General features: G+C 34.4%; 3 protein-coding genes and 2 long non-coding RNA genes across 5 annotated transcripts in view; 2 read left to right on the top strand and 3 right to left on the bottom strand.

The window, feature by feature from the left end:
* The window catches only part of LOC104900934 (pyrophosphate--fructose 6-phosphate 1-phosphotransferase subunit beta), a 9232-nt gene extending 3130 nt beyond the window's left edge, over positions 1–6102 (bottom strand). The window contains exons 1-12 of the mRNA XM_010688467.4: positions 5771–6102; positions 4819–4980; positions 4580–4701; positions 4170–4223; positions 3970–4076; positions 3668–3773; positions 3455–3518; positions 2897–2985; positions 2506–2637; positions 2217–2387; positions 1979–2094; positions 1514–1625 (exon numbers count right to left, since the gene is read on the bottom strand). Coding sequence (XP_010686769.1) covers positions 1514–1625; positions 1979–2094; positions 2217–2387; positions 2506–2637; positions 2897–2985; positions 3455–3518; positions 3668–3773; positions 3970–4076; positions 4170–4223; positions 4580–4701; positions 4819–4980; positions 5771–5960 — 1425 coding nt within the window. The 5' untranslated portion in view covers positions 5961–6102. The remainder of the gene's footprint in view (positions 1–1513; positions 1626–1978; positions 2095–2216; positions 2388–2505; positions 2638–2896; positions 2986–3454; positions 3519–3667; positions 3774–3969; positions 4077–4169; positions 4224–4579; positions 4702–4818; positions 4981–5770) is intronic.
* A 14762-nt stretch (positions 6103–20864) lies between these two features.
* Positions 20865–25093, top strand: LOC125492647 (uncharacterized). The gene is made up of 3 exons (XR_007269298.2): positions 20865–21052; positions 21223–21283; positions 24655–25093. It is a non-coding gene; the product is annotated as an uncharacterized LOC125492647 (long non-coding RNA).
* An 8867-nt stretch (positions 25094–33960) lies between these two features.
* Positions 33961–35112, bottom strand: LOC125492364 (uncharacterized). Its single transcript, XR_007268935.2, has 2 exons — positions 34600–35112; positions 33961–34222 (listed from the first exon to the last, which is right to left on the bottom strand). It is a non-coding gene; the product is annotated as an uncharacterized LOC125492364 (long non-coding RNA).
* Positions 35113–36216: 1104 nt separating this feature from the next.
* Positions 36217–44255, top strand: LOC104900933 (probable pectinesterase 8). The gene is made up of 5 exons (XM_010688466.4): positions 36217–36715; positions 37575–37746; positions 40457–40663; positions 41876–42135; positions 43813–44255. The coding sequence occupies exons 1-5, from the start codon at positions 36288–36290 to the stop codon at positions 44006–44008; spliced, it is 1263 nt and encodes a 420-aa protein (XP_010686768.1). The 5' UTR covers positions 36217–36287; the 3' UTR covers positions 44009–44255.
* A 9170-nt stretch (positions 44256–53425) lies between these two features.
* On the bottom strand, positions 53426–57892 carry LOC104900932 (plastid-lipid-associated protein, chloroplastic). Its single transcript, XM_010688465.4, has 3 exons — positions 57327–57892; positions 54895–55090; positions 53426–54001 (listed from the first exon to the last, which is right to left on the bottom strand). Exons 1-3 carry the CDS (start codon positions 57749–57751, stop codon positions 53690–53692), a joined length of 933 nt encoding a protein of 310 aa, XP_010686767.2. The 5' UTR covers positions 57752–57892; the 3' UTR covers positions 53426–53689.
* Positions 57893–72089: the final 14197 nt, after the last annotated feature.

The raw sequence follows: 72089 nt of genomic DNA, 5'->3' as shown, positions 1-72089 counted from the left end.
ATATTTGTAGTAAAATAAAGTATGTCAAAAGTATATTAACATGGATCTCTTTTTACTCATGAGGTCAATGTGCCAATATCCTAACACTTACTTTCGACTTCTGTCTTTTATCATACATGACTCATATCTTTTAAGAATGGGGGTGCAAGAAATGGGATTTTTATCTTAAAAATCGAACTGGACCTAGCAACTTAGTCAAAATTTTACAAAATAACAATGCAGTTAAACCCTATGAGAGTCAAATAGATCCACCCCTCAATCAAGGGGGTGATGTTGCATTGATAATGTAGTAAAGGAAGGAGAGATGGAATGGGAACTACTACCACCACCTATATTCATCTTCATATCGCCTATTGGGGGTGTTTGACTGTTAGTTGTTTTACTTGGCTGGTTTGACTAGTTATTTGTAGTGGTTGTTTGTGCTGCTTGTGACTATTGGCTATTTCTCAATATGCTTGGTAAAATCAATTGTTGGTGTTTGCTGTTTAGGCTCCGTTTGGTAGCGCGTAAAACGTTTTCTCGGAAAACTGTTTTCCTTTATTTTCAATTTTACATTGTTCGGTTGGCAAAAGAGTGTAAAACCATTTTCCCTTGGGGTAAAGTTACTCTCCCAATTATGTAAAACCATTTTCTTTTCAAAATGAAGGGAAAACTATTTTCCGTATCTCTCTTGTACACTCCCCTCTCTACGTCCTTACTTTCCCTTTCATTTTACTTTCCTTTCATCATTTTTCTTACATGAAACCAAACAACGGAAAACTAATTTTGGAATTGTATTTTCTATTGTAAATTATTTTTCATGAAAATCATTTTACATTGAAAATGTTTTACGCTCTACCAAACGGAGCCTTAGTGTCAAATGGAAGTAAAAAGTCATAAAACCGATAGAAAAAACTAGTAAAAGCAGTTTTTATATGTTGACAAAAAAGCTAGCTTTTTAGCCACTCGAATCCTTATTTACCAAGCACTTTTTTTGGCGTTTAACCACATGAAAAAGTCAAAAGACGATGAAAAAGCCACCTAAAAGCCATTTACCAAATACCACCATTGTCTCCATTACCCAATTCAAGAACTAAGAAATTCAAGACCCTCTTGTTTTGATTACTGGTTCTGGAAAGGTTTGTTTTCTATAGGACTCTTTGCAAAGTTCAAAGTATAACTAGGTATTCCAACACCTACCCCCTCTGCCCCCGCCCCAATCCACCACCCAAAAAAAAAAAGAGTTCAAAAATATTAAAAGAATGAAGTAGGAAAGTCTACAAATACGTATACTTCCTCCGTTTTTTATTAGATGTTACACTTTTCAAATCACGGACTCCTAGGTAATTTTTGGAGAGGAGAGAGATAGAGAGAGAATGAAAAACAAAAGGGTCCCATGTGAACATGTGATAGGAGAGAGATAGAGAGAAGTTATTACCCAAAATAAAAGTGTAACATCTAATTTAAAACTTCCTAAAATAGAAAGTGTAACATCTAAAAAAAACGGAGGAAGTATAAGAAAAAGACAACATACCGATGATATCAGTCCAGTCTTCCCAGCATGAAGTAGAGCTCCAGCAGCGTATCCCAATGCATAACAATATGAAGAATCAAAATTAGTGGGCAAACCACACCTCCCCTCATATCTGTAAAAAAAAAAAAAAAATTAGTAAGCTATGCTACTAGAGGCAGACAAATTGGTATTGATACAATTCTTAATAAATAACCCCTTCCCCTAGAAAGGGGAATAAATTTCCATTCATTAACAGGCATGTGCCATCTATGAATTATGATATTAAAATTCTGGGAACAGGTAATGCAACTCTTCTTTCTTCGTATTCATTTTACCAAAATGAAAAAGAAGTTCTTCAAATGCAAAATAAAACTGGTTTCTTTCGAAATATGAGTTAGCAAAGAAGTGTTCTCTGCCCTGATCTAAGGAATAATAAAGTAAACTCAATGAGCTAAACAACTTCCAGGCTAGCCTAATGATCTATACCCGAAAAAGTGAGATTGCCCGCTAAAGTGCTGCTTGTATACACCTTGTTCCTTCCTTTTCTTCAGCTCAGTCTCAACCATCTGGATAAGCATTTTTTCTGTCTCAATCTTGGCAACCTATAAAAAAACCAAAGATTAGAAAATGCACCTGCATAAAAATTTCTTCTTTTTTTTTTGACAAATTGCACACTATCTCCAGCAAATCCATCAAGACGTGAGTAATAAAGCTATACACTCACTTGGACATTTCCATGTGGATCTCTCTCAAGCATCAGTTGTTCCTGAATGGCTTGTGGTAGAAAATCAAACAGCACCAAAGACTGAGATGTCAGTTTCTTCTTCCACAGACCAGCTTCATCAACAGCCTCATGGGCCAATATCTCATTTAGCTCAGCAATGAGCTTCTGAACCTGAAATCCGCAAAGGCAAAGTATTAATACTACTATAAGGGACTAAAAGTAAATGCTATAGTATCCTAACAAAATATCAAACAAGTCCGGAGCCTTGACAGAAAGACTCGCTCTGTACCTCAGGGATAAAATCAATCAAGCCTTCTGGTATCAGTATTACACCATAATTGTAGCCAAGTTCAGCTCGTTTGCAGATAATATCAACCATGTAATCTGTCACATTTTTCAAGGTCTGTTTCTTGGCATAGACCTGCAGTAAGATTTACATTAGGACCAAGAATTCAGCATGAAAAGTATATCTTCAGCCACGGGAGACCAAGTTCATCACGTCTTAGGTCAATCTAGGCTGGGGCAACTTTTGTTTGGATTAAACAGTGAAACTATTTGACAAATTATATTTGATGATGAAAAGCGAAAACACATAGTACACCTGTAAGAAAAAAAAACACATTAACCAAGTATAAGCACTTAAAAATGAAAATCTGGAAGGTCAACTGAGAGCAACTTACCTCTTCTCCGATAAGACTGATGTTTGGATGAGTCTGCAGAGCACATTCCAAGGTGATGTGTGAGGCAGCACGACCCATGAGCCGAACGACTGGATATGCACACATATACAGCATATTACGTTAAACCCAGCAAGACAAAAATGACCAAATAATAGGAAAACAATGAGGCCATACATATATGACTCTAAACATGATGATTACAAAGTACAAACTAGCAAGCCCATGACTAATTATCTAATGAAACCATCGATGAAGATATATCACAATTAGTAAATGGCATACTGTCTAAATATAGATCACGGATACAACATAAACAAGTTTAAACATACAGAACAATCTAAACAACATTTACTCAAGGCTTCCTAGATGGAATGCAAAATCAGCAAAGGGTTTGAGAATTTCTGAATTCTTCTATTAAAAAGCATATACAATACCAGTTTTATGCTTTAGCATATACAAGTTCTTGTAGTATGTCACAGACAATGAACTGTATATGGGTAAAGTGAGGAGCACTAATGCATGTGACAGGATATTTTAGCACAGTATCCTTGTACTTACAGTGATAGTACTTCCCAGTTGAACGAGCATCAATCATAACATTTCCAATCATTTCAGCATATATCTGCATAATGGAGCATTATTTATAATATGTATGTAAACCAAAGAAGTAAACTGCACAATACTCATCAGACTTAAAGAATATACTTGCTAAACGTTATGGTCATACAATAGGAGGAAACGAAAGTGGTTGTTGCCAACTCTTAAAATCACCTTGCAAGCAGTATCAAACCCAAAACTTGTTGGGACTTCTTTGCACTTCAGATCACCATCAATGGTCTTTGGGCAGCCAATGACACGAGTCTTCATATTTTTACCCCTGATTAATAAAAAAAGAGTAAGTTAACATCATAAGATTATATTTCAGTTAAAGACCAAATTGTAGATATAAAAAAAACGCATTTGTTGTTACAACCGAAAAGACTTTGGGCTTGTTTTATTGGGTGTGCAATGGATTAAACTTAAACACAAAATATGTTGAAACTACATTGTGAAACTAATAGTTATGTCTATACCTGAAGTTCTCAGCAAGAAGACAAGCATTAGTATTAGAGTCATCTCCACCGATAACAACAAGGCCATCCAAATCTAGTTTCATTGCTGTCTCTTCTGCTTGTTTAAACTGAAATCAGAAGTAAATAGTTAATACTCAAAGTGAAACAGCATTCAAAAACAAGGAGATGGGGAGAACAGGAATGAACAAGGATTTACTTGCCTGTTCTGGAGTTTCAATCTTGTCTCTACCACTACAAATCATGTCAAATCCACCCTGAACAAAGAGATATTCAGCTTAACAAAAGCAAAAACCTAATAATACCTTGACCTCAAAATGAACTGTCGGCATCACCACAAAGTCAGCCATACACAGGTATGCCAAAGCTTTTTGGTTTTAGGGAACACCAGTTGTATGGTGTCCAGATTCCTTATAATATTAGCAGTTTATTGTGAGGCATACTTTGGTTAATACTTCATATTAAATTTGACAAACAAGTTCTGACTTAGAATCAACTACAGCATATTTACCAAATATAGAAGCACTAGCAATACCCCTTTTGCAATTTGAATAGTACATTAAATAGAACAAATAGGCTGTTGTAATCAATTGCAATCCTCAATAAGCCTTACCTGATTTCTGTAAGGATGGACAAAGTCCCATGTGAGCTCTACATATTTGCCCTTCATGATCCCAGCAGGCCCACCCCTGAATCCATACACGACGCTACCCTTGGCACGAGCTTGCAAGTAATCTACCAACAAATGGCAAGCACACATTTACGAAACAACTCAATCAATTAGATTGCATAAGTATCTTGACATTATAAATCTCCAGAAAGAAGCTACACATGAGCTTGTGAAGCACGTACCAAAGATCCCACAAATGACATTGTGGCCTCCTGGTGCTTGCCCTCCTGATAAGACGACACCAATTTTGAGCTTCTGACTCGATGACAGTCCCTCAGAGTCGCTCGGTACCATTACTGATGATGGTTGCCCATACAAGCTAGGAAAAAGTTTTGCAATCTCATCTGCAAAAACCAAGTACCATTACAACCATACTCCATAAATATTACAAAAATACAGCAAACAAGAATCAAGATAGAAAGTCCTTCCAAATTCGTAATGCCTACTCGCTAAAGGTCATCATTCTTGAAAATAGTTCCCCAATTTTTTTTATCTTTTGATGAAATTTTGACATTTCTGTACAATCAGCTAACAAGTCATAGCATTATACCAACATCGAAATGTGCATATAATCGCTGAGACGCTCAAAAAGAGAGAATCTAACAGTTTCACTCCTTTACATATTCCCAACATAATCAACATAAAGCTCTAAAAAACACAAAGTAATACTACTACACTTCAATGCAGAAGAAAACAGACCAAATCCGAATCAAATATGCCGAAATCATTCTTCAAAACCTATAAACATTACTTTTTTTATAAAAAAAAAAAAAAATCTAGTTAAAAGCAAAACATACATAACTTCGGATCCAGAAATTTTCACCAGCAAACAATAAAAACATGATCAAATCATATTCTTCCATTCACAAATTTGCACCTATTTTTTACTTAACTCGCACAAGCTTCAACATTAGCAAGCAAATTTACAACTAATTAAACTTTCAGCCTTTCATTTCTCGATTTGATATGAGTAATTTAAAATTGCAAACACAAATAGTTCTGACAATCAAATAATTGCAGATTTCCTCTTTTCTCAGTCACATTCACTAGATTTGCACAAACTTCTGTACAATCAAGCAAATATCAAAATTTGAGACATTAAAAGGATCAAAATGTTCGAAAGATATACTATACCAGGATTTCCGGCGGCGGAACTTTTAGGACCGTCAACAACGGTAAAGTTACCGTTGAGAACGCGAGGAAGAGGAAGGGAATGATCGATGCGACTTCTTTGAAGTTCACTGTAAACCGTCGAGAATCTTCCAACGGTAGGAGAAGATTTTGCGGCGAAAATATCGCCATTTGCAACTGCTGCTGCCGCCATTGTTAGATCTGATGAGAGCTTTGATTGATTGATTGATTGATTGATTGATTGATTTCTCTCTTTCTCACTTCACTTACTTCACAGAGAAACACTTTCTCTGTTTCTTCTCTACTTTTTTAATTTTTTGGTTTCTATGTTTATATAGTTGGTGACTTGGTGTGATTGTGATTTGTGACTGGGTTGGTGACTTGGTGTTGGACTTGGTTGGTTTGATAGATTTGCGGCTTCGAGGTTTCCGCCCACGGAGACTACGGAGGGGAGTGGGCTGTGTTGGTGTAATAAAAAAAAAAAAAAATAGTTTTATGAAGCTTTTCTTTTTTTTTTTTTTTTTGGCGACAAGAACAAACAAACCAATTAGATTATTAACTTACCATGTCTAGCTGCTGTTGCTAATCTATGAGCTAGAGTTACCTCCATTCTACTGGTTTTCTTTATTCTACAATAACTAAACTCCCTACGTAGGGCTCTGATATCATGAACTAGGGTGGCAATCTCGAATGGTTGATGTTGGCTATCGATTGCTCTGACAACTTCCACTGAATCCGTGTGAATCTGGATGTGTTGTATTCCTCTCATTTTTGCTTCGAATATACCCCTGTATACAGCGTAAGCTTCTGTTTGTAGGGACGACGAGGTGACAACTATAGAATTACCTTCGAAGACATTCAAACCATTCACCCTTGCTGCCCATCCGATTCCTGCTCTTGGAAACTTATCCTTGTAACACTTCCAGGCTCCATCAACTGCCATCACGCACAAACCTTGTTGATGGTTTGAGACGTGGGAAGTAGAGACATCCTGCTGAGCTCCGATTGGTTCATCGCCACTTTTTCGAGTTGTTGCCGTAATATTTTTGCTCTCCTCCCATTCTTTGGGGAGGGCGATTTTCCTATGAATAATCATAGAAGGGTCCTCATTTATTTGTTTGAAGGCGATACCATTTCTATGGATCCAAATTGACCAGAGAATGACTACGAACTCGGTGGCTCTTTCCGAATTGATTCCATCTTCCTTCCAAAATAACCTCAGAAAATTACATATCCAATCTGCTAGCGGAATAATGTGACTCGCAGACGTTTTGATGCCAAGGGATGAGCCTAACCAAACACGGGCAGAAATTTCGCAATCTCGAAACAGATGTTTTTCATCCTCCTCTTGCTGATGACACAAATAGCAAGTTGGAGATACGGGAATGTTGCGTTTTCTCAAATTGTAGTTTGTGGCAATGGCGTTATTGATAATCCTCCAAATGAAAATTTTCCATTTAGGTCTAAGGTTTGATGCCCATAACTTACTCCAAAAAAGTCTGCGATTTTTTCCTTCTTCAAGCTCTCCTCTTTGTTTTAGAAGATGTATATACATATCCTTCACTCTTACCGATCCTGATTTGGACTCACTCCATGCATATTGGTCTTGGAATGATTCTTGTGGGAGGTACGTAGACAAAATTCTGTTTGAGGTTTCAGGAGAGAAAGTCCTCCATATGAGCGGTGCATTCCATGAATTATTTTCTGGACACATTAGATCCCTTACTTGATGCAGACCCAAGTTTTCGAGATTTATGCCGGGTTTCAACTTAATGGACCCACCCTTTAACCATTTGTCTTCCAGAATATTAGTGGTGGCTCCATCCCCTATCAATTTAATAAAACCATGTGAACAATCCTGAATCGACCTGCAGAGCCCCCGGAAACCCCAAGACACTCTTCCTATCTTGTATTTTTGCATAACCATGTTTACCGGGGTGTTTCTGTATTTGGCACGGTAGACCCGAGAAATCAACGATTGTGGTGAGTTATGGATCCTAGTTGCTTGCTTCGCCAGAATCGCTTTATTAAAAAGATGTACATTCCGTATTCCAAGACCTCCACTCCCCTTCGGAAGTTCTAGAGTAGCCTTGCTCTTCCAGTAAATTGGTTTTGTTTCTCGTGTCCCCGCCCAAAGAAACCGGGCAAAAATTGAGTTTAACTTATCTGCTATTGCCTTTGGGATGAGGAACACACTAAGGATATTGAGGCTGAGCATAGAAAGAACACTGTTTATGAGAAGCATTCTTCCTGCAATGGATAGGGAAAGATGATGCCACCTTGAAAGTCGATTCTCAACTTTTTCTACTAGAGGAAGGAATTGTCTAGATGATCTTCCATTCACTTCGACATTGCATCCTAGGTATTTCCCGATTGACTCGGCATCAGGAGTATTAACAATTTCCCTCATTTGTTGTCGACTCTCTATTGGCGTATTGGGGCTGAACATAATGAGAGATTTATTAAAGTTGATTACTTCTCCTGACAATCTACTGAATCTTTCCAGTATGCTTTTGACCCCTGCACATGATTCTGGTGAAGCTTTGAAGAATATTAGGGCATCATCTGCTAAAAATAAGTGAGAAATCGACGGCCCTGTTCTAGGAAGTTTTATGCCATGAATAATTTTTTCCTCAGAAGCTTTCGTTAGTAATCTAGATAGAATTTCCATGACAAGAATAAAAAGATATGAAGATAAAGGATCTCCCTAACCTCTGCGAAGGCTCTCCGTTTATGAGAATGGAGTACGAGACGGTGGTGACGCACTGCATGATCCAGTGACAACAAATAGCTGGAATTTTCATTTGGGTGAGAAGCCAGTGGAGGAAGTTCCAGTCAACCTTGTCATAGGCTTTGAACATATCAATTTTTAGAGCGGCATAATATTGCTTTCCCCTCGTCCGTTGCTTGATACCACTCACTAGCTCATGTGCAATGAGACAATTATCTGACATGAGCCTCCCCGGGACGAAAGCATTTTGATAAGGAGAGACAACACTTTTCAAAATCGGTTTAAGTCTGTTGGAGATAATCTTTGATATAGCTTTGTATATCACATTGCACAGGCTTATTGGACGGAATTGGCTTGCTTCTTCTGGTCTCTCCTTCTTCGGAATTAGACATATGTTGGTACAGTTCCACTCTTTAAGAAGATATCCCGAAGAGAAGAAATGAGATACCGCTTGCCAGATATCTTTTCCCACTATAGACCAATATTTCTGATAAAACAAAGCTGGGATTCCATCCGGCCCTGGGGCTTTGAGACTGCCCATTTGAAAAATCACTTGCTTAACTTCCTCTAATGTGATCGGTTTGACCAGGTTGAGCTGCTGTTCGAGGGTTATTTGAGGGATAAGATTTTGGATAGATCCAAGTTCTTCCCAGTAATTATCATCATGATGAGCGCCCTGATATATGCGAGAAAAATGATTTAGGATCTCCTGATGAATGTCATCCTTGTTTGAAACCCAATTTCCCTCTGCAGTTTTAAGCATTAAAATCTCATTTCGACGTTTTTGTCGTTTTGCCTTTCTGAAGAACCATTTGGAGTTAGAATCCTCCCACGCCCTCCATTTGTTTTTAACTCTTTGTTGCCAAAATTGCAATTGAATGTCTACCATTTCTCGTACTTCCTTTTTAACTTTCTCATCAGCTATCCCGCCATGCTCGACTGGTAGATTGGCTTGAATTTTCCCACACTTCTCTAGCCCTACTTCCCAGCTGATATCATGATTCTGTTTATAATCCTTACACCATTTGAATAGTCGAAAACGGATTTGACGACATTTCTGAGCTAATCTGAACATCGGCGATCCGTTAACCGGGATTTGCCATTGGTCCGAGATTATATTCGAGATCTCTCTGAAGTCTAGACACCACGCTTCCATTTTGAAAGGCGTTTTCTTTTTTGTTGTTGTCGGTGATGTAATGAGCAGGATGGGACTATGATCAGAGATTAGAATAGGGAGATTTAGAACTGTAGCTTCCGTCTTGTGGTGCAGCCAATTCTCCGTAGCATAGACTCTGTCAAGTCTTTCGTATATTCTATCAGTCCCAGATCTATTATTACACCATGTGAAATTTTGCCCATGGAATGGTATTTCTGTTAACCCCAAATGCCTCCTCCAGTTGGCAAATTGCTCCTTGCCCAAGATATGATCTGAGCCTCCCATTTTCTGACTAAGATATTCTACTTGATTGAAATCCCCCATTATAACACTATCCAGGGTATTTTGACTAAGTTCCTGTGTTATATTTTCCCATACTTCTTCCCGGTGTTCTAAGTAGGGCGAGCCATACAACAAAAGCAGGTTCCATTTATATATTAGCTTATCCACTACATCATTTATAATACATGCAAAATAGTTAGGAGACTTAGATCCGATTTCTATATATACATCATGACACCAAAATAAGGCTAGGCCACCTGCATTATTTATAGGATCAACAGTGGCAACACTGGGATACCCTAAATACAGAGCTAGTTTGTTAGTTGTTGTTGCATCAGATTTTGTTTCAGATAGGAACAAGATTTGTGGATTGAACTTGCGGACTAGCCAACCCAGGAATGGAATCGTAGGGGAGTCCGCTGTTTTAAGACCCCTACAATTCCAAGCCATAATCCTCATGGGGCGCCTAGAGATTGTTTCGGCCCAGTCTCAAGGCCTTCCTCACCAAAAATCGCCATGTACTTGAATTTTTTAAATTTGTGGAGAATTTCCTGTCTCTTGTCTGAGATCCATTTATGAAGGTCTAAGGTAACTTCACTTTTGAAAGCTTCCAGCAGGGGTTCAAACTCCACAAATTTGCGCTTCTTTTCACAAACTAAAGCCTGTACTATTTTCCTTTTGGGCTTCGGTGGTCGGCCCATAGTCCTACTGTTTGGCTCGACTTTCACAGGTTGAAGAGAACTTAATTTTTCAGAAAATAGGGAAGCCTTACCCTTCATAATTTTACCTACTTTCTTGCCAACTTCGTTCTTAGATTTAATCTTCGCAATCTTCACTCCTTTTTGAGGGCTTTGGCCAGCCTTTGTTTGTTCAGTTTGAGATTTTTCCACAGCAGCTTGCTTGATCTCATTGTTACCTTGTTCCACCGACTTCGGTTTTTCGCTGATGTTGACTTCCACCGTTGCGGTTTGAACTGGGACATCCACCAAAGACTCTTGATGCTTTCCAGCCACTTCAAGGACTTCACTCAAGGCATCCAATTTTCTTTTCCCCAAGAGGTTTCCATCTATGCCATTGCCATCCATATTAAAGGTGTAGGAGGTCTGCCAAGCCGGAAAGATGCGGAGATCTGCAAATTCGTTCGCCGGAACTCCTGCTACTGCTGAGTGATAAGAGCTCGAAGACCCTGTTTGTAGGGAAGAGTGAGAACCCGGTAAATGCAGGGGGGTTTGAGGAGAGAGACTAAGACTTTGGCTTTATAGGAAACTTTGCAGCTCATTCCAGTCAATTGGATCACTTATAGAGAAGGGTTCTAAGAGTGGGGCCCCTCCAAAGAGAGCATTTTCAGAATTAAAGTAAGAGGACAAACTGTTAGGTGTAGTGGAATTTTCCCATGGAATATTTAAAACCCCTGCGTTGACGTGGCTACCAAAAGCATCTTGTTGAAGCATTCCCATATTCTCATTGACAGGAACTATATTTATGTTTTGTGGAATATTCTCAGCAAAGTTTTGTGGGTTTTGAGGGGTTAAAGTGAAAGGGTAGGGTTGGGTTATTGAGTTTGAGGAGTGTGGAGAGGATTTGTTGGATTCCATCTTGGTATCTTTCCCACGTGAAGAGGAGGTAGTGGATAGAGAGTTAAATGAGGAGAGAGAGGTGGTATTCCTATTTATGGAATTATAATTTAGAGGGAGAAAGGACCCAATTTGGTGGGGTTTAAGTTTTTCAAACGGGTTTAATGGGGTAATGTGGGTAGCAGGGAGTTTACATTGATGAGAGAGAAAATGCAAGGGGGTCTGATTAGTTTTTATTTTTGATTTCGTTTTTGATTTCGGCGGCTGATGAATGATGGCTTCTGAATTTTGCAGATAATTCATCTTATCCACCCAAGACCCACATTTCTTTCTCTTGGTTCTTTTAAATGATGGGGACTTAAGTGAAAGTACATTCTTGCACTTAGTTTTAATGACTGTTGAGAGGGCCAAATGCTGCGAAGGAGAATTAATTTCCATCTCATGCCAATTGCTGGGCCCCCCTTCCTCCCACTGTTGATGGCCAGACCCATATGGTGGCCTACTTGTTGGGCCTGAATTAACTCCTCCCTCGGGTCCACTTCCGTTATGATGCTGCTCCGGATCCGAGTTCACGTTGCACATCTCCTCATCTACTGAATTATGCATGTCATCCCTATCATCGTCATTGTCCGAGCTACTGCTGGAATAAACATCCGAGGGTGGACGACGAGGTTCGTTTAGCTTAACGACCGTAGTCATGAATTCCTGTGAGTGTGGAAGGCCGATAATTTTGTTTGAGTATAAAGAAGCATTTGAACTACCCAACATCACCGGAGTTTCGGGGATGCACGCATCAGAGATTGCTTTTTCTATTGCTTCCTTAGCTTTTTCCCATGGCATAGAACACGAGGAACTCTTATGTCCAACTCTTCCGCATCTCTTGCAGAAAACATATACTCCCTCGTATCTTAGATCGACCCAAATTGTTCTACCTTCCTGCATCTCCAGATACATACCTGGGAGTAATGGACCCTTTATCTTGATCCAAACAAGGGCTCGAAAATGCTTTTTTATCCCTGGTTGCCCTGATGTTACATCGAAATAAAGAGTTTTCCCAACTCGCGAGAATATTAAATTCGCTAACGACTTTGAACTGATTACCAGAGGGATGCCCTCAATTTTTACCCATATTGCCGATTCCGAGAAGTTGAATGACTTAAATGAATCAAGCGGTTTCCAAGCCTTTAAAACAAGTAGAGCCCCTCTGAAATTCATGGTATCATATAATCCTAGTATATCTGACCTATCTTGAGCCTCACGACAATGGAAGAAAAAGAGGTTGCCTTCCTTTTTGACAATGATTCTTCCTCTTGTGTACCACGAATCTACCCAGCCTTGAACATGTCTCACTGGGAAATCCCTTTGATCTAGGAACTTACCCACTAGGACTAATGATACATCAATAGGGTGATTAGTAAAATGTTCGATTGGTGTTTTGAGGACAGGACCTTGTTTCCTATGCCATACAACAAAATTAGAAGTTGATTGAGAATGTTCCATTTAAACTTTGCAATTTATTTGATTCTAGCATGAATTCGAATAAGAAAAGTGCGAGAAGGAGAGATGGCTGATTAGTTTGGTTTTAGTGCATTTGTTTTGTGAGTAATAACTGTAGAGAAATATAGGAAGTGATTTGCAAATGAGAATTGAGTTGATTTTAATTTTAGAGAGAGAAGTCTATTGTAGAGAGAGAACCTCTCGAAAAAAACTTATTACCTGAAATGGATTGAATTTTTTTGAATTGATTTAAATTTATAAAAAAACTAATAACTAATTAGTTTGCACCCGATCCATATCACGTGAGTTTATGATAGTGTATATTGATATGATATAGTGTATGTTAAAATGATATAGTGTATATTAAAATGATATAGTGTATCTTAAAGTGATATAGTGTATGTTAAAGTGATATAGTGTGTGTTAAAGTGATATAGTGTGTGTTAAAATGATATAGTGGTGTTAAAGTGATATAGTGTGTGTTAAAGTTGTGTTAAAGTGATATAGTGTGTGTTAATGTGATATAGTGTATGTTAAAGTGATATAGTATATTAAAGTGATATAACGGGTCACGTGCCTGGACCTGGTCCACACTATTTTTAGTGTGAACCGGGTCCACGCAAGTCGGATTGTTAAATTTATTGAACTTGATTGAAACTTACTAGATCTAATTAACATCTATCAGATTTGACTTAAACTTAATAAACCTTATTGAAACTTGTTGCCAATTGGAACTGATTGGACATAAGTGAAACGTATTGGATTTGATTAGAACTTATTAAAACATCGTTAGAGCTCATTAGACCTAACTTAAACTTATTAGATGATTTTGAAATTGTTTATCCATAAAAAATCATGTAATTATCAATTAAGAAATTATTAATAATAATAATTATAAATTATATCTTAAATAGATTAATTAATTGATAATTATATGTTACTTAGATAGTAGTAATATTAATTATATCTCTTAAAATACATAATAGAAATCGGTCTAAGATAAATTTTCCATATTATTAAGTATGTAAGTTTTGCATATTTAGTTTATGTTAAACAACTAATGCAAGTAAATGAATTCACAAAGACACAAACAAGTGATTGAGATCTACAAAATATATTGCGAAACATTGAGATTATGATTATTATTAATGTTAGCCTTATTTGACAAAAAAAAAATTGAAGAAATATTACAGTAATAACATACTCCCTCTGTTTCCTAAAGATTTTCCTTGTTACTGTTCCTACAGATACCAAGGATGATCCATTCGTGTGGGGGTGTGGGGTGGGTAAAGTAGGAGAGAGAAAGGAGTTAAGATAAATAAACAAATAAAAAGGGGTTAAAGTAGGAAAGAGAAAGGGAGTAAAATTGAATTAATAATGTAATGGTGGACTATATAATAGGGACATGAGAGGGTATAAATGGGAAAAAATTCCAAATAAAGAATAAAGTAAAAGAGGAAAGATTTTTCAGAAACGCACTTAAACGGAAGGAGGAAAGATCTTTAGGAAACTGAGAGAGTATGACTTTTCTAATAATAATCAACTACTAATTACTATTCCACCTAATATTGCTAATTATTACTCCCTCCGTTTCCTAAAGATCTTCCCTCTTTCCGTTTAAGGGTGTTTCCAAACGATCTTCCCTCTTTTGTTTTATTCCTTATTTGGCAACACAAATTTCCCTATTTACCCTCTCACGTCACTTTCATATGGTCCACCATTACATTATTAATTTAATTTTACTCCCTTTCTCTCTCCTACTTTAATCCTTTTTATTTGTTTATTTATCTCAACCCCTTTCTTTCTCCTACTTTACTCACAACATGCCCTACACAACTTGATTTTCCTTGGTATCTGTAGGAACAGTAAGTGGGAAGATCTTTAGGAAACGGTTGGAGTATCTAATTATTTTTCTAGTAATAATCAACCACTAATTAGATACTTAACATTAATTTATTTGTTATTATTAATTTTTGGGAATTTATTTGACCTTATTGAAACTTATTAGACTTGATTGAACTTTAATGGACCTGATTAAAACTTATTGGACTTGATTGAAATTTATTTGAACTTATTAGAGCTGAAACTTTTTTTAAGATGAAGATTGTGCACCCTTAAATCATGTTTACTTCAATAGTTTTGGGTTTCATGAAACGGATTCAAATATCTACTCTAATTCTTTTTATTTGATTAAACCTTCCTTAATTTAGAGAGCATTAACTGTACACCCGAATATATGTCATGCACACGATACACTTAAGGCTATTATTGATCAGATTTTGCACATCTAGAGCATGTTTGGTTCAATATTTTTGGGCCCTACTGAAACGGAATTAGCATTACTCCCCTTCACCCTTGCTCAATTCATTAGCATTACTTGGTGGTGATGAATTCCCTTAACTTGTTACATTTCCTTCCTCCTCAAGTAACAAAATCGATTTGTTGGTAGGTCAATATTCTCTTTTCATTCCAATGCTTGAACTAAAAGACAGATAAAGGTACCAAGTTTTGTTACCATTCCTCTCTACTATTTTATTCCATTTTATTTTCATTCCATGACTTGAACTAAATATGTTCTTAGTATCAGATTATATATTAACTAGCTAAATTATTGTGCTAAGAGTTTAGAAGGCCGCGTTTTTACAAATGTGGTTTATATAAGGCTCATGTGTTTCTTATATCATGTTTATTTAGCTAAAAAATTAGCCAAGATCTGATAAAAAAAATTAGCCAAGTTATATCTATACAAATATATTAAAACGCGTTTCTATCAAAGGAATGATGCCATGTGGCCCTCTTTTCAAACTTCCAATACACATGTTTATAATCTCATTTAAAAATATTAACAATACACAGTTACTAGGATTCAAGCGCATGACCTTTGAAATGAAATGTGAGAGTTTAACCACTAATGAACTACAATTTCAATAGTTAATGTTTCAAAGTAAAACATAATAAAATTTTATAATTATATGTAATTATAAAGGCCTAAACTGGCTTTTGGATCTCTAAAACTTTTATTAAGTAGTAACATATTACCCTGTAAATTGTTATTTTTATCCACAATCCTTTAAAATTTATTTAGAAAAACAACTTATCATGCCATAATATCCATTTTTCAATCTTGCACTAGACGGAATATTATGAAAAGCTAATAAAATCAATTATGAAATTTATGAATAATAATATATTTGATAACTGTAACTGATCCAGAGCGTCGCCAAGACCAAAATATTAGTTTTTTTCTAAAAGTTGGCTAGCTAAACAAAACGAATCTAGTATTCAATTACTTGATTTGTCATCCCTCATAAAAAAAAAGTACTTGATTGAGAGTTGTTTTAAAAAAATTGAAAAAAAAGGAAAGTTTCTCACTTTTTTCATCTCTTTGATTGTATAAGTGTCTCATAATGTCAAACGATCAGTTATCACTTATCTCTAAGATATGAAGGAAGGAGGAGGAAGATGGTATTCCCCTCAAAAAATATTAAATTACCCTTAATGATCTAATGTAATGAAAACTTTTACAAAAGAAAATAATTTAAGAACCCTGGCCTTTCTCATTCCAACTTGTCGTTTTAAACAAGTTAAAAATAATATATGCATCAAATATTTCAATTAACGATTTTTTCACCACTTACCCCCAGCAAATCACGAAATTCACCATATCTCCTCAATGTTTCAAATATTCACCATATACCCCTTAGTTTTCAAAATGTGCACCATCTGCCCTTTTCATATCATCCGTTAACTCGTAGTTGCCATTATTACGAGTTTGCCATTATTAATTCCTAATCCTAAAATCTAAACCGTAATCTAAACCCTAATATCTAAAATCTAATCTAAACGATAACCCCTAGGTTCTAGACCCTAATCACTAATTCACCCCTCCCCTCCACCGCCGCAGCTCCCCACCCTTTCACCACCGCAACTCCCCACCCATTCACCACTGCAGCCCACCCCTCCCCCCTGCCAGCCCAACCCTTCCCCTGCCAGCCCAACCCCCCACATTTTTATGTTGAGTCATATCTCGCTCAATTCTATTGGCAGAAGTTAGAGATTAGCCTCAAACTTATCTGGGTTTCTCTGCTACTTTAACTCATATAGTCTCTTATTTGTTGAGGGACTCTTCATCAGATAAGAGAATTACACATGGGACATGCACTACAACATAATCAGACCCATCATACCCACCCACAAAATCAGAACCCATAGAATCAGAACAAGGCATATATGCCAAAATTTGAATTGAAGAATTAATCGTCACATTGATTCCCAAGATTTTAATTACCTATTCTTTCTCCTTTACTGGTGAAGATGACTTAGCAATTTTTACTCCGACCCCTTTAGTTTTCCGCAAGTAAGAGTACTTTGAAAATTGAGTAGGTGTGTTTTGTGGGGACTCAAGCTCCAGTTTTTCCCTTTTTCCTCAGATCCACGCTCCTTAAACTCAAACTCCGAGTGGCCCACCACAAGCAACCCACATACCACAACCCACTCAAACTTATTCGCCTCATTTGTGCTGTCATTGACAACCCCTAAAGCCGCAACTGCTTCGGGACTCAAACGCTCTGCATCCTCATCACTTTCACACATACGAGTGAAGTGGGCGAAATGAGAGGATTCAAAAACTTGAACACATAGATTAAGGAGGGTTTTCTTCTCTGGGTCTTTTTCGCATGCACAAATTGTTCTTAGGGGCTCAAGGTTCAACATTTTCAGATGAGATCAGTGAAACAAAAGAGAGTGTGAGATGGAGAGGGGGAAGGAGAGAGAGAACTCGACGATCGAGAGAAAAGAGAATAGGATAGTAGATCCAGGGTTTTGATTTTCGGGAAAATGGGTAGAATTTAAAGGGGGGGGGGATATTTAGGCATCTGCTGTCTGGGTAGTTCGGGGAGAATTGATTGAAGTTCATAAATGGGGTAGTTGAAGGTTGGGGTTTGATTTCTGATTTTGGGATGGGGGGATAGATTAGACGTGTAATTTTGACGGGAAATCATTAAGGGGGAGATTTATTTAGATTAGTAATGTAATTTGGATTAGAGAGTGATAATGATAAGTTTGGATTTTTTAAGTAAAGATGGTGTTGTAAATATGTTGATTTTTTTTTACAAAAATAAGTAAGTTTTAAATTGTTGCATTTTTGTGTTACAACATCCAAATATAGCAAATGTTGCATTTTTCTGATTACAGAGAAAGTAGTTCAAATTGAAAATAAAATAAAATTGCAAACTCACGCCATTGGATTTGATTTACGGAGGTGGGTAAAATAAAATAAAGGATCCCTGGATTGTGCTTTATATATCCATTTACCTACTTTAGCACTTAGAGAGATTCTTTTAGTTGGTCGGATGAGATATTGGCTGTGAAGAGTGAATGATATTTTTGTTTTCCTTTTCTTTCGAAAAATCATCAACGCAAAAAGAAGATGAATGTGTATTTTACTTACAATTTCTGATGATTTGGATCTGGTCTTTTGACTTTGTGAGGCATATATGATGGATCATTATACTTCTAAGTTCTATATATGAACGGACCCCCATATTCACTGGGCCTTAACGATGTAACAGGATCTCTTGCTTGGGGATTCAATAGGCTTATATACTACTCCTTCGTTAGGGTGAATAAATAGGTTCAGTTGGTACATCAAATTGATTTGTATTTGCGTTGGTGGATTAAATAATTATGGTACTAGTTTTCGAAAATACGTAGAGAGTTAACTTTTTTTAGAAAATGTAGAGCATTAAATTAATTGTTAATTAAATCTGATAAATTAGGGATTTTTGAATTGTTGATTGTTTTTTTATATTTTTTTTTTACTTTTTTAATTAATTAGGTAGTTTCCTTTTCTATTTTTTTAATTAAAATAAGTAGTTACTCAGTTTTTTTAGTGTCCTACCCTTCTTGACATATAAAATAGAGATTAGGAAGGGTAAAATAGGGCTTTAATTATTTTGGTGTCCCCCTCCATTTCCATACATAATAGAGATTATTGAGTTGTTGGTTATAAACTCATATTAGAGTGTTTCCTTTAATTAACTAATAAACTTATTAGTTAAAATATTCTTGGTTTTGGTAGATAATTATGATTATTCTTAAATCAATCTAATACAACTTAAAGTTCAATTTAATAAGGAAGGCTGGACAACAGCAACGCGACGCGAACGACAAGATTCCGGCGGTCTTTCGTCGAGCAACAATTCAGAGTAGCAACAACAGCGAAGACGAAGAGAGCAGAGGAGTCAACGAGAAAGAAGAAAATATGACTCAAACATGAAATGTCAGAAATTTTTCAACCTTACTCTAACACCCATAAAAAAACTGGTTGGAAAATTCAACCTTCACCGGACTTAGTTCTTGTTCTTTTGGACTTATTTTCCATCCAGTTCAATTTAGTTTAGTACATTTTCTCTCTTAGTTCAATTTCTCTAAATTTAGTTTTAGTTTAGTTCAATTCAGTTCAGATTCTATCAGCACAAAAGAACGGGGCTTTATTTATTAAATGAGTTATTCGTATAACCTATATATATATATATATATATATATATATATATATATATATATATATATATATATATATTCACCAAAACTATTATTAATTCGGTTTTTCTAACCTATGCACCTCGTGCAAAGGTTAAGGCTTATCTATACAAATTAATTAACTAAAATATAATATCCTTCCAACAATTATGCTAAATATATATTAATGACAATATTAAAAGAAAAGATAAAATGTATATTAATAAGAAAACTAACTATTTAGCATAATTGTAGAAAATATATTATATTTTAGTTAATTAATTTGTTTAATAGATAAGCTTAACTTTTGAACTAGGTACATGTAAGTTAGAAAACCCTTATTATTTAGTTACTCAAAAACTTAAACAGACGTACCTTCTATTTCCAAAAATGATGGGACGATGTTTAAATTTTATTCACATGGTGATGATCTATCTTAGGTATGTTAAAGTCTGTAGATGAACGTAACGCGATGCATGCGTCGATTGTTTGGATCTATTTTTAATAAATTTTATTAAAATATAATTATAGAAGTGTGCTTTATAATTATTGTTATACAAACTACTGTAATTTATGAAGTTTTTAGAAATTGAGATAAACATTTAGATGTAAAGTTTTGTAGTCAAATTAAATTTATAATTTCTTTTATTGAGTATCCATTTTTTTTTTTATTATGTCAAGTTTGTTGATATTATTTTTTTATTACGTCAAGTTTATTATTGAAATTGACTCACAACCCTAACATTTATTGTTTATTTACATGGTGATGATCTATCTGCTTAGGTATGTTAAAGTATTTAGACGAACTTTACATTTATCACTATAATGTTTTTGGATTTTCTATATAAGTGACTCAAAATGTCAACCCTAATCTTTATCTAAGCCCTCTAAGTAAGTCGGTGTAGGATTTTAGATGCTTAATGCGGAAAAAGAGTATCAGGTACTCAAATATATAATCCAACAAGAACAAATTGCATAAACTAACATGAATCAAATAATATATAACATTACATACCTTGATGCGTGAATCCTCAAAGGTACTAACTTTCAAGCACTACAAGAAAATAGGTTTTGGGCGACGAATTTGAAACTCAAGGGCAACAAAATTGAATATCGTGGCCCATAGTTGACAACAAGAGCGACGAGTTGAATTTGTTGCCCTAGAGAACACTATTGTGCGACAAAAATGCTTTTTGTTGCCCAAATACATATTAGGGACGAACTAAATTTTCGTTGCCCATTACCTTAATAGGGCGACAAAATTACATATTACGTTGCCCTTGTTCAGTGATGGGCCAGTTCAAATTAAAAATTCGTTGCCCAAACCAAATAGAAAAACGCGTAAAAATTAAACTGGCTCCAAAATTTTGCCACAAAAACACGTTCCTTCCCATCACCCCAGAGATTTCAACTGCTCACAACTCTCAACTCACACTCTCTTCGGTTCACGGTGGTTCAGCGGTGGCATCTTCTTCAGTTTTTCCCGGTGATTTGTGATTTCCGACGAGATATTGGACGTTTCTCAGGTGACGACTTCAGTTGTGATGGCCAATTAATTTTTTCATTGAATCAAATTGAAATATCTCACGTTTCTCAGCATCTTCTCTGATGAATTCTTTAATTATGATCGAAATTTCAGTTGATGGTTAGTTGTTACCCTCTTATGCTCTACCCTAACCTTTTAAAAATTTCGCAGGCGGTGATGTGGGTGGCTGCCGGAGATCAACGGTGAGGCTAGCGGCGATTTCAGCGGCAAGGTTGGTATCTTTTGTTGTTTTACCCTAAGTCACGAATCAACCCCTCTTCTTGTCAAGCAAAACAGTTCTTTACCTTGAATTATTGTTATGAATTTGTCAATTACGAAATTCTAGGTTTTCTACTTTCTTTCTCTATCCCTCTTTTTCATCATCATTCTTTGTATTTTTCTGTTTCAAATTTGCTGTTTGATTTACTGTATTTTTACCAATTTTGAATTTATTTAATAATCATGGAAAGGGACGGCTATTCACAATAGTTATAAAGGGGATATTATAGTATGTAGAGGGGCTGTTCACAATTCTACATTTATTACTGTTGGTCAGATTTTATGGCTATAAATATTGAAGAGAATCATCTTGAAAAGATATATTTTCTTGAGATGAAAAGAAAGTTCTCAAAACTGTTTTTTAAAAAAATTGGCATATATCATGCTTTATTGCTGCTGCGTCTTAGATATATTAGATCAGATTTGGTTTAGAGAAGATACCAGACAGTGAATGTAACAATACTTGTATGGATGATGCTATGTGAGAACTGAGAAGTAATGCGAATCAACTAGTTTGATAGCTAGATTTTTGATGAAATAGCGTTGACATGTAGGCCCTGTAAGCAAAGGAAGATTTATAAGGATGATTATTATCTCAAATTCTGCAATAGCTAGATGAAGATACACCTAGAAATTATTAATTTTTGAATTGAATGTTTTACTTTTTGAAGTTCTCATCCTTCATAGATGTCGTTGTCCTTGTTGTGAAGGTAGCACTACCTGAAGGTAGCAAAATATTTGAAGCTCTCGATTGACCAGAACTAGAAATTTTGGCCGTTTCATCTGATTTATTCCCATATGATATCATTTTTCTCAGTAGCTCACCTATTGATTTGCATGAATCACATGTCCAACTGAAATTTCACAAATATCATCAGGTAATAGGCCTAAACAATATCTGAAAAGGAAATACATAAACTATTTCATACTGTCATGATTGCTGAGAAAACAACAGACAGCTCAGGTTTTCCCACCAAATAGGATACACTGCACATTCATTTAATAAGAGATACTTCCGTATGTGATGATATTCCAATATGCTCAACTGTGTTCCAACATTCAGTACAATAAATCAGAGAACTAGCAAAGCCTTCGACTCCACAGGTTTGACATATTTTCTCCTATAGGCAAAAGAAACACCATTACTAATCTTTTAAATTGACACTATTGCTCGATAGTGCCAAAACTAATTTTTTTTGCATTCAATTACCTAAGCTAGTAAGCTTGAAGATAATTACCAAAAGATCATTCATGTTCTTTTGCCTTAGCTTGTTGTATACTTGGTTAATCTTTTTGTTTGTTACTCAATGAGTGTAGACAAGCGAAACATGTATTTTTATTTTCGTGTCGAAGAATGTCATTACACTATGACTACGAATCTCAGTTTGTCTTGTACAACCAGCACCTGTTTGTAACTATTACAACCAGCATCTCTAAATTCCGTCTTCTCTCTATCGTCTAAATTCTTCTGTTCTTCTATTCTTCTCTTCTGTTCTGTCTTCTTTCTTATCTCTATACTCTTGTTCTTGACAGAAGGTTAGCTGAGTAGTTGAACTGAGTTGGAAATGTTAGGCCTACTCAGATTCAAACATATGCTTCACGATCTTCTATGATGTCTCCTTCATCTGTGGAGAGCTTAATATGTTGAGGAAAAGAAGACTTACAGGGTGTACCGAGAGACTTGTAGGGTATGCAATTGATAAGACCAATGTCTGTTACAGTTTCCTTCACATACTTCCTCTTATTCACCATAGTGTCCTTATCACTTCTTGCTATTTCTTATCCTAGAAACATTCTCATTTTTTCCTAGATCTTTAGTATTGAATTCATCAGCCAGCTCTGCTATGCATGCACTGTCATTACCTGTAATCTTTCATTAAGATATATGCAAGATAAAGAAAACACCATATCAGTAAATTAAGGAACTTCAAGATACATATAGTAGTATAGGTAGCAAAGATTTAATTTTCACTCAGGTTTCAGATCACTGAAAGCCAGCAACAAATAAAGAAATCGACCTGGGGGAAGATGCATGATTGTTGACTAAAGAATTAAAATAAGCCGCATGTTCTTAATATCTATCCCAGTTTATACCAAGCTAGAAGTCTGATTTTTAATTACTTGGAACATGTTGTGAGCTGAAATTAGGCCTACATAGTATTTGTGATTCTTTGCCAAGTTTCAATAGAAAGTCTGCTTCCAAACTTCATAAAATCGTGTAAGTAACTAATTGCAGGGGAGTATATGTTTTTCAATCTTTCATATTAGGAATGATGAAACCTCTATATATAAGAATATTATTTACATCAACAAATGAATAAAAAGAGTCATTATTTACAAAGTGAATCATAAAAAAAGTCCATCAAGAATGGGAGAAGATGAAGGTGTTCTGGTACAATTGCTATGAATCTGTTGCATGGAATCATATGCATCTTCACCTTCATTTCATCTCATATATTATATAGAACCATATTATATAGAAACATATAATGTGGTAGGTTGACTATTCATGTCACAAATAGAGCAATCAGGATAGGAATACTCTGAGGTAGATAGAAAAGGTATTGAGTAAGAAGTTATCATTTGTGTACTTTTTTATAATAGTGTGATGTGGAGCTTTCTAGTTTCATGGGTTAGGATGCAAGAGTCTGAGTCAAATGTTTGCTCTGATATGGGACACCATGATCTCTATAGAATAAATGTCTTGATGCTAGTTCTTGGCAGTAGCTATTGCGGTGGTATTCATGTTCTCTTTTTTATTAAACATGTGAAAGATGTTCAAGTAGTTTCATTTCTACAATATCATTGAATAGCATGGCCTGGGATCAAGTGACTTGAATTGGTAATGTAAAGTTGACGATCAAAGGTTGTAGTGTAATTTAAACGCAACTTTGATAATTCATTGTGTTTATATATAATAACATTGTTTTTATGTATTAATTTTAAGGTCAATATATCAAAGTGGTGTATTTGTGATCAAAGCATGGTTTATAGTTTATAGAGTTTTGATATGTTTTCAGTTTACATTTCTTTGGTAAATTTCTCTAATGTACCCATGTGATACCTCCCTCCCCCTCCTAGAAACTACTAAATATCTCCCATACCTTTCTAGTTTAGACATGTGCTATTCGATTTCTCTCTGTTGCATTTTGCTAGGTTTCACCATGTAGGCATGTATCGTTAATTTCTGCAATAAAAACCATTTATGAGTTCTTTTCTTGATTCTTTACGTGTGTTAAGCACCATGTGTTTTCCATGATTTTGGTTTCTTAGCAAACAATTATGGGAAGCTAATTCTAAAAAATTGCAAATTTCATGTGCTAGATAGGCATAAAAGTAAGGATGGGACTACTTGTTGGGAACCGATTGCTGAAAAACAATATGAAGAATTGAAAAAACTTCATGAAACTCACATTCAGGAGCATGGTGAGGATAATCTCAATGTGAAAGATGCTTACATTAAAGCTTTAAAATGTAAATCTGGGTATGTGAGAGGACTTGGTCTTGGAGCTCGACCACCAAAAAAAGGTAGAACTGGAGAGAACAATGAACGAGTTGTCTACCCAAGTTGACACTCTTGCTGCATCAAACGAGGAACTTAGAGCATCAAATGAACATCTAAAAGCATCTAATGAAGAGCTTAAAGCATCTAATGAAGAGTTCAAGGCATCCAATGAAGAGCTTAGAGCTGAATTTTCTAAATTGAACAAAAAAGCTATTGAATGTGAAAAGAAAATGAGAGAAGATATGCTGAAAATGTTTGAAGACATGAGGTATAAGTTTTTTAGCTTATTCATTATTATACTCAATATTATTAATGTGAAAAAATTTCATTGTTTAAATCATCTTCTTATTTAGTTTCAAGCTAATTAAAGACAAAATATCTAGATTAGGTTTTACACAATGCTCTGGAGGATAGATAATAATTTTTTTATTTTATCAGGAACAATGGTTAATGACTAATTATAACGTTTTTATTTTACCAGGAACAATAGGTCGTGACTATTTTCCGAAATTAGCAGAGGGGAGCTATGATAAGGCTTTGATTATGTGAATTTCTTCGTAGATTATGGGTACTGCTAATTAGTTTTTTTTTTTAGATTTACTTTGAATTATATGTTACATTGAATGTCAAATTTGAAGATTATTTTGTTGTACTCCGATCATATACAATTTGTTATTTCACGAATACATCTTCTATTATCTCATACTTTTGTTTTTAATAGGTTCATCTAATATATATGAACAGGGGAAAAGCTTATAGATTACACGATAACAATAATTTGTAGTCCATACCAATTTGGGCAACAAAATAGAGTTCGTACATTGTCATTTTAATTTAGCGTGTAATTGAAAAATATGTACAACAATTCGTAGCCTAAAATATTTTGGGCGACGAAACTGGTGTTGCCCAAGACATCATGTCATGTAAGACTACAAGATATAATGGGCGACAAAAAACAGTAATTGTTGCACAAAGTTTAGCATGGGCAACGACTTAAGAAACTCGTTGCCTAACTGTCCTCATAAATGTGCAACGGATACGGACTCGTAGCACAAAAGACTATTATGGGCAACGAATGTAACTCGATGCCCAAGATGTGGTTTGTGCAACGGCTACAATTTTCGACGCACAAAATACAATGGGCGTCGAGCCTAAGACGACGAAATTGGCGCGCAAAAATTTCGTTGCCCAAACCTTTGTGCAACGAACTTGTCTCATTGGGCGACGAATATTTTTGTTGCCCAAAACCTATTTTCTTGTAGTGAAGTGAGATCTTATGAGAAACTCAAACGTCGTTCCTCTAGTGTTCGTCCACGAACAACGGTTAGATCACCACGTATGCTAGTACGGAAAGAGGAACCTTTTCACTCCTTACTTTGTATGGTGTTATGCCAAAAAGGGATGAAAACGAGGAGTCTAAGCTTTACCAAAAATCAGAATTTTTAGCAAAAAGATGATGATGTATCTCATTTGAAACCTCTATATCAATATATAGAGTTGTTACAGTAGTGGTTTCATAAGGCTTAATTGGCCACATAATGTCATACATTAAGAGGCTTAATTAGGCATATAAAGCCACCAATCATAAATCATCTAACAACAAGAGTTACAACTCTTCTCCTACCATCCACATGGCTATCAACAAGAATTATCTAACCTTTGTTACAATGTGTGACCTCATAAGACCCAATCAATATTAGTAGTCGGACCAATCTCATTAATCCAACAAACCATAATTTAGCTTCTAGCAAAACGTTACGGTCACCTAATATTATTGAATATATTATCTCTATAAACTTGTCCATATATATTTAGTTTGTTACACTTGATCGAGGACAAAATCCTTCAGTCTGTTCATCACAAGAATACCTACACTAGCGTCTAGCTAACCAACTATATTCAAGCTATGTTCGGATTGGGGTATCGTATGAGATCGCTGATGCCAATCCTAAAAATAGAGGACATAGAAAAGGTCAAATTTCGATCATTAACCAAACAATTTTCTAAAAATTCGGAGAGAGGAGTTCCATGGTAATTACAAATTTTTATGAAGGAAATTTTGTATTATTCATTTAAAATGGCCATCGTGCACCAAGGTGAAATTTTAACATATTTTTGTTGGATTTGTTTGTTTGATGTTGTTAATTACGTTTAGGATTTTATAATTAGGGTAAAATTAGTAAATTGATTTTTTTCCTAATTGGGGTTAGGGTTTTGCAAAAATGATAATTTTTTGCTATGTTTGTGGTTGGAGTTGGTTTGTAGAACTTATTTATGAATAATTAGGGTTATGGTGAAAGTTAAATTAAAAAAAGTTTTTATTTTGGACTAGGTATGGAAGCGTTGCAGCATGCACACCCATTATGTTCGAACCAGAACATTCTTGTGACCCACATATTCAGTAGGCTAATATGGGAGGATCGTATGATGGTTGAGCAAACCTATAAGAAGTGGAGGTTGTGGTGGAGACTTAGAGCTTATGGTGGTGCCGTGTGGTATGAGCGTAGGAAAACAAAGACTTGGATTTTGAATGACATACTATACAACAATGGGAAGGACCTCCATGCATGACTGAACAAAGACATGACTGTCTACTTTGATGGGTTCCCCCTATTGTTCAAGGAGGATTAAAGCTGAAGATAGTTGGGTTTTTGTGCTTATTTTTTGGTGGGTAGGTTAATGGTGGTAGTTTTAGGCTCTATCATAGTTGTATTTAGGCGAGAATGTGACAGCCACTGGCTTTATTTAGGATGGTTGTCACTGCTATGACAGTATTATTGTTGTTGTTGATATGAATGCAGGTTCCAAAAAATTTAAGTATGTTGTTATGTAATTAGTTGGAGCCTACCACTTTTGTATGAATGAATTGTTTTGGTTATTTATGAAAGTATTTGAAGCCTTGTTTCAACAGTATAATATAATATTATTGTCTCACTATTCCTTGCACTTAATTTAATATATAAATGTTTATATGACAGATTCTATGGAACTAAAACCTTGCATTATTGTGCACCATGGTGGAGAATAGTTTGTTAATGGTGACATTAGATACGATGGTGGTCAAGTAAATTTGTATGAGAACTTACCTGATAATGCTGATGTTTCATATGTAAAACAAATCATAGAGAACTTGGGTTATAATGACATTATTAAGCTTCATCTTGTTGATCCTAGGTAAGATTTTAGTACTGGAATTAGGTATGTGGGCTATGCTAAGAAAATATTTGATCCATTTTTAGCAGTGTTATTATAGTACAAGCTTGTACATGTGTACACAAAACATGCAAGAGTTAGGCCATTTAGGAGCTTTAATGGAAAGAGTGGAGTTGGGTCAAGTCAGTGTAGTGAAGGGTCATTTATGCAATTGTTGTGTGTTGAAGATGAAACACTGTTCCCTGAAAATACTGGCCATACTAGAAAGGATACCCATGTAGATATAGACTATGATATAGAAGGCACATACGAGTATGATGATGAATTTGTTACTGCTAGTACCAAAGTGAGTGAAGACAAAAAAAAGCAACAGTCTTATGAGGAAGAAATAGAGATGTTAAAGAGAGTAGCTGCAAGTAAGGGCTTGACTGAGAGTTTGTTTGGAAGTGACTATGAAGGGGATAGTGATCTTGACAGTCCTAGTGAAGATGATGACTATGGGTACTTAGAAGCTCCACCTTCAAGAAAAAAGAACCATAGTTCCAACAAAGGGGTAGATGGAGGGGATGTTGGAGTTGACTCTTAAGTTTTATGTAGGTCAACATTTTGAAAATGCAAAGGCTTTAAGAAAAACAATAATTGACTACTCAATTGAGAATGGGAGAGACCATTCAGTAGGAATGACTGCAACAGGGTAGGGGCTAGATGCATCAACAAGGATAAAGGTTGTCCTTGGAGGATTTGGGCTTCATGGGAGAAGAGGAAGATAAAATTTATGGTGAAAACCTTGGTGCCCAATCACACTTGTGGAAGAGCCCCTAAAAACAGAAAGATGATAGCTACTTGGATTGCTAAAAATTATTAGAGTAATTTCAAAATAAACCCTTACATGAGGCTACAAGATATAATAGAGACAGTCTGGCTAGAGTGGCCTGGGGGATTAAGGTGAGCAGAGTTGTAGCATATAGAGATAGAAGGAGGGGGTAAAGTTTGATTGTAGGGGAGTATATGGAGCAATAATATACCTTTGCCAAGGTATGCTGTAGAGATATAAAGGAGTAACCGGGCAAATACAGTCATAATTAAGATGGATGGTAAGTTTTTAAACAATATACATTTTTTTTGAGGCACTAAAAAAGGGGTTCTTAGCTGGATGTCGGCCTTTTATATCTCTTGATGGTTGTTTCTTAAAAGGACCCTATGGTGGAGAACTTTTAGTTGCTATTGGGAGAGATGGGAATAACCAAATGTTCCCAATTACATGGGCAGTTGTGGAGCTTGAATCCACTTCTAGTTGGACATGGTTTTTGACACTTTTAGGGGAGGATTTGAGAACAAATGAAGGTGCTGGTTACACTTTCATATCTGATCAGCTGAAGGGTTTATTGAGAGTTGTGTCAGATGTGTTTCCACAAGCAAAGACCAGGGTATGTGCTAGGCATGTCTACTGTAACTTTAGAGGGGTGTTTGGTGGTGGACTAGAGTATAGGAAGCAGTTTTGGATCATAGCAAAGAGCACCAGATAAAATGAATTTTCATGTAACATAGAAGAGATGACGGAAATATCTACTGCAACTCCTGACAGTCTTCTAAATAGGAACTACAAGAAATGGTGTAGAGCTTTCTACACTCCTATGTCTTGTTGATAGTGTGGATAACAACATGAGTGAAGTTTTCAATGCCTACATATTGAACTCAAGGCGTAAACCTGTCATAACTATGTTGGAGGACATCAGGGAGGGGTTAATGGAGAGGTTACACAAGAAGAGGTATGAAATAGGTAAGAAAGAGATGTTGTTGTGTCCAAGAATATAAAAGCAAGTTGAAAAGCACAAGATTTTTGCTAGGGGATGGAGACATTCTGGGATGGGGGGTTCTGTTATGGGCTGAGGGAAGGGGGAACAGAAACAAAATATGTGGTGAATTTGGATGCCAGAACTTGCAGCTGTAATGGATGGCAAGTAAGCGGGATTCCTTGCAAACATGGAGTAGTTGCAATTTGGAACAAAGTTGACCAACAAACCAATTCTTCACAAAACAAGTGTATTTGAAGGCGTATGACTACTTGTTGGAGCGTCTAAATGGACCTGAGGAGTGGCCTAGTTCAGAAACTTTGGTCATTGCCCCAAAACTGAAGAAAGTGAACAATAGGCGCCAACTAAAGAGAAGGAAGGAAGTTAGAGAAGTAACAAAGTCGGGAAAATTGAAAAAAAAAACAGGCTCGGTATGTAGCCTTCAAGGGCATAACAAGAGAGGTTGCAATAATGTACCTACAGAGTCTGTGCACATAGGTGCAAGTGAATCAAGTACTAGCCACCAGAGTAGGAGCAATGATGCACCCATGCACCATAGAGGTGTAGGTGTATACACCTACCCAAGTGGCTATCAAAGAGTTGCTACTCTCCAAGCCCAACCACCACAGCAACCACCAAGTCAACCAACATCTCAGCCAACACCCCAACCAATCTATCACCAATTCCCACATACAACACAACAACCACACAAGCCACCCGTCCAAAGAAGTGTAGCATATTATTCAGATTATGAGGGTGAGCAGACTATATATTCATTCAACCAAGACTACTCATTCAGTCAGTCACAACCAGAGAATGGTTCACAAGCTTCACAAACAATAACAAGCCAAGCCTTACAAGTATGTAATTTGATAAGATTAGCTAACATTTTTGTTACCTTATAATCTGTCCATGTATTCTGAATTAGTTTCTTTATATTCAGGACCTAGCAATGGCTCAAAGGATGCAAAGGAAATTTAGTTCAAAGGTAACTTAATTTATTAATAATATGCTAGTACATAGCTTGATATAGTAATTAAGTCCTAAATACCCCTTACATAGTTTATATGTACCATAAACAAACAAGAACCAAAATAGTACACAAATCCAACCTTAACACCATAAATCCACTCTTTTTCATTTTAAGCAATATATATTTTGATTCGTTCTTCCTTGCCTTTTCATTTGCTGTCTTCAGATTGTGCCTCAGCAACATCACTTCCCTTCTGAGCTCTTGTTTCTCCTCCATTAACCCCAAAATCACATTTTTCTGCCACTCTGTAGGCTCTTCAACATCACACCATTTGAATAACTTGCACCCCTTTGTATCAGTCTCAGCATCATAGTAAGGGCATGCTACAAACCTTCTACCAGGGTTGTCCTTTATACAAGCTATGATTTTGGTTATAACAAACCCATAATGGCATTTTTTGGGAATCAGGGTTATGGAACCATAACTATTTCTTGACATTATGCTGCCTAGGAGCACAAAATACTAAAAATTATAATTCACATCCATAAAAGAAAAAAAACAATAACATTAGATTTCATTTTTCTTAATGCAATTGCTTTGTACCTGATTAATTGAAGGTGACGAAGTTGATTTTTTTTTGCTGCTAACGAACAATATCGAATTTTTTGGTGTTGTGGAAGTTGATATTTATGCTGCGGCTGATTTCTTGAAAGATTGGATTTTTTTGGATGTTCAATTAATCTGTTGATATGGTACAGATGACCTATTTTTTTTAATGTGTATTTGATTTATTTACAATTGAAGAATTTAGCTGCATTTTTTGAATTTTAGTGTATAGAATTAACTGTCTCTTTGGAGTTATTGCCACGTCATAATTTTCTTTTATTTTTGGGGCTGATAACGGTACTTTGCAAACTTCAGTACCAGAAGTAACGAACATCCATTTTGAGTACCCAAACTAGAACTTTTGAAAGTTGAGTACCCAAACTGGAAAAAAAATGCAAAGTTTAGTTCCGAGTTGTGTACTTAACTCGAATTCGGAGGGGAGGTTAGATGGAAGTAATGGCATGCGTGAAACGATGAAAGGCTGTTAAAGTAAAAAAAAAAATTTAACTTTGGGTTAACATGCTATTGGGCCCTTACATTTTTGGGGCCCTGTGCAGTTGCTCACCTTGCACAGGGCCTTAGCCGGGCCTGAATTTTACACAATTTTTACATCAAGTAAGGAGCACATTGTCATGAGGTAGAAGATATGAAACACTAGTAGAATAAATGCTTATTGCTGCAGTCATTAAGTGGCTTATTGCGGCAGTTTTGGCAGCACAACAATTAAGGACGCAACAATAGGTAATTAACCTAGCAGCGGTTTTTGACCGCAGCAATATGTCAAGCTATTGTTGCGGTTCCTGGCCAAAACCACAACAACAGGTATTTTTTAATATTAAAAAAACAGGTTTATTGCTGCGATTTCTTCCTAAAACCGAAGCAATAGACGATCAGCAGGTAAATTTTTTTTATTTATTTTTCGAGGCGTAAATTTTTTGTAGTTATAGTACCATTATAATATGTTACATATCTACAACAATCCACTGTTTCAAACGCCCAATACAAAAGAGAAACTAAATCAGAGAAAAACAAACTAAAAAATTCAAAAACTGAAATGAAAAGACTAAGAAACACATTAAAACTAAAAACGTAAGAAACTAAAAAATATTAAGAAACTGAAATGAAAAAACTAAGAAACAACATGAATTAATTATTTTAATCAAGGCATCAATGAGAAAATCAAAATGTAGATAAAGATCAAGTGACACTAATAGATCAAAATAAAAATAAGTAAAACAAATAAATAGCAGAAAAATATATTACAAATAAAAAATCTGAAAATTGAAAAAAAGGGAAACAAAATCAATCCAACTATCTCTCCCTCGAACAGTCATCGTATCCACTAAATCGCCACTCTCTTGAATTCATCCGATGGCGAGAAAATCATGAGGACATACTCCAACAGCAGTCGGTGAACAGTCGTCAAACGAGGAGCTTCAAACAGTCGACGAAGGATATACGAGAGAATCACAGCCGACGAACGAGGAGTCGAGCGACGAGCTTCGAACGACCGACAAAGGAGAAGCACGATCGACGAAGGAAATACGAGAGAATCACAAAAGACGAAGGAGTCGAGTGACAGTCGAAGGAGTTTTCGTATTTGGAGAAGGATAGCCGGGGAATCAGAGGAGTTTTTGTGTTTGGAGAAGGATGGTCGACGAATCAGAGGAGTTTTGGCTGGCGAATCAGAGGAGTTCGTGTTTGGAGAAGGATGGTCGGGGATCAGAGGAGTTTTTGTGTTTGGAGAAGGATGGTCGGCGAATTAGAGGAGTTTTGGCCGGCGAATCAGAGGAGTTCGTGTTTGGCGAAGGATGGTCGGAGAATTAGAGGAGTTTTTGCCGACGAATCAAAGGAGTTTTGTGTTTGGAAAATCAGAGGAGTTAGGATGAGAGAGGAAGAGGAGAGTGAGGAAGAGGAACAGTAAAAAAAAGAGGATGAAAACGGCTGTTATGAACCCTAACTGGGTCGCGTGTCTATTTATATAAACAAGACGCCTATTACTGCGGGTGTTCAAAGGAACCACAACAATATTATTTTTTAATATTATTTAATATATTGTTGCGGTTTTTTTTTTCCAAAATCGCAGCAATATGTCTGGTCAAAAAGTCAACTTTTTGCAAAAATTTTCCGTTGAAACCATATTGCTGCTGTTTTTGGCCGAAATCGCAACAATATCTTTATTTTATATTTAACCTTTTCTTTTACGTGATATATTGTTGCGTATGGGCAAAACCGCAGCAATACCATCACTACAAGAAAAACTGCCAATTACGACCAGATTTCTGGTTGCAAAAGGCTCAAATCTGGTCGTAAAAAGCCTTTTACGACCAGAAATGCGTGTGGTCGTCAGTGGTCGTAAAAGGCTTGGTCGTAAATAACTTTACGACCAGTTTCACTTTCTCGTCGTAATTGTTCTTTTGCGACCAGATTTAGATCTCGTCGCAATTAGTTGTCATCTACGACGAGAAATCTGGTCGCAAATGACATTAAAAGAAATTAAAAAAAAAAGAAACTAGCAACTAAACATAGTTGCTAATCTCAAGTAGTTACAATTTAATGTTAGTCAAATAAACAACATTGTCATAAAAAAATAAACAACATTAAATTAATAATATACTTTTATTAATAATTTTGATGAATTTTGGTACAAAAAATCAAAAGAAAAAATAAAATCTCAAAACTAAAATTTATACAAAAAAAACTTAAATTAACTAAATTTATTGTTCATCAAAAAATAAAATCTAAAAACTAAAACCCTTTTTTTCCACCACCGCCCAGCCACGCCCCTTCAGCTCTGATTGAAGGCAGTGAGTCTCCCTCGGGCCGCATTCCAGCTCCCTCGCCACGCGCACTCCTTCAGACCTGATTAAAAAAAATTAGAACCAAATTTGGCAAACTAAACAAAACGAACAAAATTATACCAAATTTCATACAATTCAAGCCCAGAATTTCGCATAAACACAACACCAAATTCGCATAAACACATTCATAATTCAAGCCCAGAAATTTCATAATCACACCACCAAATTGTCGAAAATAATCCAACAAAATTGGACGAAAAACAACATAAAAAACGAAAAAATTAACCCAGAAAAATTCGAGATCGCAAAACCCCATTAAATTCAACCCAAAACCCCCAAAATTACAAACCCCAAACCCACATAATTCAAGCGCATAAAACACGTAAAATTCGAATCCAAACCTAGAAAAGTCGAAGAAAATTAAACAAAAAAAATTACCCACAAATTTTCGAACCCAAATTCCCAAATTCCAGATCTTTGCAAATTACCCATAAATTTTCGAACCCAGAAAATACAAAAAATCGAACAGATCTTGTGTGAAAACCCCAAATCTTCAAATGAAAGCTTGTGAAAACCCCAAATCTTTGAGATTCAAACCAAAAAAACCAAATTTTGGGTTTACAAACTTGAGATACGATCTTGTGGGTTTAAATTTTGGAGACAATTGAAAGTGGAAACCCTAAATTGATTTGGGGAAAAAATAATGCACCCTAACAAATTGAAAATTACGAAAACAAATGATAGAAAAGGATGAAGAGAGAGAGAGAAAACGAAGTTGAAGAGAGAAGAGGAACTGGAAGAGAGAGAAGAAGAATTTGAAGAGAAAAGAGGAACTGGAAGAGAGAAGAGGAACTGGAAGATAGAGAAAATAAATCTGGAAAGAGGAATTGAAGGATGACATTAGGGAAATGAATGAAATCAAGGAATAATAAGGAGGAATGAAGAGTGTTGAACGCGGTTAATCGAATTTTGAGTGAAATATTGTACGCGGTATTTGGGCCCTAGTATTTACAACCAGTTTACTAGATCTGGTCGTAAATGTTCATTATTTACGACGAGAAATGGATCTGGTTGTAGAAAATAAGCATTTACGACCACAATTCATCTCGTCGTAGATAATTTATCCTATTTACGACCAATTAGCATATCTGGTCGTAAATGCTCATTATTTACGACCAGAAACGCGTGTGGTCGTAATTTTTGGTCGTAATTGCAGCTTTTTCTTGTAGTGCCACCGCAACAATAATCAATTATTCTATAGTGAAAGGATGCATCATGGATAACTCTTGCCTATACGGAGTAGATGCCTTATTATGATGCATGGATAACTTTGGCCTGTATGGAGCTATGTTTAGAGCTGTCAGTTTGGTTAATAAACTGTTGGTTGAACTAAAACAACTGAAATTTGAACTGAATTAAACTAAATTAGGAGTAATTGTAACTGAAATCAACTGAAAAACACTGAACTGAAACTGAAATAAACTGTAAATAAAAAACCAAAACTGAATTGCAACTAAACTGAAACAAACTTTAACTGAAAATAACTATGAAAAACTGAAAAGTTGATCGATCAACTGAACTGAACTGAATATTTAAATGAATTAACTGTTTGGATATAACCATAAATAAACTGAATATTTAAACTGAACTGAAAAGTTTGTTAACTGAACTGAACTGTTAATAATTTTAACTGTTGTAAACTGAAGTGATATGAACTGAACTGCTTGGATATAACCATAACTAAACTGTTGAACTGAATTACCACCTCTTGCTAGCTATGCTCTATGAAGTTGACTAGTTGAGTCATGAGTGCACAAATTTCTTTCATGCATGCATATAAAGTGTGCGATACAATCTAAGCAAATGATTTTTTTAGAAGAATGATTAATAAAACCAAAATTTTAGCTTAGAGGTTTGGTATGTGTAACTTAGAAATTCTTCACGTATATATAAGTTTGGATGGGTAATTTGCAAGGCATGTAATTATATGCTTGCACTTCAAGTGCATATTCTCTATAAAATCACCATATATTCAAAATTTTCCATCAATATTTGCTGATCATCACATAATACCACACTTTTAGAATCATCCATTATTATTCATCTCCATTAATCAATTAGACATCATGATTAGTCTAAAAAATGCATCATTTGTGTTGTTAATTGCCATTGGTTTTTCATTAACCTCCACAAACTATCTTCCTAATTCTATGCAGCCATTCTTAAAAAATATCAACAAGATAGGTTTCATCCTCCAAAAAGACTACAAACCCATGATGTTAACCCATCACCATGGCCATCATCATGGCCATCATCATCATCATGATAATGACAATAGTCATCATCATAAACATGATCATCATCAAAATATAACAGTCAATATTTGTGATGATTTCCCTCCTGATTTCCCACCTCCTGATACCAATACTACATCAATATTATGTGTTGATAGTAAAGGATGTTGCAACTTCACAACAGTACAATCAGCTGTTGATGCTTCTCCAGTTCTTAGCCAAAAAAGAATCATCATATGGATCAATTCGGGCTTGTATTAGTAAGTTTTCTTTTTCCTAACTACGTAACGTCCTGCATCATTAATTAGTTAGTTGATGGTGTAGCTTGAATTATATTATTGACCATCAATATAAACAAAGTACTGAAAATGCATGTACTTTTGTAGTTTACTACTAAAATTGTAACCGTATACTACTACCTCTGTTTTTCTGTTTTTATTTAGTTGCAACATTTTGACTTTCACGCTTGCCAATGTACAATTTCAAATCGTTTTATCTCTAATTGTATGTAAGTAAAAATTATAAAAATTTGATATTATGAAAGCTTACATTGAAACGAATCAAACAAGACCCCACATGACTATATTTTGTTTAACATATAAATCAATAAATGTGATCAAATAAGAGAACATGAATAGTGCAATTTGTCAAACGTTGCAACTAAAAAAGAACGGAGGTAGTATATCAGTTACTACTGACAAGTACAAATAGAATTACAAGTGACGTATCATGTATATGAGTCCGGATCCTGTTGCACATCATTAAATCACATGCGACTTACCATACAAGAGAGTGAGAGACGAGCTAAATTTAGTTTAGGGAAAAGCTATATGCAGCCCTAAGGGCTGTATATGAGAAGCTAAAAGTAGAAATAAGTTACATTAATTGATCATTTATTACATCGGTTGATCCAATATTTCCATAAATTCACAACTTATTTCCATTTTAAATAGTATATTCATGTCTTATATGCAACCCTAAAGACTGCATATATCGTAACCTTTTAGTTTAATACAAAACTTGCACTTGGCATGTTATTTGTATGCATCACGTTTAATTGTTTTTCCTCTTTTAGTGGAGAGGTGAAAGTAATGTGTTGGTGGTTATTGAATCAATCAGTGAAAAGGTTATGATTCCAAGAAACAAACCAAACATCACCTTCCAAGGCCAAGGCTATGCCACTACCTCCATTGTTTGGAATGATACTGCCAACTCTGCACATGGAACCTTTTCCAGTGGGTCAGTTCAAGTATTTTCTTCGAACTTCATTGCTAAGAACATAAGTTTTATGGTAAGTTGTCAATATGAAATTTTACAAAATTAAAATATATTATTATATGGTAATTAATTTCATCTAAATCCTATTACCTCGGCTTCTTATCAATCTACTTAATTTATATTTTGGCACTATTCACATATTTGATCACTTTGATTATCAATTATGATTTATACCTGAGAACAAACATAGTTACGCGGGATTTTGTTAGGTTTAACTCAATATAAGATTTTCAAATATCAAAATACTTATATTTTTAAATGTTCGTAATAAAAAATATTAACGGTCAAAATCATGCGTAATTTTGTTAGTTTTCACTTACAACACTGTAATTTTCTTATTGTAAACTCAAAAGTTATATCGAGGATTTTTTGTCGGAAAGGACCTAATAAAATACAAGTTTTGTGGGGAAGGACCTAATATTTTTTTTTTGTTAAAAAGGACCTAATAAAATACTTCCGATTGTGAACAAGAACCATTTTATGAATTTCCGGCCAAATTTACCATTTACCGACGTTGACCCTTTTTTTTACCTCTAGTCGACTCTTTAATGTTCTGTTTCTATTATAGTAAAATTAGGAGGAGAAGAGAAATTACCGTAAAATTAAGAATCCTAATTTGCGATTTTGGGAAAAACGTATAATAGGAGCCCTAAATTTCAAAAACCCTTAAACATTGAGAGAGAAAAATTTGAAGAGCAAAACATAACTTGGATTTGATGAAGGTTGCAGGATAAGATCGAATAGGTTGATGCTTCCCTTCAATGGAGATTGCGCTGTTGGGAGGAATATGTGAGAATTCAATAGGTTTGAGTTAGTTAAAATATTTACAAAACATTAAAGAGTCAACTAGGCGTCAAAAAAGGGTCAACGTCGGTAAATGGTAAATTTGGCCGGAAATTCATAAAGTGGTTCCTGTTCACAATCAGAAGTATTTTATTAGGTCCTTTTTGACAAAAAAAAATTTATTAGGTCCTTCCCCACAAAACTTGTATTTTATTAGGTCCTTTATGACAAAAAACCCTTATATTTATTTACACTTGTGAATATCTGATACTTTTTATATTGTAGAATTTGATCATTTTGTAATTTATATCTTATTAACAAAAATTTTATTTTAGTTTATATTTATGTATAATATATTTTGATTCTTTAATATGTAATTTTGGTATTATTAATTGGTAGTATAATCAAGTAGGTTGTCCTATATTATTACTTTGAATGAAATCAACAATAATTTTTGTTGTTGATTTCATTTTTTAAAAACTCTTTTTAGTATTTTGCGACTACCATACTAATATGAATGTGTCAATCGCTAAATTTAGTCTCCTCCTCCTAGTTGATTTCTTATGAGTTAGTAGCTAAGTAGTCGCTAATCAATCGCAAAATTAGCGACAAACCCAAAATCAGTTGCTAAAATCATTTTGTGACCAACCATAAATCGGTCTCAGGCGGTCGTTAACTCAGTTTAGTAACCGATTTACCTGTTTTAGTGACTACCTAGGTTGGTCCCTAAATCTAATTTTTCTTGTAGTATCAGTGAATAAGTTTTGCAATACATTATTGATTTTTTAAAGGATGAAGAGCTAGCTCATGTGGTAGAGCACTCCCCTCTGATCTTTGAGGTTAGGGGTTCGATCCTTACCCCCAACATTATGTTGGGGTATCTCCTTAGCATGCTTTACCAGCCAATGTGTTGGTAGTTCCTACAAGGCTAGTAGCCTTGGTAGGGGTTAGCCTTTGGGTTCACTTAATTTCCCAATCAAAAAAAAAAAAAAAAAATTGATTTTTTACATTAAAAACTGTATTCTTAATTTCTTATATATTTTGCTTTCTTGGCAATAGTGAGTACTAACTATATATAAGCTAAGGCAGTCATTTGATGCCTTAAATTTCTTTTCCAATCCCAATATCCAAATACTAAAGAAGCTTACCATTTATAATCCTGCTTTTCAAAGCAATATCAATTGATTAATTTGGAATATGAATATTAGGAGTGTCTTTCTGAAGTAATCTCTTATGACCTATAGATTAGTAAATATGTAAAAACAACAATTTTATCTAGAGAATCATTACTTTTTTTTCTCCTCTGATATAGCCACTCTTTCTATTTTCCACCTATATACTCAATTATATCTCTATTTTATATGTGAATTATTGATCTTTCGGTGTCCACCTTTAATTACCTAAATACACCAACTACCAACAAATATTACAAAACCAATTCAAATCTCTATTTTATATGACAACTACTTACTTTAATTAAACAAAAAAAAAATTAAAGATCACTATATATATATCTCTATCTTTGTTGTAAATGAAGAATTTTTTATGCCTTCACACGCATCACATGCATATAAAACTAATATATAAGTCACACATGACTGCTATGTTAAAAAGACAACTATTAAAATTTTATAATACCCGGAGTTAATCCATAGTTACGAGTTTACGAGTATGTTAGATTCTTGTGGCTCTGTTTTTAAAACAAAATGAGGCCCCTATTATAATTAGAAGCGTGACTTGGAAAACTGGACTTAACCTCAATATCGAACCTTAGAAAATGTGACCCCTTGCTGTAAACCTTTATGCACATGTCAAAATCCGGCCTTGTCTTCAATTCTTCATTATATATAGTTTTTGACTACTTAGATATAAAACTGTACAACTAAACCATCTCATACCCTACAACGAAATTAATTAATATGAGATTTGTTATCGTTTAGAATGTAGCTCCAATGCCTAGTCCTGGTGCAGTGGGAGCACAAGCAGTGGCTATTAGAATTGGTGGTGATCAGGCAGCCTTTTGGGGTTGCGGTTTCTTTGGAGCTCAAGACACACTTCATGATGATAGAGGGCGTCATTATTTTAAAGACTGTTATATCCAAGGTTCCATTGATTTCATCTTTGGCAATGGAAGATCATTTTATGAGGTAAACTAGTTTTTTTTCTGGACGATGTTTCGAGTCAGTTACAATAAACAAATATGTTATTATTTTTAAATTTTTAAATTTATTTTGTTACATTTCGTATTTCTTGTCCATTAAAAAATAAAAAAATTAAGTAAAAAAAGTTGAAAGACTTGAATTTGAAAACAATACTTTAAAAGAAATTGTGGTAAAAGAATATGACATCAATATTCTCTTGTAAGTTAAGTCTTTTTAGTTAATTATAATTATTACAAGTTATCATATTTTATTTGAAACATTAAGTAAAAAAGTCATAGTATATTGATGGTTAAGCTCTTACTTTTCATTTCAAAAGTCACTTGTTCGATACCTTGTACTTATACATCTTTTTAAAAGTAAGGAGTACACATAGACATAAAACATTTGCATTAGAAATTTGAGGAGAGTGTTATGTGGCACACATGCTTTCTTTCGCACGCCTTTTAATATATTTGTATAGATGTTGCGGATTGAATTGCTAAACACAGTGCTGGTGTTTACTTTTTTACTAATATCTCCCTAACTACTCTGCCATTTATCTCTCTCTCAATCCTCCCTTTCTCTTCTCACCGTCCCCTAACCCTTTCCCTGACCACTTGCCACCTTCCAAGCATGTCTAATTACAAACCATTCGAACTTGAGTTGGTCAAAATTTGAATTGAGTCGATAAACTCATTAGTAATTTGACGGCTCTAATTAATTTTATTTTCAAATAGTCTTTGCATGAAAATAGTTAAGTTTATTCCATTAAAAATCAAATTCGTACTTGATAACCTAGAAAACTAAGGTCTTGTTCTTTCAGACTAAAATAAGCTAAACTGAAAATTGAAATTGAGTCCAAAATAACATGGTTTAAAGAGTACTTCAAATATAACCTTATACATTGCAGTTTCATTTTTAGTCCTTTCCATGATCTTCTTATAGCTTTCTCTCTTCTCACCAAACCTATAGAGAGTAGTACTAATTACAAAATATAGTGTATTTGATTAACATCAACTCAAACTTGCTTATTGACTCTAGTCAAAAACCCAACTTGAATTGAGTTGACTCGGTCAAAGTTCAATTCAGTTAAAGCTCGAGTCGAGCATAATATATAAATTATTACGCTCGACTTGTTAAATTAGCACCCTATTCCACACGCGGAAACCCCTCCCCTTTAAGTTTATCTAACATTTTTCCATGAAAACAATGGTCTAGAATTGCATGATGATCTCCATAGCAAGCCCAGTTCCACCAGGACAAAGATATATAAATGGAGCAGTAACAGCGAGTGGAAGAGCTACCCAAGATGAGAATTCGGGCTTCGTATTCTACAATTGCAGCATTGGAGGCACAGGCAGGATTTGGCTTGGACGTGCATGGCGTTCGTTTTCTCGTGTAATTTTTGCTTACACCACCATGTCTGATATTATTGCTCCTGAGGGATGGAATGACTTTAACAACCCAAATAATGACCAGTAAGTTAAACACTTTTCTTGTCTTCTTAATGTAATATTCCTTCTGTCCTAATTAGTAGGCCACTAAAGATACTACAGTTAGTTTTTAAGCTGCTCCAAAATGATAGGCTAAAAGTTGTATACGTACGTTAAAGTTTGATCAATTTGCTAACAAACTATAGATTAACCTCATTACCAAGTAGTACTTGGTCTAGTGGTAAGAAAGCACCCTTCCAACCTCAAGGTTGGGGGTTCAATCCCTATTAGAGGCACTTTGAGGGTAGGGATTCCCCTTACTCTTCTTCCTTATTTTCAAAGTGTCTGACTCATTAAGACTCGAGCGGGGTCTCAGCCACTTCTTCTTAAAAAAAAAAAATAGATTAACCCCATTGACTAAGCAAGGAGAAATAAATTAATGTGGTCCTTTCAGTTGCTTTTTGTAGCTTTTTTTTTTTTAATCATATTTCCTCCATTCTATAATTAAGAAAACAGGAGAGGGATATATATAGCTATTATATAAGTGAAGGGTAGGAAAATGGTATCCTCCTTACAATAAGTCTGATACACTTTTAATAAATTTAAATTTTCCATTTATACTCCCTCCGTCCCAAAATATAGTTCCCATTTTCCTTTTTTCACGGTAATTTATGCAAGTAGAATATAAGAGTAACAATAAAGATTTTTTGTTTATTTAAATAAATATTGTATGGGAAAAGCTGATTTTAGGAGAGAGAATGGAGAATAATTGGTGAAATAGCATTAATTGTAACATTTTGGTTGAATAAACAAAGGAAAAAACAAAATTCAAGAAGCAAATAAGTAATGGGACACGATTTTCTAGACAAATTACGAAAAAATGTGGAACTAAATATGGAAACGGGAACTATATTTTGGGACAACCAAAATGGAAGTGGAAACTATATTTTGGGACGGAGGGAGTATTAAATAAATAATGGAATTGAATTTGGAATTTCAATTAAATATTATAATAAGGAGAATTATTTCCTCTTCTACATATGTGTGAAAAACTCTGATGAAAAATTACATTGACAATATAACTTTATTCACACAATCGGAAGAAAAAATAAAACTTGAATTTCATATTAATAATTATACTGATAATATTTTAAAACCTAAATATTGATTATTATTCGATAATATCTATTATATAAATTAAAGTTTTTCACTTTATCAACATTCAACGATTTGAACTTGATACACAGAGTTTTCTACTTTATATAAACATAAACTTTCTTTTGCTTTATATTTCATGCTCTCAATATTATATTGGCAAAATTAGCCTCAACACCGTGAACTGTAGCGCAAGTGTACCAAACAACCTAACTACGACTTAATTATAGCCAGAACACCCCAAAGTACGAACTTAGGTGCAGTACTTAGCATAAATGACTAAATGAGGTCAGTGATATTAGTTTGTTAGACTTCAATCATTTTGCTAGCTAAATATTAAGTAAAGTGAAATGAATTAAAGTTGCATTGTGCTTTTAATTAGTTGTTCTTGTAGCCTTGTTTGTCATGGCATGTGCATGTAAAAACTTGTTACTTTTGCTCGTATAATCAATCTCGTAAAAGAAAATAAGAAATCACTTCTACTACTAAATGTAAGTATCCAAACTGGTAATTAACGTGACATATTTGAAATTCTTATACTATAATAATGTCGAATTGCATTTGCAGGACGGTGTTCTATGGGGAATATATGTGTTCAGGACCAGGAGCAGATCTGAGTACAAGGGTAGCTTACGAGCAAAAGCTGAATGATACTATAGTGGCTCCTTTTCTTAACGTTTCATACATTGAAGCAGATCAATGGTTGGAGAGTTATACTACTAATATTATTGTCCATTCCCCTACACCTTCTCTAAGTCGTTGAAATTACTATGTGCTACATGAAGACATTACGTATATTGGAGGGTTGTTTAAGTTCTAAATTCGAAACAAAAAATATCTACTTCAGTGAGCAAATAGCTTTGCAAGTTGTTATTCATATACAATCTTGCATAATTTTACCAACTAAAGTGAAGTATATAGCATGTAACCATGTAAATATTTTAGCGAGTTGCGACCCTCTCAAAACAAAGCTTCTTTTTAAGCATAGTTTACACTATGGTTTGATGCTACTCTATCCGTCTCAATTTAGTTGCTACATACAAATGTTAGCTTAATTTGGTTGCAACACACTGCCTTGTTTTTTTTAATCACACATTATGCTTTTCATGCTTGCCAATTGTCAAGTATGTCAACAAATAACTTCTACTATTAATATCTTTAATTACGAACAAGTAAAAAAATATGCGAATATATTAAATAACTTTTACTATTAATATCTACTAGTAAAAAAATTGATATTTGAAATATCTCTATTACATAAGGGAAGGGGGGAGTAACGGTGTCCTCTTTTGAACTGACTATTTTACCCCCCTTCCCTTTCTAAATTACAAAAGGAATCTCAATACCAAAATGGGGGTCAAACAAAGCCACCGGAAATTAATTTTCAACAATCACTCAGAAATCACTTATATGAGGAAACTTTATAAATCACTCATTGAATTGAGAAAATCACATTATAAAAATCACGCAAACCACTCAAATGATCAGGAAACTTTACAAAAACTAAAAATTAAATTTGAAAAACAAATCAATATCAAACCTTTTTGCGAACAACTTTTGCAAAAATTCATTTTCAGAAAAAAAAAAAATTACATTAATTTGCGAAAACCATTTCATGCGAAATCAGATTGTGTATGCAAGATTTGAAATTTCATTTCACCTATAATTGAAACTCAAAGTGTTCAAATTAAGAAAAGAAAAAAAAATAAAAATGCCCATTTCATGCGAAATCAAATTGTGTATTAAAAACTTAAAATTCCTTTCAAATATAATTAAAACTCAAAGTGTGAACATTTAGAAAAGGAGAAAAATTAAAATGATGAAAAATTCTTAAATATTAATTTGTGAAATCAGAATTTAGAAGTTAGACAAGGAAAAAAAAACTGAAATTGTATTATACTTTTCGGTTACAATTTTGGGATCATAGAGAAATTACTGAAATCCATATCAAAAACTATTATAAATTACAAAAATGAATAAAACCAAAAAAAAGAACATGACGATATTTAGTAACATCATACTTATTATAAAAGAACATGCGCATATAAGACTTGAGAAAAAAAAACTATTCAAATCACAAAATGAATAACAACATAAAAAGAACATGGAAGAATCTTATTCACAAAATGGAGGTGAACTTAAATACTAACTTGCATTTTCAGTTTCTTTACTACTTAGTATTAGGCCTAAAAATATTATCGCACGCATCGCGTGCACAAAAGGCTAGTATTAAATATGTTCTTTTTGTTGCACCATTTGCCTTTTTTGAGTATTATGTTTTAGTTGCACTATTTCTATTTTTGGCAAAGATTGATTATGATGCTATCTTATCTGTGAACCCTCAACTTTATCTAGAGAACTAATTAGATGGGAAAGGGTGTAGGCTAGTTTCCTTTTTCTCTTCTTTTTTCTTAAAAAATGTGCAAAAATCAAATAGTGCAACTAAAAAAATAGAGAAAGTATATGTATAGACAAATCTAATAAAACCTCACATGATTATTGTTTAACTTGTGTTTAAATCACAAATGATTGTCAAAATCAAATATGCGAATAGTGTCAAAGTACAAAGGATGTAGATTAAAAAGAAAGGGAAGTAGTATATATTTGCTAAACTAATATCACCGTATTTCTTTGAAGTTAGGTTCTGAACTCACTCATACACTTTTTTACTCTTCATTTGTTATATATCTCCCCTAAAAATATATGCCTAAAACCATCTGTTGCAACAAAGAGAGTACCTAATTGAGAACAGTCTAGCTTGCGCAAATGGTAGTGATAAATCTGATAGTATTGTTTATAAATTACTATGGAGAAATGATGTTCACTTAGGGAACCAAATCAAACAATAAAGGAGGGATATCAGAGCAATACTAATCACTTCACATGCTTGATACTTTGTACTTGCATGTTTTGGTGCTTCTTTTGCTGTAGACTGAAAGCCTACAATTCTACATATTATAACTTTATCAAAAAGAAAAAACAAAAGGCTTTTTAATCATTCTCCTCTTTTTGGCTGTCCATAATGCAGGGAATTAAGAACACATAAAACACATATTCCTAAAAGCTGCTGTCTCATTTTATCAGATTAGCTTGATTATGCAACTAACAAAGTAACAATGTTATTTCCAAATTTAAAAGTATGACTATTTTAATAGTTAGCTAAAATTTCGTGAAATGATTATTGGGATATTTTCATTACTTCATTTTTTTTTTTTTGAAAGAGTCATAACTTCATTTTGTGTAGAGTCCACCATCATTTATTTAGGTAGCTGAAATATACTCAGATGAAGCTATTTCATGCGGAGTATAAATCACGAATAACTTTTGGTTCGATTTTATTAGGTAAAATTGGCCTCAATACCGCGAATTATAGCGGGTGCACCAAACATTCGCAACTAAAACTTATAGAACAACTCCTCAAAGTACGGACTTGGGTGCACTCTGTACCATAAATCATGTAGGTGGCGGAATTTCTCTCCGATGCCGGAAGATTCTTAATTTTTTATTATTATTTTCCACTTTCCCCCTTTTCTTATTCTCAACTTTTTTACCCTAATTTTTTTTACGGTTTTATCACCAAATACCCTCAAGTTTTCAAAAAATTCACCTGGTACCCTCCATGTTTTCAAAATTCACCACGTACCCCTTAGTTTTATGTAAATACACCCAAATACCCTTAATGACTAACGACGTTAACTGTCATTAGTCATTAATCCTAATTTTCTGGTTTCAATCCTAATTAACCTCTAATTCTAAACCTAATTCTAACCCTTACCCTTATCCTAAGCCTAACCCCTAAACCTTACCCTAACCACCCCTTCCCCACCCTCCCACCACCCCTCAAGCCTCCTTCACCCTAGCCCCACCTCGTGCGGCCGCAGTCCAAACCCAGTTCCCCCAACCCTCCCCCACCATTGCCCCCACCCTCGATTTCGGAACAACCCCCCTCCTCCTACGCCTTCTCTTGCCACAACACCACTTCCTTTCCATTTTCGACATCTCCTGGTGAATTTAATTGCAAACAAGGTCTCGCTGAGTAACCCGGAGAAGCTGCTCGCGACGGAGGGTAGGGGGAGGGTGGGGTTCTGGGCTCGCGACTAGGGGTTGGGGGTTTTGGGACCGCGACGACGGGTAGGGGAAGGATGGGGTTTTGGGCTCGCGACGACGGGTAGGGGAAGGATGGGGTTTTGGGCTCGCGACGGGGCTGCGGGGGGTGGGGGAGGGGGAGGGGCTGCTGGGGTGGGGGTTGTAGGGGTGGTAGGAGGGTGGGGAGGTGGGTTAGGGTTAGGTTTAGGTTTAGAAGTTAGGTTAGGGTTAGTTAGGTTTTAGGGTTTAATTAGGTTAATTAGTATTTAATTAGGTTAATTAGGGTTGATTTATGGGTTAATTGGGGTTAAGACTAACAACGGTTAACGTTGTTAGTCATTAAGGATATCTAAGTGTATTAGTTTGAAACTTAGGGGTACCTGGTGAATTTTGAAAACATGGGGGTACTTAGTGAATTTTTTGAAAACTCGGGGGTATCTGGTGAAATAACATTTTTTACTTAAACCGAAAAAAGGCACGGAGAAAAGAAGGGCGACAACACTGCCAGCAACTACCACCAGCATATGAACAGCAGCGGCAGCACCAACAACACACATAGAGGAGAGAGAGAGCGTGCATAGCAGTAATGTTGGTGACACACCTAAATTGCCGACAACAACATCAACATCACAACCGTACCGCAACTCCACGCAACTAAGACACTTCCAGCGAGGATAGCAGCGCCGATGAACGAAGCAACCCAGAAGAGAGAGAGGGAGAGAGAGTCGCACACAAGAGAGAATGGGAAGGGTTTGAGTATCAGGAATTTGTTTCCTGTTTAATTTGGTGAGCAAGGAAATGCATAGTTTTTTAGCTCAATTGGTATAGGTTGGTGATAAATCAAGAAGGGGAGCTTGAGGTAAAGATACGAAGAGAGCAATTACTCTGGCTTAAGATGATGGAGACATGAAAACAAAGATGGAAAGGGATCAAAGTTGTAGCTTCCTCACAAACAGGCGTGAGAAGAGCAGAGAGAAAATGAGAATGGGTAAAAAAGAAAAATAAAAAGGGGAGGGGAAATGGAAAATAATAATAATATATTAAGAATCTCCTGTCGACAATTAGAATTTTGGTCACCTATCTTATGTTATGGGACGAAGTGCTCCCGGGTCCATACTCTGGGGTGTTTTGACTATAAGTCTTAGTTAGGGGTGTTTGGTGCACCTGTGCTCTAGTTTAGGGTATTGATGCCAATTTTACTATTTGACGATTATAGAAAAGTATATACAATATTGTCCTAAATATTCCAGAATTGCCTTTACTTTTTCACGAACTTTCAAGCATGCACTTATAGCCTTACCTGCAATTACCAAGGTCTTGTTTGGTAAAATGACGTTTGGGGTAAAATTAGAGGTTTTAAGTCTTTTAACACATATTAAATTAAAGGATTTCACGAGACAATCCAGTGTTCAGTGAAGAGAGTTATGAAATAGCTTATTGGACATGAAAAGCTATTTTTGAAAAAATTGCAAGGAGTAGCTTTTTGACATTATAGGTTTAAATTTAATGAAATAAATTAAATTATGTCCTAAAGTTCCTTAAATTACATTTAAACAATAAAAAAAATTATAATTGATTATACCAAACACCTTCATACAAACAGTTAATGCGTTCAAGTTAGTCATAACATCTAATACAATAAGTTATCAGCAAAATATTAGCTAATATAATCCGCTATCCACTAATTGCCAAACATGATCCAGACTATCCTGAATTAGGGTGCTTTTTCTTCCCCTTAACAAACCATGCTTGAGGAAAAATAATAGATATGTTTGCACCAAAGTAAAGGGGAAGTCTTGTGTCAATGGATTTGCACCTAATTCGTGCCTTAAATGGATCTAATGAAGGAATTCATTATCTGAACACCTTCTTTCCCTCCTTTGGGATTTTTAGTAGTACTTTAATCTGGCTTGTCCAGCAAAAGTTAGATATTTATGCCATTGACAAATTTTGTAGCTGAATTCAATTACTTTTATGCATGTGCTTAGTTTCAAGTTTCCAAAAACAAGAAGCAAAAGCCCTGTTTCATTGAATCTGCAACCTCCCTCCTTTTCTTTTGTGATTAACCTGACCTACCAAAAGTTTGTAGTCCAATGATAAAGCACAAGATATTACTATCTGATCCATAATTGGGGTTTCAATATCTTCATTGAGGATTAGGTTATATCTTAATCTTCATATTAACCGCGAATTAGATCTATTAACTCTTAATTGGTTATCTAATGCAAGAACGCACAAAAAAAATTAAGAAATTGCATAAAAAAAAGTTAGGGTTTTTTCACCAAGTACCCCTGTGGTTTTTCAAAATTCATGGGGTACCCCTGATTTTAAAAAAATGCACAAGGTACCCTTATTATTTAAGTTAAATGCACCAAATACCCTTAATGACTAACGGTGTCAAGTTTCCGTTATTCATTAGGGTTAATCAACTCCTCAAACCCTAATTAAACCTTAATTAAGCCCTAATTAACTAACTAAACCCTAACCCCATAACTTGAAACCCTAACCCCACAACCACCACCCAACCCACCACCCAACCCACCTCCACCCCCACCCCACCCTCGACAGCATACCCCCACCCCCATCCCCACCCCCGGCAACATCTCCCTCCCCCACCCCTATCGCCGACAACATCCCCTCTCCCCCACCCTTACCGCCGGCAACATCCCCCTCCCCTAGCAGCAGCCACCACCATCTCCCTGTAGACCGACAACCACCACCTCCTCTAAAACTGATTTCGAAAATCATTTTCGAAAATTAATTTCGAAATCATTTTCAAAAATCATTTTCCAAAACATTTTCGTAATCATTTTCGAAAACTATTTTCGAAAACCTTTTTCGAAAACATTTTTGAAAATCATTTTCAAAACATTTTCGAAAACCATTTTCGAAACTATTTTCGAAAACCTTTTTCGAAAACCTTTTGCGAAAACCATTATCGAATACCAATTTTGAAATCATTTTCGAAAACCATTTTCGAAACCATTTTCGAAATCAGTTTTTGAAATGAAAAAAAAGAAATGAAGAAGAAGGAGAGAGAAAAAGAAATGAAGAAGAAGGAGTTCCTGGGTCGACTTGCGGTGAGGGGGCGGGCAGAATGGTTGTGGGTTGGGGGAAGGGTAGAGGGGTTCTGGGTGAGGGGAGGGCAGAGCGGCTACGGTGGGTGTGAGATGTTATATGAGGCGTTAGGGTTGGGGTTAGGGGGTGGGGGCTGCTGGGGTGGGGAGGGAAGGGGACTGGGGTGGTGGGGGTGGTAGGGTGTTAGGGTTAGGGTTAAGGATTTAGGGTTAGGGGATTAACAATGGCAAAATGGTAAATATGACTAACGGAAACTTAACACCGTTAGTCATTAAGGGCATTTGTACATTTGTGTGAAACAGTAAGGGTACCTTGTGCATTTTTTTAAAACCAGGGGTATCCCATGAATTTTTAAAAACCACAGGGGTACCTGGTGAAAAAACCGAAAAAGTTACTTATGTACTATAATTTCACGAGATAGGTCAAATTAAGGAACTTAAAATGAGGATATTTTGATCCAAAATTAGCTTATCATCTCTCTAAGAGACTAGATTATCTATACAAATATATTAAAAGGCGTGCGAAAACAAGAAATTGTGCCACGTGGCGCTCTTCTTAGGGAGTTTTAATTCGTGTAATCCATGTACAATAAAAAAAACTAAGAAATTGCATAGTATAGAGTTTGATCCCAAGACCTCAAGTACATATACTAAAGTTTTAATCACTAGGCTAAGTTGTATTTAGTGTTATTATCATAAAGTATTATATCAATAAATGAATTTTTTTTTTATCCGGGACATAGTCCAGACCGAATAACTAATTAGCTATTGATAAGAGACTAGAATAGTAGTTGTTACTCTCTTTCAGATATTATAGTCACGGTACAACTATTATAAAAGAGATTTTAGTGATGTTATGGTGATTTCAAATTCAAATGTAGAACAATGTGGCAATTAATTCCAAACCAAGGCTTATCTTTATGATGGATAACGAATGACTTGCAATCAATTTCAATGTGTATCTACTATCTAGTATATATCGAGCACACAAAGTTATAATTATCTACAAACATATGTGAATGGATCACAAATTTTAAAAAATTATGTTTTGTTTATGTGAAGTAGAGGTAGTCAGTAAGCTGAGTCGACTGGAGTTTATCTGGAGTTCACTCGGTGATCAGCCTTGTCCTAACCCAATTCAGTTATTCAAAAATATATTCATCTTTAGACCTAATCAACTAACTAGTTATCGACCAACATAACTTATTATGTGATTTAATGTGTTGTTTAGCTTGCCAACTCGACGATCATTTCTATCCGCATGGATAAGTTAGAGTGGTATTTTCCAATGGACAATCCTAGTAATAATAATATAATTAAAGATACCTAAAGCAAATGTCTTGATATCTACAGTTAGGATATGGTATAGCTAGTACACAAGCAACTTGTATTGAACCACCCAAAAAAACTTTAAACTACACAAGCATGACATGTAAAGTAAATCAAACCTGATCTTTACCATCATATTCAGCATTACTAACCTACTAAGATGAATTCTAAGAACATGGTCCCCTATTCTAGTAGCACTAGATCAAAAAATTTCCAGCAAAAAAGTTCATTTCATTACAGTAAAAGGTAAACAAAACATCATAATCACTTAATTATTTTAATAATACCCAAATTACACGTTTTAATACTACACTCATCATATCCAAATCAAAATACCAAATGTTTCCAATATGTCTTGCTGATATCCTTCAGTATCCTTAGAATCAGAACTGAACACAGTCATAATAATTAGCCAGACCCACATGCCAGATTATTCTCCAGTTTAGGTACTAATTATGCAATAAACATCATAATTTTCTTACAATCTTAAGCATAATGTCTCCCAATATAATGCAAGAGAGGAAGAGGAGAAGGAACAAGTCCAAGAGTAGCACAGGAGGGTGCAAGTCTTTATGCTGCAGTAACTGCAGAACATCAACAGAAGAAGGTAGTGAAAGCTCGGGATTATCACACCGTTATGCATCAATCTCGAGTCTAGCACATTTCTTGGTGCAAGAACGATTAGATCAAATGATTAAGGAAAGCGAGGAAGATCAAGCAAGAAGACTAATGGAAGCAAGAAAAAAGAAGCAAAAAATGAAGGTAGTAAAACATGCTACTACTAGTAATAATAGTAGCATTAGTAATAACAACAGTAGGTTACTTTTAATGCTTGCTATGGAGAAATCTTCTGATGATCCAAGGGAAGATTTTAGGCGGTCCATGGTTGAGGTAATATTAGCAAATCGTATAAAAGACTCAAAAGATCTTCGGTATATATTGAAATGCTACATATCAATGAATTCTGTGGAGTACAGAGGGATTATACTAGAGGTTTTTTACCAGGTTTGTACTGATATTTTCTTTTGCTGTAGATGCCATGGATGAGATGAAATTCTAAACAACAATAATTTTCAATTGGCAACTTAATGATGTAAAATCTTCATGAAGATTGGATTACAATGTCTCGTTTAATTATTAATGAAAAGGAGATCCCTCTTTACCTATGTCATTGTTGTTGTTATTGTATATTTTGTAACACCAACCGGCTCTGCTGCAGTCCATACAAACTTAGAGATATCTAATACCTCTTGCTTTAAGCTGGACTTACGCAAAAGTCTAAGGGCTTCATGCGATGCAGCAGCCGTGGTGGTCAGGACAAATTGCACGCAAAACACCAACCGGCTTGGAGGATGTGGTCGCAATTGGCTGTGCTGTTGAACTGTTGGTAGGCAAATTCAGACTAGTGTTTCCATAAGGACTTGCATTCTCTGTTTTGTTTAGCTCTTAAATAATGTACAAAGTTGGAAGTCTTGTACTGATCTGTACATGTATCAAGCAAATAATGTTTTCCTGTCTCTTCAAACAACCACAATTAAATAGCTTCCTGGGCAACAAAAATTTGTACCAAGCACAACAAACTCGACTTTCAACCTATATGGTTAAGCAGCTTTGCTCAATATAATCGTTCACCACAGACTTATCGATCAATTTATCAGCTCAATTGGTACAAAGTTCACAATTAAACGTGGTCACATAATAACAAAGTACTGTATTAACTAAATCTTAAGTGTATTTCATCATTGAGAACATATTACATAATCTCTGCAATTCAATCTGAGCTACAATATACAAGTAGCAATGCAACCTTATTGCCATCGGTATAATCATTTGCCCCAGATACTGGTGGTAGCATTATTGTGACATTATAGTATGAGACCCCGTCAAGAGTACATTATACATACACTAATTAAGGGGAATTACTTTAGATTTGTTTATTAATTATGATTGGTTTAGGGAGGCAAGAGAAGACTTTCTTCCTTTATGAAAACAAACACACTGCCTCCATCACCCCTTGAGATACGGAGCTCTTCATCAAGGTAGGTGGTAAGCAACCATGACTCTGGATTTCGAGCAATGTTAAACTTCAAAGGCGGTTGGCTAGAAATTGTTTTTGCAACTGATGAAGCGGTGTCTTGTACTGAGTCGAACAGACCCTTCAATGGTGTAAGATCAATTTTTTGTCCTAGAAACTCGACATTCTCAGGTAGAACTAAGCTGTCAGTTATCTGAGGAGTACCAACAACTCCTTCCATAAACTTGATCTGCGTGGAGAGGATTGCGGAAATCAGATTAAACACTTTAAGAAATACATATATCAGATGCAGAAAAAAATTAAGGAAAAGTTTGCCATTCAAGAAATAATCAGTTATATTAATATGTTTCAGATCACAAGTTAAATTAAGCGCAAGACTACCAGCATGAATTACATGCTACCACTTTCTCCAATATAATAGCCAAGATCTAATTTAGTAAGTAGAGACTTTGAACTTTCCCCTATATCTTGACATTTCGACAAAAAAAGAGAGACTACACTAGTAAAATAGAGATGTAAATGTCTAAAAAAGTAAAGGATATTATGGAACTTTATATCAATTTAAAAAGATCACAAGCCCATTATTTAGGGACAATGGGAGTATTAGACAAGCATAAAAGGGTGCAAATTAGATCCTTCACACAATAGCAAATAATTCATAATATATAGCAATACAGTAAAATAACATGGTAATATGATTTCGAAAAAATAGAACGAAGCGTATTGAAAAGAACATGAATCGGAAGCGTGTTGCACTTTATGACACTGTGGCGTGTATAATGTAAGGGAAGCAAAATTGTGAAATTATATCTTAGCCAAGCATAAATTTGGATCCCGAATTCCGCCTAAAATCTTCCAGAGCTACTCCCTTTTTTTTCCCCGAACAACAAGCTCACATGAAAGTGATCATGCATCTAGTCTAAAATTTCCTCCATCATCTTATCATTTTAATTACTACTCACAGTCACATTCAAGCATGAGCGTGAACACTCAGCACTTGAATTAGGCCAAAGGCATGCGTACTTTTTCCTGAAAACTACTAACATAAAGGTTGTGGTGCTGTGAAGCTGTTGTTGACCAAGTTCCATATCACAAATGATCAGTAAAGCATTAGAGAGTTACCTGAACACGCTTGGGGCTGCGGACTTCAAACTTGGCATTAGTACTAACAGATGTCGTAGAAAAAGGACCTGAGAACTGCACAGAGTTCTGAACCGTGAATTGCTCTGAGTCAATAGTTTGTGATATTTCTTCCACTTTGACCAGCGGTAATCTGCCCTGAGAAAGCAGTGGGAACAAGCCAGAAAATGATGTGTATCTGCAAAATGAAAGATTCAGATGTATAATCCCAGTAATGAGGGGTATTTCACTCAAGCGATTTTCGATTTATTATTCTCCGATATATATGATTAATCAAACAATGATCTGGAAAAATGATGCAAACAGAATATACTGGATTGTGGCCTTTGCAGAATTTAGATATAGCTTATAAGAATATCAAAACAGATCCATATGGGCATATACTGATATAAGGAGCCCATCTTAGTGATGAACCGGAGTATCCTTGTTAACGATTACATTACAGTTGTATAAAACTATCACTTATTGGAACTTATTTAATAACTCATTGAAACTTATTTGAACTTGTAATATCTTAAGCGAATCAAAATAGGTTGAACGGAACACTGCCACAAGTCCATAATAGATGTTACCTAACACAGCTAACAAATCTCTGGAAAGTTGTACATGGCACCTAGACTCAATAGCCAATACCATTCTCTGTGTAGTGGCCTTTGTGATTCCTCATGAACATCGATAATCACATCATGAAGTCAATTAGGTTGTTAGCAACGTTATCAACAATAACTTGAGAGTAAGAGAAACAATGCTTCGATGTTAGGAAAAATGGAAGAGTATCCTGCACTCTTGCTTAATTTAGTAAACACCACTAATTACCAGGGAACTGGGCTGCTACAGTATTGATAAAGTTTAAGCACTCACTAACAGATTTCTCCCTTTCAGAAGAACATGACATTGTAGATAAGCCTTTGCTAAATTTATCTAAAGTATAACCAAATGATAGATTATTACATCCTTGACAACAATTTCATTTTTTGTAGCTGCCAACTAGCTTAATTTATAAAGGCTACGTAACAGATTTTCAGGAACCTTAATGGGGCTTAAATATTTGATGTGCTTAAATGAAAAATTATATTTGGCAAGGAGCTTCAATATTACTTAATGTAAGGAGTTTCATATGCATGGAAACTTATCTTCCCAATTGTAAATTTCTTTCAAAAAAGAAAAATTACCTTTCTAAATTCTAGGTATTAATGGGAAGAAATACAAAGTCGAATTGTTGCAACTAAAAAAACAAAGAAAGTATCTCATGGTTATGCAACTAGCAATCTTTTGTCCGTTTCGATGACTACGCATCAATTTCAACTAGTGTTACCAAACACACTTGAATACTTATGACGTTATACACAACAAATCCCGACCGGATTTAAGTGTCTATAACATCATTACCATACGGTCCGTTTTAGTCATACATGATGGTAATGGGAATGAATTTGTGTGTAAATTTGTGAAAAATATCATTGTCCATTCCCATGGTAATGCTAATATATCCTAAAGTGTCCACTTTCCTTCTTGAATTTTCATTCCCATCCAATACCACCTTGTAGGTGGTAATGAGCGGTAATGAAAATCGCTTCCCCTTAAAGACAAAAACACAAGTTTAGGGTGAGAATCATGTGGGAGATCTTAATGGTGCTTCCCTAATAAAATTACACTTATAATTCATTCTCATTAACGCAATTTATTAATGACTATCAAACGGGCCGTATGTGGCTTACAATTATTTCATCCTATTTCAAAACTTGCCAAGATTATGAAATGAAATCAATCACATACTATAATAAAAACATACTATTTCACCTTTAACACAAACAGCTTCAACATAAATTAAGTTCAGTTCAACAAGAATCAGTTTGAAGTGAGCTGGAGCTAAAATCCGCAAAACTTAATCATAAAAACCCCACCACCTCATTAACCAAAAAACAAACCCGAAACAAAAATAAACCACATAGCTGGAAAATATTATCCCCTTCATCGCTACAAGTCTACAACCATGATAAATCCCCACAGTGTAGGATTAAAACCTTCCCAACAAATTAAAATATTTTAAAAGTTACTTATATTTTCCATTAATTTCCAAAATCCCTATTTTTCATAGGTATGACTTATGAGAGGGTTGTATATTGGAAATCATGTGGGAGTCCAATAGTTGGAGCTCTCATCTTCCAACTTATTGGTCGGGTGTTTTACTCTCATTAGCCTCAATTTGGAGAATTTTTTTTTAAGGAGAAATTTCATTAATCGAAGGCCAATGGTATCTACAATAAATATTAAAGAAAAACAATAAGTTTCTTTATAGGCTAATTATCGAACAAAAATATGAGAGGGTTGTATGTTCACGTGACGCAACAATCGTATAAGAAAATTTTCGCAATAGTTTACATTGAAAAAAAAAAGGAAAGAAGGAAACTCACGCTAAAATCCACTTTCCATTGAGGAGAGAGAGAGCATCAGTAGGAGCAGGAGTAGGATTTCTAGCTTCTAATTGTGTTATAAACTCCACTATTTCTGCCCTTGTTTCACTACTTGCTTTCAACCCTCTATCTGTCCCATAAAATGAATTCACCAACTGCTTTTTTAACCTATTCATCTCCTCCACTTCAACCGTTGACTCCTCCTCTGCAACTGCCACCGCTGCGCTACCATACGAGGTTGACTTTTCTTGTCCCCACTCATCGTCCAATGAGCTTGCCTTTACTTTCAACGTCGTAATTTCTCTTTTTACCCCTGTGGTAAAAACTGTGCTGGGAGAAACAACAGGAGATTTCGGGGTAAATAATTGTGAGGGTAATTTGTGAGATTTTATGGGTAGGTGGCAAAATTGTGAGATGATCGACATTTTTTTTTATTGAATTTGAGCAAGAAAGAAAGTTTTTTTTTTCTTGTTAAATTAGAGAAATTTGTTGAATTGAGTTTTGATTGTTTTAAGGGATGTGGGGGAGAAAATGCCGGAAATGCACTTGATACTGTGTAGATGATGTAATTTTATAGTGTTGGGTAGTTTTGGTGTTGAAAATTGCGTGTGAGACTGAGACTCTATGACAAATTTAAATTATGGTTACCACCAAAATAAAGAATATAATTTGTGGGATTTTATTAGCCACACATGGAAATTATGTACACATGAGAATTGAAATTTTATGGCCATTTATTATGTGTAATTATCGATTGTGATTATAAATGTATAATTTGGTTAGCCTAGAAAGTTCAAGTTATTTGTCTTTTTCTTGTTATACAAAAGTCTTAAGTGTTATTTTGGACTAGGGTATGGATTAATTTTATTTTATTTTGAAAGAAAATTTATGTCGGTGGATTACTTTGGTTGCATACTTACATTACATGTGTGGAGTGCTTTTTAGTTATTTCTTCAAAACATTGGATTTTTTTTATCTAAATTGGACGTCTTGTTTCAAAAATTTAGTAAATTACATTGTAATTTAAGTTCAAGTTATTGTTTAACAGGTTGATTTAAAAAGTATTGTTGATATAATTTAACACATTGTAATGGTACTAGTAGTTAATAGTAAATTCAAATGGTGACTGGTGGGTTAGGTATCCGACAGATAATTGATTTCAATAAAGTCATGTTGGCAAAATAAGGATAGCGAATGATGCAAAATCCGAAGCTATTATAAACTCGGATTATGAAGACTTCAGTCAGGTTATGGGTGTTAGGTGGGTGGGAGGATATGGATGCTGGCTTGCGTGGTCGAAGTGTAATGGAATGGGTTCTATCACTCTATGGTGTGATAAAAACTTCAGTCAGGTTGAGTTGGTGAAGGTTGTAATCACTGCCTGGGTAATCTAATGAATGCAATATGGTTGTTCATGGGAACATCCCTTGACCACTGGCATAAGTTGTTGATAGTGTTATATCGTTGCTAAATGCTTTTTGGGAGGCCAAGGGAGGATCTAAATACAGTCGAAAATAGCTTTCTAATTAAGAACTCAACGAGATGTAGTTTCTTAGTGTCCTCCCTCTACATGGGGTGCTAAAACTTAATGTAGATTGTGTCGTCCTTCTGTAATTCAAAGGTACAAATCAAGCTATCATGACTCTTTTCACCAGCGAACCATAAAGCTTTCAAGAAGCAGCACGAGAAGAAAAGTGAATCGAAGCCATGAATGAAGAGACAAAATGATCGAGAAAAATAACACATGGGAGCTAGTTGACAAATCTAAAGAAAGGATATTATCGGCCTCAAATAGGTCTACAAAGTCAAGTACAATGAAGATGGCTCCATCCAAAAATACAAGGCACGTCCCGTTGCAAAAGGCTACTCTCAACAAATAGGAATTAACTTCAATGAGACATGCATATGCTCCACTAGTTCGCGTGGAGACAATCAGGTCAAACCTTGCACTTGTTGCACAACTCAAGTTACCAATTTTGCAATTAAATGTCAAGTCAGCATTTCTTAATGGGGAGCTCAAAGGAGAAGTATATGTCGAGCAACCTCAAGGTTATGTCATTGAAAGCAAAGAAGACAAAGTATACCAGGTCTATCAAAAATGCTCTGGAATAACTTGTGTTGGTTATTGAGGTAGTTGTTGGCCCTGGATGCGCATTGGTGATGATAGAATCGATTTCGTATGGGTTGGGTGCTACAATATCGCTTTATGGGCTAAAACAAGCTCATCGGGATTAGAATAGCAAAATTGATGGTTATCTTCTCCAAACTGGCTTCTATAAAATCCCAAATGAGCCATTACTATATGTTAAGGCCGCAGGATCGCAAGATTTTCTCATATCGTGCCTCTGTATATATAGATGATCTAATCTACACAGTTTCGCAAGCATCAATCCGAAAATGAACAAAGAATTTAAGAAGGCAATGAACGGAATATGAAATGACTGACCTTGGAGCCATGAATTAAGTACTTCCTAGGCATGTAAGTTAAGCAAAGCCCAAGAAGAATATTTCTCTCACAAGAAAAATATGCAGACGACCTACTCAAGAAGTTTAACATGAGTGAATGCAAGCCATTGACTACACCAATGGCACTTAATGACATGCAATCAAGGAATGATGGCAAAGAGAAGGTTGATTCATCAATATGTCGAAGTTTAGTCTGCTCTCTCATCTATCTTACATACATGAGTCCCGACATAGTACATGTAGTTAGCATCGTATCCAGATTCATGAGTGAGCCAAGTAAAGCTCACCTGGCAGCAACAAAAAGGATTATCAGGTATGTCAAGGGAACAAAAGTTGTGGAATCCTATATCAGATAGAGGAGAATCACAAACTTATGGGATATACAAACAGTGGTTGGACCGGAAGCATTGCCGACCACAAGATTACAAGTGGCTACGTCTTTCGACTAGGAACCAAGGCCATATCTTGGTCATCAAGAAACAAGCAACAATAGCTTTGTCATTAACAGTAGTAGAGTACGTACCAGCAACAAGTGCAATAAGTGAAGCAGTTTGGGTCAAAAAATTCTCAATGATATGATCTACAACAGACAGTAGAAGAACCAACAACTATCTATTGCGACAATTCTGCAATAACTATGACGAAAAATTCAGTCTTTCACATCCGCACGAAGCATATCGAGATAAGACACCATTTCACCCGAGAACAAGTCGACAAACAAGAGATAAAGCTACAATTATGCAAGATGGGGAACAACCAGCAGATATATTCACAAACGCAATTCCAACTGAAAAATTCATCCAATTTAGAAAACAACTCGAAGTACAAGTGCAAAATTTGAAAGATATATATAAGTGCAAAATTTAAAGAGACAAATTGTGAATGTTTTAATTGTTTTCTCATATAATATATCTGATATATTTTCATTGAGATTTTATAATGTGGTTGAATTTGTTAAATTGTTATAGAACTTGAGATAGATTGACTAAATTCTCTGAAAATTTTTGTTTGAAAGAGTGGTTTACTTAGTACTTTGGTGTCTATAGTCCATTACTATATGTTTTTGTTTATTTTATTGGGTGCATTTTTTGTTGCTTCATCAAATCATAAGCTTTTGCGCCCTAAGTTATTCCTATTAGTACAACATAATTTCACCTTTTAGTCCTAAACTTTCTTAAGGGCCTAGTTTAATTTTAAATACTACCCCCAAGACTTCAAAATGATTTGAGACAGCTTCGCAATTCATAATATAATCTGGGGCGAATACAATAAGGGTTTACTAGAAATTATGTGAGTAGACTATGTGTTTTGCAAATATTCCTAACAACTTTGTATAAAAACTATTTTTTTTTTGAAAATATTAGTATACCAAATATTAAGATTAAATTTGTTAACGTCAAATCTAAATTTCTCATTATCCATTTGTGCGATAAAATGAATGATGACTCGATGTATTTGGTACAATAAGTACCCCTATATGATTTGGTTATTAATCTATAATATTAACCCCAAATTCAAAATCCTAAATTGAATATAATGATTAAATAAGTCAACTTAGTTCAAACTCGAGATTAGTATTGGATTCAATCACAACCATGCCAAAGGCTGTAAGTGTCACAAGTTGTGATGAAAACAAGTGTACAGTGAAGAAACCATAGAAAGACAAGTAGGACAACATTTGTGACTGACTAATTAGGGGTCACCAATGCTTTGGCTGGTTCTAACTTCTAACTATAACTAGTTGCAATTAGCAGAAAATATCTAGAATCTAGATAGTTCTTTTGCCAATCCAATTCTCACGTGATCTGATATGGGCTGGGTTGTTCAAGTGACCTGTCTTCGCCCCATAGTTTTGAGTAATCGAGAAGGGCCTGACATGAAATGGATGTTAACTGACTACTGATTATGACTTGGGCTCTCTCGTGAATTCAACGAACGTGTTGTCTTGGGCCAAAGTAAATGGAATGTTTCAGGTGTATGGAGTGTCAGTGATCCAACTAAATGTAAAGGAGTTGAGTCAAATTGGTTGGTCGGGTCGAATCTAGGTTGGTCAATCTAATTACTTCCTCTGAGTTTATTTAGATGTTATACTTTTGAAAAGTTCGATTACCTAGCACTGGCGGATCCAGAAATTGAGCCACGTGGGTTCGGAGTAAACATAAATTTCTTGTATTTTACTATCCACAATTACATTTTTTAATAAAAAGGAAAACTTTCAACAACTGTATCTAACAAAAATTAAAAATAGTGTACTAACAAAAGATTATGAATATCTTATAGAACAAATACAGAGTTATGAAACGAACTACCGCTTGAGTATCAATTATTAAGACAGTTTTCATTAAATCAAATTATCAATTAAGTGTTGAAAGTAATTATATATCAAAGATATGAAACAATGAAAAAAAAAAATAGTAGCAACTAGCACACTTTTCATTACCTTTTGATGTACATATCATATAAATATATGAGCAGTGAATCAAATAACGGGAGGATTAAAAAATGGAAATAGAAGATCAAATAAAGAAATTTAAGCTCTAGACCTTTAGTAACAAAAGATAAGAAAAAAGCGAAAAAAAACAAGGAAAACAAAAGAAAACAAAACAAAAACAACTCCTCTATGGAGTAGAACCCGCGACCTTGTCTCATTGAGACATTTTATCACGCACACTTTACCACTGAAGCAAATCACTATCAAGTGAAATATTATGCGTATTTATTATATATCCGTTCCTTATTTCCGTTAGTTTTCAGTTTTTCCTTCGGATCCGCGTGGGTTCAGTTGAACCCACTGAACCCACGCTGGATCCGCCACTGTTACCTAGGCAAAGTTTTAATGAGGGATTAAGAGAAACTAAGGGTGGGGATTAAAGGGAGTGGGGAACACCAGTGAGCCACCACCACCAGTGGGACACACCAGTGCGCCACCATCGCGACCACTAACACCACCAAATCGACCACTGACACCCTCTCCCTCCCCTTCCCCTGCTGAACGCGCAACCCCCTCCCCTTCTCCCTTGTAGTAGCGCGACTTGGTTTTCGACAGGTGGGGTTTTCGAGGGGTGCGTGGGGTTTTCGGCGGTAGGGGGTGTTTTCGAGGCTGGGTGGGGTTTCGGCGCGTGGGGTAAGGTTTTCGGCGGGTGGGGTGGGGTTTTCAGTGGGTGGGTGGGATTTTCGACAGGTGTAGTGGGGTTTCTGGCGGATGGGGTGGGGTTTTCGGCGGGTTGGGTGGGGTATGGTGGTGGGGAGGGGGGTTGATGTAGTGGTGGGGAGGGGGGCTGCTGCAGTGGTGAGGAGGGGGTTGGACTGCTAGGATGGGTGGAAGAGGGATGGTGGTTAATTGTTAATTGTTAATTTAGGTTAGATTTGGTTAAATTAAATAGGTTTAATTTTGATTAATTGTTATAAGGATAAGTTGGTCATTTTACAAGGCAAAATTACTACTCTCTCCGTCCCATAATACTCTTTACACTTTCCTTTTTTATCTGTCCCATAATACTTTTTACACTTCTATTTTGGGATATGACCCATTATAATTTTAATCATCTATCTTTTAACTATTGACACACACTCTCTCTCCTTCAAATAAAATAATATCACTCTTATTACCTACTAAGGGTGCGTTCTGTTCAACTTAAAAAATTAAGTTTCAGGTCCAATAAGTTCAGATAAGTTGCAATAAGGTCTAATAAGGGCAATAAGTTCCAATAAGGTCTAATAAGGTCCAATAAGTTCCAATCAGGTGCAATAAGTTACAATTAGGTGCAATAAGTTCCAATCAAGTCTAATAAGGTCCAATAAGTTCCAATCAGGTCTAATAAGGTCCAATAAGGTCCAAATAGTCAATGTTTAATAAACATTTGTATTATTGTCCATTATTTTGTTATTCATAATTTCATATCACTATTAGCTGATTATGTTTTTATTAGAATTTTAATTAAAGTACCACAATAATTATATAATATTATACTTGTATTAGTGTATTATTTTATTATTTATTTGTATTATGTCAATTATTTTATTATTTATTTGTATTATGTCTATTATTTTATTATTCATATTACTATTAGTTGATTATGTTATTATTAGAATTTTTTATTAAAGTACCACAATGTATAGTATTATACTTGTATTATTGTCTATTATTTGATTATTCATATTACTATTAGGTGATTATATTATTATTAAATAATATTATAATCATGGTCAAATAATTAAGATTATGATTGGTGACTTCGTGTTTGTGTTTCTAATAGAGTATTGGAGAAAAGCAAGAAAAAAAGAAAAAAACTGAAGGAAGAAAGGAGAAGAAAGGAGAAGAAATGAATGAAGCAATGTTGCAAAGCTACGGTGATTTTGAGCATTTTTTTTTCTCTTTCTTTTTGTTTTCTTTTTATCTTCTAGTACATTCACATAAATGAAAGGAGAAAAAAGGAGAAGAAATGAAGGAAGGAGTTAATGCTATCTACTTACATTCACATTAATGAAAGTGAAGTGAGAATTTTCTATATGTGCCAATTTTAATTTGTTAGCAATAAATGTTAATTAATTTTTGATTTTCTACTAGTGTTTTATAAAATCAAAACAAGACTATTAGATATATATTAGTGGTGAAAGTTATGTATAGGCAAATATATAAATAGTAAATTTTTTTTGTTGAATTAATTATCATAAGAGATAATTAATAATAATTATTTTTTTAAAGGACGAATTTTATTAATTATTACGTCATAATAAATTTTGAGGGGTAGTATTTACGTTCGGGGTCCTTTAATTAAAATTCTAATAATAACATAATCAGCTAATAGTGATCCTTTAATTAAAATTCTAATAATAACATAATCAGCTAATAGTGATATGAAATTATGAATAATAAAATGATGGACAATAATACAAATGTTTATTGAACATTGACTATTGAGACCTTATTGGACCTGGTTAGACCTGATTGGAACTTATTGGACCTTATTAGACCTGATTGGAACTTATTGCACCTGATTGTAACTTATTGCACCTGATTGGAACTTATTGGACCTTATTAGGCCTGATTGGAACTTATTGCCCTGATTGGACCTTATTACAACTTATCTGAACTTATTGGACCTGAAACTTAATTTTTTAAGTTGAGGAGAACGCACTCTAACTCTAACCATGACCCACATTCTCTCTCCATAAAATAAAATAATACTACTTTTACTAACTACTATCACATCTACTTTTCAATAAAATAATAATTGATAACCAAACAACAACTTATCATCTAAAACTACGTGCCTTGATAAGTGTCAAGAGTATTATGGGACGGAGGGAGTAATTTAGGAAGAAAAAAAGTGTAACATCTATTTTAAAACATGATGTTTTAGGATAAAGTGTAACATCTAAATAAAAACGGAGGAAGTAATATAATTTGGCTTTCGAGATCTTTGGTTGAGCTTGAGATATTTATTGATTTAAGCACATATTTATGTTATTTTAAATTGAATTAGTTTCTAGTCGACCTAAATTTAAGGGTTCAATTGCATCTTTTAGATAACATTTGGTGAGATTTTATATTATTCAAGTAACTTTTGATCGAATTGATCTTGGGTTAGGTTAGTTTTCTAACCCAGCTCTAAGCTCATTTCAAACTAGGGCCTTGTTTGGTTGTATATAGGAAGTCATACTTCTTAGGAAGTTATGTTTTCCATGTATTTGAAATTTCTAGGAAGTGTAAAATTGTGTTTGGTTGATAATGGGAAGTAGAACTTCCTATGGGAAGCTCTACCATAGGAAGTTCTACTTACCTAGGGGGACCTAGGTAAGTAACTTCCTCCATTTTGGAGAAAGTAGAACTTCCTAGGAAGTGCAAATTCCCATGGTTTTGCCAACCAAACAATTTCATATACTTCTACTTTCTAGGAATTTGCACTTCCCATGATTTGTTTTGTCAACCAAACAAGACCTAGATCTTTGCGGAAGTGCATCTATGATTTTCTATTAAAGGTACTACGACACTGTGATATGACAAAAAGTAGTATACTTCTATGAAATTAATTAAACTATAAAATTTTATAGTCATATATTTTATTAAAAAAAATCACATCATAAATATATTCTTAGAGCATCCCTATAAAATAAAAATATAATATCTAATCATTCACCAATTAAATATAAGTATAATGATCATAAATAAATAACCAATAGTATAGAATTATAATCAATCATCAAGTAAATCGTTATGAAAATCCAACATATTGTCCGTCCCCAAATGAATTGAAGGCTTCAAATGTCTAAATTGTTCTATTAGTTAAGGAACATTTTTTTTTTTAATATAGCTTGAGGAATATATTCGTTAACATGTCTAAAAATAAAGGACTCTCTAATTGTTAACTAGATAAGAAGAATCAACAACATCAAATCTCTAAATTAATGAATAATGCAACGAAGAAGGTAAGATTAACAAGTAAGGCTCATCACCATGGCGTCAATAGTTTGAAGTTAGGCAATCGAAGAAGAGAGTGGGGATTTTTAAAATATGAGTAGGTAACCGAGTTAGCTGATTCATTGAATAATTTTATATACATTTGATGAAGATTAATCAACAAGCTGGTAAGCAGTCCTTAACAAATGACGATTTAAATATGCTATATTGCTATTGCTTGAAGCCTGAAGGATTCAAATTCACAAATTCTAAGATTTTTTTAATATAAATTTTAAAAAAAATTTGTGCAGCAAAATTGACCTTTTTCCCTTTTACTTAAGGTTGTATTATTAGAGCAACTTCAGCGGTAGGATAAGGTGACCCGCTTACAATTTCTCAAATGTTGGAGCAACTAGCTCGATCATTGGAAGAGATTATTGTTGTAGTTAGGAGAAAAAAAGTTGCTCCACAAAGCTTGTTGCTTTGTTTCACTTTTTATGGACTCTTCTTGTACCTTATTGTTTTCCACAATATTTCCATCTCAATTAACCATAAGTGATTGTAACTTTTCATTGGAAGAGGTTGTAGGCTTGTAGCTTGAAAAGTTGTAGTTTGAAAAATCTGATGTAACAAACAAAGCTATAAAGATTGTTACTTTCCATTGTAGTTGCTATTATAACTTTTAGTAGTTTTAGCTCATCTTCTATTGAATGGTATGACCAAAGGGTTTTTTTTATTAGACCACTTAATCCTTTATTTGTTTAACTTAACCTTTTAAAATATTTAGAGATTTTATGCGGGTCTCATTAGCGTACATCCAGTAGAAAAAAAAACCTTGACGCTTTAACCATTCAGCCATGAATGCTTAGCGGGATCCTCGTTCATGATGATTAACGAAATTCCAATAAAAATGAAATCTTTACAAGAAATCAATGTAATTTAGGAGGAATTAATGAGGATATCAATTCAAATCCATAGATTGTATTATTTATTTTATTAACTAATAGTTTTGTTTTAATAGTTGTATTTCTTAGAACATTTTATTTTTTAGGTAAGATGAATATCTTTTGTAAATGAGGGGAAATTCGAAAATTTCACTTTACAAAAAGCAAAGATCGAAAACTGTCACGGATTAAAGAAAGACCTACAAGACTACAACCAACTAGATAACCTTGATTATTTATTCCTCAAAAATATATATGGTTAGTGTTATTGTATCAATGAATAAGAACAAAATACTAGTAATATTGTACTACTATGCATTACGTACTTTTAGTTAGATAAATATTTAATTCCCTAGGCAGAACTAAGTACGTAGTTTGACAATAGCGTGAACCCCACTAATTAAATTTGAATCTAAATAATGCTTAACCTTGGGATAGCTAGCTTTTCAAATAAAATTCAATGATTACCATAGAGGACTTAAATTTTATTCTTAATAATACGGATAACTTAATTAATTAAAGTATTGAAAGAACACAAGGCATCTCGCAGAAAGGGTGAGACAAAGACTTTCCACCTCTTATAATGTAAAAAGGTTTTTTCATAATTGAGTGTGATAAGTTGAATACAACAAATGATGTTTCTCAATTTTGCGAGCAAATAATGTTGTGGCAATTGTATACATATATTTGCCACAAAATTCTACAAAATTTACATATTAAGAAAAAATGATAAAGGAAAAAAATAATTAATACTAGTAGTCTTAACTATGGAGGATTTACTTTAAAAGGTCACAGTTTTGGGGAGCCCTTCCCAAAAAATCCTTCAACCTAATTAAATTGCTAAATAAGTTCATTGAGACATATGACAATCCTTCGATAATGGATAACCATGTTTTAAATTAATTGAAGTCTATTGAAGAGTTTTATGTGTCATTATTCATCAATGTTTAACAGGTTACTTAAGTTGAAGGACTGTTAAATCCTCGAAATTGGGACCGCTCTGAAATAAATAAAGTTGAGACTTTTGAAACTGAACCTTCTATAATTGAGATTGATAGTATCAAATTTTCCTCAATGAAAACATTTGAAACTATTGAAGTGACTTTGTTCTATTCTTCTTAATAAGATTTGGTAGTTTTACTCATAAACGTGCTCTCATATTATGAGGGTTTTTTGTTTTTGTTTTTTTCCGTTTTACATGTCAGCTAACTCACCTGAATAACTCTTGTATTTTACAGATTTAGCCGAATTTTAATGTTCAATTTCTTCCATCTGCACTAATAACTTATATGGCCCTCCATATAGAGTAAAATTAGGGGTATTTGGAGGGAAATTTTAATTCTCTTCTTACCTATTATCAAATTTCACATTTTAAAAATGCTAAAACTTGGAAAAATGAAGAAATAACATATATATATTTTTACTTCGGGAGCATGGAGAGTTCCTCAAGATTTCGAGCTCATATAGCGCGCCACGTAGGATTGTCACGTTATCAGTTTATATTTTTACTTTTTACAAAGATAGAGTTCTACATAGATTTAAATACATATATGGAATTTTAAATAAGCAAAAATTAGATTTTTGTTTTGAATCAACAACCTAATTTATCAAATTAGGTAAATTGTCTATAACTTTTGCTACGTAATTCAGAAAATATGATTTTTATACTGTTGGAGAGCACTTGAAATATGTTTCGAAATAAGATCCATTTACAATATAATTCGATAACTTATGAAATGGAGAGCGCCACATTGGATTGTCATGTCATGCATTTTTATTTTTAGCTTTTTAAAAAAATATAGTTCTATATGGATTAAAATACATATATGGAATTTTAGATAAGTGAAAATTAGAGTTTTGTTTTGAATCAACAACCTAATTTATCAAATTAGGTAAATTGTCTATAACTTTTACTACATAATTCAGAATATTATGATTTTTATACCGTTGGAGAGCACTCGAAATATGCTTTGAAATAAGATCTATTTACAATATAGTTCGATACTTATGAAATGGAGAGCGCCATGTCGGATTGTCATGTCATGCATTTTTATTTTTAGCGTTTTAAAAATAGAGTTCTACGTAGATTTAAATACATATAATGAGTTGTAGATAAGGGCAAATTAGTGTTTGATTTTGAATGAACAACCTAAATTATTATATTATGTAAATTGTATATAAATTTTGCTACGTAATTCGAGATAATATAATTTTTGTACCATTGAATTGTGCCTGAAATATGCTTCGAAATAAGATCCATTTACAATATAGTTCTACAACTTATAAAATAAAAGGTGCTACGTAGGATTGTCACGTCATTAATTTTTATTTTAAATATTTTTAAAAAGTATAGTTCTACATATAGTTAAATACATAGAAGGAGTTTAGGATATAGAGAAATTAGTGTTTCGTTATGAACAAATAACCTAAACTAATATATTATATAATTAAATATAACTTTTTCTATCTAATGCAAAACATTATAACTTTTTTTACCATTGGGGAGTGTTTGTAATATGCTTCAAAATAAGATCCATTCACAATATATAGTTTTACAACTCAAGAAAATATATTTATCTAGATGAATTGTAACACACATTATTTAGTCTTTTAATAAATATAATTATTACTATAAGTATAGTAAACTATATATATGTGTGATTATAACCTTTGATCATATATAGGTCCGATTTACAGGATCAAATATATTATTTTTCAAAACCTCACTCTTACTTAACGAACCGAAACAATTGAGTATAGCAACGAAATTTGTTAAGGAAACTTTGTTGCTACAACAAAAACTAAAATTTATATATCGATAAAGTTACATATATATTAGACTTTGGATGATGAAAAAGTAGAGTCTGATTTTTAAAAACAACCTTAGAATATTATATAGATTTTCAACTAATTGTTGCAATAGAAAAAGATCGAAGAATGTATATATAAATACAATGGTGTTGAAAAATCTCATTTCACAACAGCAGAAAATCAACCATGTAAAACAAAATTTGCAAAAAGTAAAATAAGCAACACCCGTGCAACGCACATGATTCAAAGCTAGTCTTTTTACAAAAGATAATGTTAAAGCTATTCCTCGTCGAGAGTTGATTTTTAGATGAATCATATACTCCCTCTGTTTCATTTTAATTGTCACACTTTGATATTTTACATTATTCATAAATTTCACTTTGACCATCATTTGTGATTTATATGCGGATGAAAATACATTCATGTGGGATCTTGTTAGATTCATCATAACATGTATTTTAATATGTAATTTTTATGATTTTTACAAATACAAAACTAAAGATATATATCCTCAAAATTTTGCATTGACATGCGTGAAAAGTGTAAGTGTGTAGATTAAAATGAAACGGAGGGAGTATATACTAATCTTCTAAAAGTATCTTATTCCTTATTTGGAGTTTTGGACGTGATAGGATCAAGTAATATATCATCTCTTTTTCTTTTTTTACATTAGAAAATTATGCTGAAAATAAATATTAACTAAAAACTAACACAAATTCTTATATGCGGCCGGCCACACGGGAAGTTACAGGTATGGCCGCGCGCGCAACACGCTGTCAGTCCATCAGTTCATTTTCAAATGGTCATATCTCACTCGTTTCTCACTGGAATCAAGCTTTTGACCAGGTGTTAGAAAGACATTGAGCCAAATTTTCATATCCAACTTGAATCTTCCTAAAATATTAACTGTTAAGTGAGATATAACCTTTTGAAGTTGACTCTTATGCACAAACACTTATAAACAAATGGAGTTACTCTTATGAACAGATGGAGTTACTCTTATGACCAAATGGAGTTACTTGTATGAGTATGTGATTACTTTTAATAATAAAAGGGTATCACTCCTATAAATTAAAGAGATGTGTTTACTCTTATAAGCAAATGCGGTTACTTTTGTGAACCTTTGTAATTACTCGTATGATTTATTGAAGTTACTTGTATAAATAAATGAGGTTACTAGTATGATTTAATTGGGTTACTCATAAGATTAAATGAGGTTACTCATAGATTAAATGACATTACTAGTATGAATTAATTGGGTTACTCATATGATAAAAATGGGGTTACTCAGATAATGAAATAGGGTTACTTTTGTGAACAATTGTGAGGAAGATGGATGAGTAACCCCATTTTATTTTATGAGTAACCCCGTTTTTATCTTATGAGTACCCAATCAATTCATACTAGTAACATCATTCATTTATACAAGTAACTTCAATAAATCATACGAGTAACCTCATTTAATCATATGAGTAACCCCAAAGGTTAACAAAAGTAACCGCATTTATTCAAACGAGTAACCTCATTCATTCATAAAAGTAAACTAATTAGTAACATCATTTATTCAAATGAGTAACCTCATTTGTTCACAAAAGTAACTTCGTATTTTCATACGAGTAACCTCATTAGTTCACAATATTAACCTTATTTAATCATATGATAATCCTATTTAATCAAGTAACCCAATTGTTCACAAAAGTAACCCCACTTTATTCTATGAGTAACCCCATTTTTATCATATGAGTAACCCAATCAATTCATACTAGTAATGTTATTTAATCTATTAGTAACCTCATTTAACCTTATGAGTAACCCAATTAATTCATACTAGTAACCTCATTTATTTATACAAGTAACTTTAATAAATCATGCGAGTAATTTCATTTAATCATACGAGTAACTCCAAATGTTCATAAAAGTAACAACAATTCAAACGAGTAACCTCATTCATTCACAAAAGTAAACTGATTAGTAACCTCATTTATTCAATTAAGTAACCTCATTTGTTTCACAAAAGTGACTTCGTTTTTCATACGAGGAATCTCATTAGTTCACAATATTAATCTTATTTAATCATATGATGACCTTATTTGATCAAGTAACCCCAAATATTTACAAAAGTAATCCCATTTTATTATGAGT

This window comes from Beta vulgaris, chromosome 8, assembly GCF_026745355.1.
Source record: "Beta vulgaris subsp. vulgaris cultivar EL10 chromosome 8, EL10.2, whole genome shotgun sequence".
Lineage (NCBI taxonomy): Eukaryota > Viridiplantae > Streptophyta > Magnoliopsida > Caryophyllales > Amaranthaceae > Beta > Beta vulgaris.
Note: the sequence above shows the minus strand (reverse complement) of the source record. Positions and strands in the feature narration are given on the sequence as shown.

Bases quoted from the DNA above. Each gene is read 5' to 3' on its own strand.
- LOC104900933 (XM_010688466.4), top strand. From the start codon at position 36,288: ATGATTAGTCTAAAAAATGCATCATTTGTGTTGTTAATTGCCATTGGT. The intron at 36,716-37,574 runs GTAAGTTTTCTT...TGAATCAATCAG, and splicing joins ATCAATTCGGGCTTGTATTA to TGAAAAGGTTATGATTCCAA. The intron at 37,747-40,456 runs GTAAGTTGTCAA...GTTATCGTTTAG, and splicing joins CTAAGAACATAAGTTTTATG to AATGTAGCTCCAATGCCTAG.
- LOC104900932 (XM_010688465.4), bottom strand. From the start codon at position 57,751: ATGTCGATCATCTCACAATTTTGCCACCTACCCATAAAATCTCACAAA. The intron at 55,091-57,326 runs GTGAGTTTCCTT...TTCATTTTGCAG, and splicing joins AATGGAAAGTGGATTTTAGC to ATACACATCATTTTCTGGCT. The intron at 54,002-54,894 runs GTAACTCTCTAA...CTCTCCACGCAG, and splicing joins GCAGCCCCAAGCGTGTTCAG to ATCAAGTTTATGGAAGGAGT.